The sequence below is a fragment of the Dama dama genome, chromosome X (assembly GCF_033118175.1).
Source record: "Dama dama isolate Ldn47 chromosome X, ASM3311817v1, whole genome shotgun sequence".
Classification (NCBI taxonomy): Eukaryota; Metazoa; Chordata; class Mammalia; order Artiodactyla; family Cervidae; genus Dama; species Dama dama.
The window spans coordinates 58,085,411-58,157,499 of NC_083714.1; the positions used below are offsets into that span (position 1 = coordinate 58,085,411).

Genomic DNA, 72,089 nt, shown 5'->3' on the forward strand with positions numbered 1-72,089 from the left:
ACTACTTTCTCAATTTGTCCTAACCTCCCTTTCCCCTTCGTGCCCACAAGTCTGTTATCTACGTCTGTGTCTCCATTTCTTCTCTGTAAATAGTTTCGACAGTACTATTTTTCTGGATTCCATATGCATGTATTAACGTATGGTATTTGTTTTTCTCTTTCTGACTTCTTCACTCTGTATAACAGAATCTAGGTTCATCAACCTTACACCAACTGACTCAAGTAATATCATTCTCAACAGTGAAAACCTAAAAGCATTTCCTCTAAGATCAGGAACTAGTTGGTATTCTTGATATTCTATAAATATATATTCTTCCTGTATGTTTAGTATATTCATGGTATAGAATGTACATCATATCTCTATTATTATCTTTCAGTTTTTTCCTCTATAAAAATTGTTTCTATTTTTTTGTAAATCAGATGTAATATTTACTGTTTTTGATGAAAGTATACTCAGTTGTTATAGATATTTTGTCTAAAACTTTGGTAATTGGCATTATCAGAATTGGCTCTGATATACATTTTGCTCCATTAGTTTGTCTTCTAGGAAAAAGGATAAACAGATAATTCAAAAAAGAAAAAAGGGAGGGGTCTCCAATTAGAGAACTGAAACCCTAACTGCTTTTTTGGAATTCTGGATTTCTTTTTCCTTTTCTCAGGCCCCTTAATTTCATGCTTTATAAAAGGCACAGAAAGTAGAGCAAACCCTACATGCTGTGGTTCAGAGAATATCAAGCGATCTAGACAATGCTACTGCAGTGGGCTGAATGGTAGACCCTGAAAGATACTTCCACCTTTAATCCCTGAAATCTGTGAATATTGCAATATATATTAAGCCAAAAATATTCATAAAGATTTTGAGAGGAGAGCTTATCCTGGATTATCTGGGTAGGCCCTAAGTCCAAAGAAAAGTGTTCTTAAAAAAGTGAGACAGGGACTTCCCTGGTGGTCCAGCAGCTAAGATTCCGAGCTCCCAATGCAGGGAGCCTGGGTTAGATCTCTAGTCAGGGAACTAGATCCCACATGCCACAACTAAATATCCTGCATACTGAAACTAAGACTCAGCACAGTCAAATAAATAAATAAATAAATATTTTTTAAAAAAAGTGATGCAGAGGAAGATTTGAGAGACACAGGAAGAAGGCAGTGTGATGAAGGCAGATGTTGAAGAAATGAGTCTACAAGTCCATGAATGCAAGGGCAGCTACAAGAAGCTGAAAGAAACAAAGGACCATTTCTCCTCTAGGGCCTCTGGAGTGAGTGTGGCCCTGCCACATTTCAGATTTCTAGGCTTCAGAACTGTGCAAGAATAAAGCCACCAAGTTTGTGGCAATTTGTCATAGCAGCCTTATGAAACTAATAACAACCACTTAAAATGATAGAACTTCACGCCCCAGAAGTTCATGCAATTGAATGGGCCATGGTTCAGAATTGAACTACCTTAGATATAGAATTGGCTTCTTGAGGGAGAACGTGAGCTAATTTAACAGTAGGATGTTGTGCCTACATCCCTACAGTCCTCTCCGATATTTATTTATTTTTGGCTGCATTGGGTCTTGATTGCTGCATGTAGGTTTTCTCTAGTTGTGGCTTGCAGGCTCTAGAGTGCAGGGCATATGGGCTTAGTTGCACTGTGGCATGAGTAATCTTCCTGGACCAGGGATTGAACCCATGTCCCCTGCATTGGCAGGTGGGTTCTTAACCACTAAAGAAGTCCTTTGAGATCTTTGATACTACTAAAAATCAGGAAGTAAACCAAGAAATCTGAATTTGGGTAATTTGGAGAACAACCCCATAGCTGGTTTGGCAGGCTCTTCAGATCAGGGATGGGATATACCCCCTTGGTTTAATATAGGCACTCATGGCTCCTGACTGAAAAGTGGACCATGAATTCTGATCATAATCAAACACATAAACTCTGATCATAATACTTCTTTCAGTATTTAGTATTGTTTTTCAGTTTCAGATCTGTGATCTCTATCACAGATGTTATTATGACAAACAATCTAGCAAATGGCTATATAGCAGGAAGAGCAGAAAAGCCTGATACAGAGATATAAACAACCACTGTGGGAAACTTGGGGACCAGAACAACTATAGACAAACTTGACATGTGATTGTAATACCCCAAACAACAGTGAAAATCCAGAATGGTCACACCTTAGATATTAATAGTGTATTTAAGGGAAAACTGAAAGCCCACACTGCCTATCCCCACACTCAGCCTGGACTCTGAGAACCAAAACTATGCTTACTGTCTATATTAGTATAACTTTGCTGTTCCTCTGTCTTCACGAGCATCTCTTTATTTTCAGGACTGTCCTGCCCAGGCAAACAGTTTGATTGCTCATCCCAAGAACTCCCCCAGGAAACAAAGTTAGTATTCAAAAGTGTCACTTTCCTATATACCTGCAATGATCAAGTGGCGTTTGAAATGAAAAACACAATACTATTTACATTGGCACTCCCAATGATCTATAGCTTCAATGCAATCCCGATCACAATCCCAACAAATTATTTTGTGGATATCGATGGACTGATCCTAAAGTTTATATGGAAAGTCAAAAGACCTGGAATAGCCAACACATGTTGAAGAACAAAGTCAGAGGACTGACACTACCCAACTTGAAAACCTACTATAAAAGCTACAGCAGTCAAAACAGTGTGGTATTGGCAAAAGAAGAGACAAATAGATCAATGGAACAACACAGAGTCCTAGTACAGACCAACAAAAATAATCTTTGACAAAGGAGAAAAGATACTCTTTTCAACAAATGGTGCTGGAACAACTGGTCATCCACATGCAAAAAAATTAATATAGACACAGACCCAGTAGGGCTTCTCTGATGCCTCAGTGGTAAAGAATCAATCTGCAATGCAGGAGACATGGGTTTGATCCCTGAGTTGGGAAGATTCCCTTGAGGAAGAAATGACAACACACTCCAGTATTCTTGCCTGAAAAATTGCATGGGCAGTGGAACCTGGTGGGCTATAGTCCACAGCATTGCAAGAGTTGGACACAACTGAGTGACTGACCACATACTGAATACCCTTCATAAGAATTTCCCAAAAGACCCACCAGCTCTTCAGTGGAAAGCATTGACAAAGTTTGCACCCTAAGATTCTCTGAATTTCTTACCTCAATTCTTGGCTTGCTGCTTCCACCACTCTTGGACTGTTGTGTCATGAATCTTACTCAATCCTAGTCAAGTCTCTGCACTGAAATCTCTACTTTAAAACAAACACCCTATTTTAATCAATTCTATCCTTACCTTTTTCCCTCTGAGACACTGCCAAATCTTTATGGAATAGATGTTCTCCCTTGCTGTGATGAGTAATATACTCAAGCTTTGTTTTTCAAGTTGTGTTGGTGATAATTGGGGAGCTGATTTTATAAATATATATATATATATACACACCTATATATGTATATATACATATACATATATATATATGTATATAATCAAATATATCTGGGGCTTCCCTGGTAGCTCAGCCAATAAAGAATCTGCCTTCAATGCAGGAGACCCTGGTTGGATTCCTGGGTCGGGAAGCGATAGGCTACCCACTTCAGTATTCTTGGGTTTCCCTGGTGGCACAGATGGTAAAAAATCTGCCTGCAATGTGGGAGACCTGGGTTCAGTCCTTGGGTTGGGAAGATCCCCTGGTGGAGGGCATGGTGACCCACTCTGGTATTCTTGCCTGGAGAATCCCCATGGACAGAGGAGCCTGGCAGGTTACAGTCACAAAGAGTTGGACATGACTGAGCAACTAAGCACAGCACAGCACATCTAATATATCTAGGTATAGACATAGATATATACACACTTACAATTTGCATCCATCAAACACATGGGAAAATTATAAAGATTAGATCACAGATCATTGTGTCAAGTTCAATATATTTCTATCCAATAGTAACCAAAATGATAAAGATTGTTTGGCAATTCTTGATCCTGTTCAGTCTCTTCACAACCCTCTTGCAGTCCATCATCTCTTTGGGTACTAAGTTATGCATCTGAGGAAGGTAGATCACTCCAGGGTTGCCTTCCAGGCCCAGGCCCTCAAAGAAGGTAGGGAACTAATATATACATATCAGAATTATTCCATTTCATTATAATGGTAGGGAAGGATGAATTGGGTAAATGCATTCAGACTAGGTATCCCCAAGGAACTAACCAAGCAAATTGAAGTGAAGTAAGAAGGAAGGATGCACAACAGTCATCAACTCCTGGATCATATATTTAAGTAAACATTATACACATAGTGAACATACTCTATGTGCTGCATCATTATTTCTATCACTGTTTCTCAACTGAAAAATATATTTAAGGGAACTCTTAAAAACTTTCTCAGACCCAATCATTTATGTTAATTTTTATACTACTATTTCTTAAATATAAACAAAACTAAATATGAACTCTGCTGTTCATAAAGCTCTTATACAAATTCAATTTACCAATTATGCACAAATTTTAAAAATGTTCATTTAATGTGGTACATGATGTTTGCTGAGACAAAACTGCCCTTAGAAACCTGAGCATACGACTGGCCTGTGTGCACTCTTGATTTTCAGCATGCTTGTATGTGTGTCTTGTGAGGACTCTCCTTTCCCATCACTTTCCATTTTCAAATGACAAAAATTTTCAGTTGTACAGTAAGCCTTGAAGGAGGAGGGTCACTTTATTTCTTTTCTCACTAGCTCATGACAAAATAGTATTACTTTGTGCCAACTTGGTTTTAAAAACAGACTCAAATACATGTCCTAATTATGTGGCAGCTGTTACCATTCAGTCATCCAGATACTCCAGAATATGCCTAAAACTGAATGTAAAACATACTTATAGAAAAACTCAGACTCTGTAATCAGATTCTGATTTGAAAAACACTGTCCTATTATAGTATGTGTAAATAAATATATGTTTAAATGAGACTATTTTGTTAGCTTCTTACTAACAGTTTATGGTGCTATTATCTGAGTACCTGTATTATAATGCAGCACTTGACTCCTGCTTCATTTGGAGAATCAAGTCTCCTGTTTCTATGGGCCATTCTGTCTCACTAGTCCAGGCCCCTGAAAATGGGTGCATTGGAGACCATCGGTTAAACCATCATCACTGTTCTTTGATCTCTAAATTGAGTGAAAGAAGATATACTCAACAGTGGGGTAGCCAAATAACTGAAGCAAGACATTAAATTTTAAGGAGCCGTTGAGGAGTTGGTAGGACAAGACACTGTTTGGGGCTCATGTGACAACTCCCCACTTCTCCCAACCCTCTTTCTCCTTCCCATCCTCCTGCATTCTTTCACTGTTCCTCTCCTTTCCATCTACTTCTACACTTCCCTCAAGGATCATTGCGATGTTTTTCCATAAAGTTAAATATATTTAATTTTTTAAATTGAGAGATTATGGCCTTATCATTTTATATTAAAATGTACTTCCTTTTGTAAAATAGTAGTAGGTAGTTTTAAAAATTGTCTTTAGAAAAATAAGTAATTGGTAACCTTGTGTTTTCCTCCGATTATTTTTAAAAATTTTACACGCCCAAGATCTGGAACTACTGTCTAGAAATGAGAGAGATGAGAAAGAGGTAGGAAGAAAGAAAAGCATGCGACACCTACTAAGTTGATTTATCAAGTTCAAGACGTTTAGCGCCATAATGTATTATATCTTCTACAGCAGCAGGAATGCCTAAGTCTCATTTGGGAGTCAGGGAAGGCTTCACAGAGGAGATAACGTTTGAGTTGGGGCTTTAAGGATTAGCAGTGGAGAAAAGGCAGGGATTTCCAAGCAGAATGCATAATGCGAGCAAGAGCACAGAGCACAAAAGAGCATTACGTGCCCAGCAACTCTAAGAAGCCCGCCGGCTGTTGCCAAGAGTTCTCGGGGTTAGGCGATCAAGAGAGAAGCAGGGACTATTTTTTTCCTACTTGGCCCTCTTCCCCTGCAGCCCATCGCACAGTGCTGGGCACACACACTGCGGGAGCTCAATAAATACTTGTTAAATTGGGACAGGGTGATCGAGGGTGCTGGGAACCAAAGCCTCCGGATTCTTTCTCACGCACCCGCAGTGTGACCTTGGCCAAGTCCTTTTTCTTGGGACTGTGGCTTGCCGCTTAGTAATCAGCGGAGGGTGAGAAAGTGGAGGAGGAGATTGGCGTGAAGCGTCAGGCTCCTACAGCTCCCGGAATCCCTGATTCGACGCGCGGAGGACGGGGCGGGGCGGGGTGGAACCGGAGGCGCGGGCTGCGGCGGGCGGAGATTCAGTTCCTCCTCCGCGCCAGCAGGGGGCACAGGGAGCGTCTTCCCGCCGCCTTTCCCCTCCCTGCGGGCGCCTGGCGGACTGCTGCTGTCGCGAGTGGCAAGCGCGGTGGGCGGGCCGGGTGGCGGCGGCGGCGGCGGCGGTAGCGCTACGCTGGGCTGGGGCGGGCAGCCGCGACGACAGCTGAGGTGGCTGCAGAGGCCACTGAGGCGCTGATTGGGTGGCCTCGAGCAGCCCCTGCGAGCCGTCAGGCGCTTCCCGGGCAGCAGTGGGCCGCAGACAGGTTAGAGTGGGGGCAGGGGCAGGCGCGGGAGCAGCCCCGGGCCGGAGTGGGAGTCCGAGCCAGGCCATCTCCAGCCATGTCCGACGAGGCGTCAGCCACCACTTCGTACGAGAAGTTTCTAACTCCCGAGGAGCCCTTCCCGCTTCTGGGACCCCCTCGCGGGGTGGGCACATGCCCGAGCGAGGAGCCAGGCTGCCTGGATATCAGCGACTTCGGCTGCCAGCTCTCGTCTTGCCATCGCACGGACCCGCTCCACCGCTTCCACACCAACAGGTACAAACCTCTGCTGAGGGCAGAAGCAAATTTACCACACCCCTGCCTCCAGTCGGACAACGCCGGCTCCCCCCCACCCCCGCCATCCTGGCCCTCCGCCTAGGGGCTGTGCGTCCAGTTGCCCCCTCCCCCACCTTTCTCCACCCAGCTCTCATTCTCGGGCTCCTTCCCTCTCCCCCTCCCTATTGCATCCCTTCCCTCCTATTTTCTTTTTGGCCGGCATTTTACTCTCTCCCCCCACCCCATTCATCTTCTGACCCTTCCCTTCCCTTCCCTTCCCCCTCCTGCCCCATCTGTACCCTGCGAATCCCAAACCCCCACCCTTGATTTTTAGATGCTTCCCTGTTTCCATCCACCCGCAAAAGTTTAACCCCTTCCAATTCCGGTATGCTATAGAGAGGATTTCGGATGGCTCAAAATCAAAATCAGTCGACGTTTTGAAAGGTGGCACTTTAAAAGCTAGAATCTTCCTTTCCCTATTTTTTTAATGTCTTATAGCGCTGTTTCCAACCTCCAACCCCCCTCCCATTTTTTAGTGAAGCTCTAGAAAACCAGACGATTCTCTTTTTTTTTTCCTTCCTCTATGAACTCTTTGCTTTAGGCAGCGCTTTAGGCCCTGCCAAAATGTATAAGCTTAAATCTGGAAGATTCTTTCCTGAAGCACATCCTTTGGTTTGCTCCGACAGTGGAGGGATGGAGCGAAGCTTAGGATGAGCTTGCTTATACAAATTTTTTCAGAGGGTGCATCCCCTAACTAGTTTTATTAGAAGGTAGAGTGTTCTGGAGAATTCTCTCATGCAGACATTTGTGTTATATCAAATGTGGGGAATTTGAAGATGTTTTACACACAGCCCCAATCTATAACATAGGCGCATATTATATGTATTCGTGTATGTGCGTGCTCAATCGCTCATGTGTGACTCTTCTCTACTCCATGGACCATAGCCCACCAGGCTCCTCTATCCATGGGATTCTCCAGGCAGGAATACTGGAGTGGGTCGCCATGTCCTCCTCCAGGGGATCTTCTTTACTGCTGAGCCACCAGGGAAGCCTGTATAGGGGCACACAAACAGGCAGGGCAAGGTGTGTGGAGAACAAGGGAGAAGGAGGAGAGGCAAGGGAGGAGGGAAGGAGAGAGGGATTCAGCTATGGAAAATACTGGAGCTGAATTAAGGCGTCTAGTTCTGATTTCTGATCCATTTTGCGATATGAGCACAAACAAATCCTTCCACAGTCTAATACCTTTTGCATGCTCCCCCCACCAATCCCTTAAATCAATCTACAGAGTTGCTGAGCTTCTACTGAGTACAAGGAATGTATAAAATATATTTGTTACCTAAAAGAAAGTTATAGTCTGGAAACAAGGTGTTACAGTTAAATAATGATATAGTTCATCACTGTAACACAGTTGAAAAGGAAGTCATGGTAAGTTGGTTTTAACTGTTCCAAATCCTGCTTACAAAAAATGAAGAAATGGGCCCAGAAAGAAAAGACTGAGTTCAAGGTCATAAAACCGAGTTTGGCAAAGCCAGGATTACTCCTTTGGAGCCAGTGATGAAACTTGGAACAGAGCTAATGGCTGCAGTGTTATAAATGGTTGTTACAGTTTCTTAGACTAACACAGAAGCCCAGGATGTGACTATAGCATGAATGTAACATTTATGAAATCAAGTGTGCTTAGAATTGTTAGCATTGGAAAATAAAAATACTTGTGCACATATTTGATATTTAAGTTTTGCAGCATTGGAGTAAATCATATACATAGGAAAGTTAAATGATCTCGGGATTAGCCTGCTCTAATGATGAGGGCAGGGGAGTGGGGACGGGTTAAGTGCTGCCAAAATGTGTGGGGGTGTTAGGGAGTGAAGAACAGTGAATATACATTTCTTACAGATTGTTCTGTTCTGTTCTCTCTCCTCCCCATTTTCTCCTTGTGTTTTTCTCCCCCTTGTCTATCAGACCTTGGTGAGGTCAAGGTTGTTTTCCAGAATGAGGTGATGAAGATAGAGGGGGAGGTTCTTGTTCAACCCCAGTTTTTCCAAGTCAAGTATTTTTTTCTAGTTACTGCCTGTTTTTCAAAACCCCCTCTCCTACCCTGGGCTTCCCTGGTGGCTCAGCAGTAAAGAACCAGCCTGCCAATGCCAGGAGACATGGGTTCAATCTCTGGGTTGGTAAGATCCCCTGGAGAAGGAAATGGCAACCAGCTCCTGTATTCCTGCCTGGGAAGTCCAATGGACAGAGGAGTCTGGCGCGCTACAGTCCAGGGGGTCACGAAGAGTCCGACAGGACTTAGTGACTAAACAACAACAACAACAACTTCTTTTCACAGGGCTTGGAATGGTAGCAGCAGGTCTAGTGTATCTTGTTCTGTACTCTTCTCAGCAGAGTTTAGGGGAAGTAGAGTTAGCAATTCTTAGAGCAGGTGATGTTTCTGCCCCAGGCTACCTTGCTTTTTAAATCTTTTTTCCTTCTGGAATGTCCTGCCTTCTTATCCCCTCCTCAGGATGATGTTTGAGAGGAGCATATGCTTCCAGTCATTTCTTTTTAGGGAGAAGCAAACAGCTAAATCATATATGCGGGCAAAGTTTAGTTTAAGGAGTTCTTTTATTTCAGAATCATATGGGTCACTTTTTTTCTTCACAGCACATTATTCACCAATTCAAGGAACAATCCAACAATCATCTGAATAGTTGAGTACTGATATTGTGTCTTGGGTTTGCTGTGTGCTTAGTTGCTCAGTCATGTCCAACTGTCTGAGACTCCATGGACCATAACCCGCCAGGCTCCTCTGTCCATGGGCATTTTCCAGCCAAGAATACTGGAGTGAATTGCCATGCCTTCCTCCAGGGGATCTTCCCAACCCAGGGATCAAACCCAGGTCTCCCATATTGCAGGTGGAGTCTTTACTGTCTGAGCCACCAGGGAAGCCTTGTCTTGGGTTTAATCATTATAAAATAAGTCCCATTGAAAACAGAAAGCTTGTCAGTGGGTAGATAATTGATTTACCTTTATTTTGCTTCTTCATTGTTACCTGATAACAAAACTGTTATCAGGAGATTATTTAGATAATGCTATTGATAAGGGCCTTGTGATGATGACAATTTTGTGCCCTCTCATTTACTGGACGCTGGGGTATCTATGCAGTCTTCATTAACCAAGAGGGTCAAGGCACTATTACTTATAATCCCTAAGTTTGAATGTTTGTTGTGTTTAGAATCACCTGTGACTTATATTGGTGTGTCACTGGTCTAGGTTCACTGGAAAATAAATTGCATGAACATAGCCAACTTCCTGAGAATTCACTTTCCTAGGAGTATCTTTTAGGATTTTATGACCAGTTGGATTTGTCTGGAATTTGGGGAGAATAAAATAAATTTCAGTAAGCCAAAAAACATTTTTTTAATTGAAATGTCAATATGAAATATATATGTATATAGTTTTTAAGGCTTTTTCTGTTTGGAGGATAGGATTTTTCTGATGTAATTGTGGATTTTCTTTCAGTCTTTGTCCACTGTAACTTCCATTGTCATCAAATGAAGGATATCCTTTAGCAAATTGAAAAAATTACAGCAATATTGGTAGATCCTATAATTGTGAGATGAAGGAGGTTAATATGAACTACTCAGTGTGTTTTTCTCTTCCTCTTTCAGGAGTACATCAGTACTTTGACATTGAACAATTGTGAAAAGCATGTGGGAGGACAGTGTCTCACTTTTCTACACCCTATTGGCAGGATACAAAGTGAACTACGTATTGTATAAAGCAGTTAGTTACTCAGTTCTGTGATTTCAGAGCCCAATTTTCAATCACTATTAACTAGAAAAAGCCCAAGACTACTGGGTGCCTTTTGTTCCACCCACAGTTTTCCTGTCTTGTTAGAAAATTGAAGGTGCAGAAGAGATGTGAGTTATAGGTGGGAGAACCACATTTCATGAAGTGAGGTATGTTACAGAGGCAGGAGGGATTTTATTTAGGGACTTGTTGCGACAAATTGAGGATGGGGATAAGGCTTTGGAGAACTACCCAGGTTAGAAATGTAGATTGGGGAGTAATCAGAACAGCAATTTCATTAGTGCAATAGGAGTGGAATTGTGGGTTACAAAAGTTGAGAGAATAGAAGAAACTTTTCAATAAATTTAACAGGGAAAGGAAAGGGAGATGTGATGATAACTTGAAAAAAAAGTGAAGGTTTCTTTGTTTTTTGTCTTGTTTAGTGTTTATTTTTGAAGAATAGATATGTTAGCTCCTTAGCAGAAGCCCACAGGAAAAGGAGAAATCAAAAATACTAGAGCAGGTGGGATGACAAGGAGATGGATGGGATTAACTCAGAAGGCTAAATGGAAGAATTAGCCTTAGAAATGACATGGAATGTTGTTTACTTTCCAAACTATAGAGGGGGTAAGAGCGATGGGTAAGGATCCCAAGACAGTTGAAGTTGCTGGGATGAAAGTTGGAAATTTGAATGAGCCAAGTAGGGGATTGTGTCATCTGTTCTAACTTGGGACCTTGATGGCCTTTTGGGCTCCACAAGAGTAGCAGAGGTCAAAGTGGTTGTATGGGAGTTCTAGCAGGGCATCAGTGATGAATACAAGTGATGATAGGGGATTGTTAACTGAGAAAGGATGACTTTGGAATGACTTTTCATCATCGACAGGACTTGATTCCACAGTGCTCATTGGATTCTCATTCTCAGAGGTAATGGTTAGGTTTTCCTGAGAAATGCTTCAGAAGAATGTATATGATGCCCATGCTTTTTTAATTTCACAAAAATGCCATTGAAAGCCCTTCATCTGTATATTATTGCTGAAATGCCTTGTGGATAAGTGTTCTTGGCTTTTTTTTTTTAATTAAAATTTTGGCAGTAAGCCTAGTTACTGAGTTAAACCCCATTTCATGGATTCTTTTCAACATTTTTCTTTTGAGATATGGAGAGAGTCTCCTTTGTGAATAATTGCATGGTTATTGCTAGGATCTTAGTGTTAGGTAGTTTTCTCTTAGTGAAATAATATTTAAGGGCTTTGTAAGTTTGAAGAGTTCAGTGCTGAGCACACGTACATGGTGCTCTTGCGTTACATATTTGAAGCCGACAGAACTGTCTAAAAGCATCACTTAAATTTCTATTATAAAAGCTCATTAGAAAAAATTATGGGCATATATACAAAACCATAAACACTGCTTATAATCCTTTTCACTACAGATAACAGCTGTCAACATTTTGATGTTGTTACCTTTTTTGGCTGTACCATGAGGCTTGCAGGATCTTAGTTCCCTGACCAGAGATTGAACCTGGGCCCCCTGGAGTGGGAGCACCAAGTCCTAACCATTGGACTACCAGAGAATTCCCTGTTGTTACTTTTAATGTTATTATTTTTTTGTACACATATAATTTTAAAAACCAGGATTGAGCTGTAATTTGTGACCAGATTATTTGCACTTGTATTTTCTTTTTCAATAAATGATCTGAAAATATGATTTTAATGATTATAAAGTATACTCATTTAATTATTCCCAATGTTTTGGGAGCGTTTGTCCCCCCCCCTTTTTTTGCTATTATAATATTTGGACAAGTTTATATATACATCTTTTCCAAATATCTATTAGGGAAAAGGGGATTGATTCTTAGCAAAGCAATTACTGAGTCAAAGGAATGAACCTTTTTAAACTTCTTTATATATACACTACCAAATTGCTTTATACACATATCTACCAAATCTATATATACAGATTATGTCAGTGCCAATATAACACTCCCACTGGCAGGGGATGAAAGTACTTCCTACTTGGTTTTTATCTACATTGTTTTAAAACAACAACAATAATATTTGCATATTAGAAGATAAGAGAATCTTTTGAAAACTCGAAGTGCTGTTTTTCTGTTTCATAAATGACTTTCAAGTATGAGATCAGTTTCCTTGTTGTTAATTACAAAAAGAAAAGAACAAGGAGCTAAGGCTTCTAAGAATACCCAGAACTTTGTAATATCTATTAAAAGTTACAGATCTGAAAAACTGAAGAACATCCTGATTTTGCTGTAAGGTAAGAGCACAAAATCAAGCAAATTCCAGACTCCCTTGTCAGTGACCTAATGTTTCGTTTATTAAATATGGCATAGTTTTTTTTTTTAAAAAAAGAGAGTCATTATTACTCATGAAAGAAAACACATTTCTACTAAATTTTTTAAGCTGAGGAGAAATTCTCATTAAAAACAATTACCTAACAGCTTTTCCTAGTACATGACACAGTGCTTGGCACTTTGAAGATACTGACTAAATGTCTGTTGAGTGTGTGAAAGGACAGAACTTGTAATTGCCATTCACGGCTTTTTATTGCCCTATTGCATGACTGAAGCAATTAAGTTAATTCTACCAGGTTTGTTGATCTTTTAAAAAAATGCATATACTGCTTACCTAGCAAGCATGTGATAAAACTAGGTAATATTAAAAGGCATTCTAGGATTCTTAGATGAATTTTGAGTTTTTGCCTATTTATAAAAGTTTTTTGACATCTGCTTTTATACTGTGGAACTATACTAGGTTAGCGTGTGTGTTTCAGTGTTTTATGTTCTGTGTGTTTCAGTGCTTTAAAATTCTCTACCTTTATCACTAAGGAAAAGGTGCCATAAAATTGTCAGATTGCCCAAATTTTGTAAATCAGGAACTTTGGAATTAAGATTAGCTATATAAGATAAGAGGGGAAGTTAAAAAATGAATACATAATTCAAGAAAAAACTGGATTTATTGAAGCATGAGAAACAACCTAATAATAGGTAAGTAATAGGCTCTTCTTCAGGAAGTCATTATTTCAGTACCTTATTAGTATTGGATATACTAACTCATGTCTTAAGGATTAATTTCCTAGGCTACTGCCAAAGCAATGAAGATTATTTCACTAATAATATAAAGCTAGTGGAAATTTATAAAAGAAAACAGATTTGTAGGTTTCAAGACCAAAAAAAAAAAAGAAAAATGCACAACCCTGCAACAGATAATACACTTGTTGTTCAGTTGCTCCATAGTCCGACTCTTTGAGACCCCATGGACTGCAGCATGCCAGGCATACCTGTCCTTCACCATCTCCTGGAGCTTGCTCAAGTTCATGTCCATTCAGTTGGTGATGTCATCCAACTATCTAGTCCTCTGTAATCCCCTTCTCCTGATTTCAATCTTTCTCAGCATTAGGGCCTTTTCTAATGAATCTACGTATCAGGTGACCAGAGTATTGGAGTTTCAGCTTCAGCATCAGTCCTTCCAATGAATATTCAGGATTGATTTCCTTTAGGATTGACTGGCTTGATCTCTTGGCAGTCCAAGGGACTCTCAAAGAGTCTTCTCCAGTACCACAATTCAAAAGCGTCAGTTCTTTGGCGGTTAGCTTTCTTTATGGTCCAACTCTCACATTCATACAGGACTACTGGAAAAAGCATAGTTTTGACTGTATGGACCTTGGTCAGTAAAGTAACGTCCCTGCTTTTTACTACACTGTCTAGGTTTGTCATAGCTTTTCTTCCAAGGAGCAAGCATCTTTTAATTTCATGGCTGTAGTGACCAATTGCAGTGATTTTGGAGCCCCAGAAAATAAAGTCTGTCACTGTTTCCATTGTTTCCCCATCTATTGGCCATGAAGTGATGGGACCAGATGCCATGATCTTAGTTTTTTGAATGTTGAGTTTTAAGCCAGCTTTTTCACTCTCTTCTTTCACTTTCATCAAGAGGCTCTTTAGTTCTTCTTCACTTTCCACCATAAGGGTGGTGTCATTTGCATATCTGAGGTTATTGATGTTTCCCCCAGCAATCTTGGTTCCAGCTTGTGCTTCATCCAGCCCAGCATTTCGCATGATGTACTCTGCATGTAAGTTAAATAAGCAGGGTGACAGGATACAGCCTTGATGTACTCCTTTCCCAGTTTGGAACCAGTCCATTTTTCCATGTCCGGTTCTAACTGTTGCTTCTTGATCTGCATACAAATAATACAGACAAAATATTAATATCCTTACTACATAAAGAACTCTTAACAAAATCAACAAGAAAAATATTAACACATTGTAAAATGCTGTAGCAAAATAGCTAATAAATATTTTTAATTTTGCTCTCAATGGTAGTCAAAGAACTAAAAATTGATATTAAAAAAGTTTTTCTCCTATCAGCTAGGTAAAATTTTAAAAATTAAAATTTCAGTGCTATTAAGGTTGTGAAATGAACACTTTTATAGACTGCTTTAGGGAGTGTAAATTTATGCAACGTTTCAGAAAGGTGCTTGGCTAAGTATACTACACCCTTAGAAGTGTTCATATTGTTTGATTTAGTAATTTCCTTTCAAGTTACTTATCCTGAGAGATTATATATTTGGATAAATAATTATAAACAAGGTTTCATTTCAGTATTATTTGTAATACGAAAAAATAGAATTTTGAACAGCTAAATACCTGTTATTGAAGGATAATATTTAATAAATTATGATGTTTAATCAATGGACTATTTATATAGGCATTAAAATGTTTTCAAGTAATCTAGCTGGGTAAATGTTCAGTATATAATGTTAAGTGAAAATAAATAGGGTTCTAATATCTGTACACACACACAACACTGATTCTATAAAAATATACATATGCATGTAGAAAAAAGTACCAAGATATTATGGATCAGTTATTGCTAATTAGGGGAATTATTGGTCATTTTAGCCTTATTCATGACTCCTTTCTTATTCTAACATATTTGCAATGATCCTGTATATCATTGATTTGTAAAAGTTACTTAAATATAAGAAACACTTTGAGCTTCTACCTGTATACTCTGTTGGTATTTTTCTCTGCCCTGCACTGACTGCCCTCTTCCTTTAATAAAAATAGCTGTAGATTTCTCTGGTCGTCCACAGTGGTTAAGAATCCACCTGCCAATGCAGGAGACACAGGTTTGATCCCTGGTCTGGGAAGATTCCACCTGCCACAGAGCAGCTAAGCCCATGCACCACAACTATTCAGCCTGTACCCTAGAACCTATATTCCACAAGAAGAGAAGCCACCACAATGAAAAACCCATGTACCACAACTAGAGAAGTAGCCCCCACTTGCAGCAACTAGAGAATACATGGGCACAGCAACAAAGATCCAGTGCAGGCTAAAACCAAAAATTAAAAAAAAATAATAATAGCTGCCATGTATTGAGCACATTTTATATCCACTGAGTGCTCTGTATGCATTCTCATATAATGTTCATAGTAACTGCATTTTAAAGATGATGACCCAGGCTTGGCGAAGATTTGTTTTGTTTAAGATCAAACAGCAGGCAAATGACAGAGCAAGAATTTTAATTCATTCTGGCTCCAGTCAGATATAACAGTAGAGAATAATGTAATGAACCCCATATGCCCATCATGCAGCTTCAGTAATTACATATGGCAATGTACTTTATCAATGCCCCTATCTGTGGCCCTAGTGGTAAAGAACCCACCTACCAATGCAGAAGACCTAAGAGATGTAAGTTCTATCCCTGGGTCAGGAAGATCTCCTGGAGGAGGGCATGGCAATCCATTCCAATATTCTTGCCTGGAGAATCTCATGGACAGAGGAACCTGGCAGACTACAGTTCATAGGATTGCACAGTCAGATGACTGAAGCGACTGAACATGCACTCATTCCTCAATCCCTTCCATATAATTTTGAGATAGGTTCCAGACATAAATATTTTACTATATATCTTTAAAAGATAGAGCTCTTTTGAAAATAATTATTGTATCATTGTATCTAGAAATATGGTCATATTTCTCATAAATGTAATAAATATATCTTGTTTGTAGCTCTGGGAGTTGGTGATGGACAGGGAAGCCTGGCATGCTACAGTCTATGGGGTCGCAAAGAGTCGGGCACAACTGAGCAGCTGAACTGAACTGTTTGTATCTTAAAAAATTGTATGGATTCTATAGTTTCTGTTGTGATTAATTTTGTGTCGTTTTTAAGGTGGAACTTAACTTCCTGTGGAACGAGTGTGGCCAGCTCAGAATGCAGTGAAGAACTGTTTTCATCTGTTTCTGTTGGAGATCAAGATGATTGCTATTCCCTATTAGATGATCAAGAGTTCACATCTTTTGATTTATTTCCTGAAGGGAGTGTCTGCAGTGATGTCTCTTCTTCTATTAGCACATACTGGGATTGGTCAGATAGTGAATTTGAATGGCAGGTAGGTTTTTTTTTCTTATATTACCATTATTACTCCATAAGTAGAAGTATGAATTTCTGTTTCAGCATTTTCATTTCTACATCAAAGTAAATTTCTCCCAATTTTTATTCAGTCCTAGAGATTCTCTGACAGCATTAAGAATTAGAAGAAATATGTATCCTTTATTTTTACTAATGTACCTTTTAGGCTTCTCATGCTGCAGGTGACCTTTGTACATTTTCATGTAATTTAGTACTTGTATAATGTTCCTCTTAATATATATATCATCAGTACCTTTCTATGTATTAATCCAAGCAAATTTTCTCTTTAGTAATAAATGGCCTTCATGTCCTTATAGGTATAATAACTTTACACCAGGGTCATATTATATAAGATCACAAACCACTCCATAATACATGATTTTTCATTGTTGTCAGGAATATAATTTCTCATTTTGTATTCTCTTCATATGTAGAGATGTTTTCCACCTAACAGTGTTTTTCTTCTGTGGCACATTATAACACATTATAAAATGGCTTTGTGGCAAATTGCTGTCATTATGAGGCAGCATTTCCAAACAATCCTTCGGAAAATGTAGATCATGTTATTGCAACATCCATTTTCTGATTGTAAAAGAGAATAACAACAACAACAAAAAAGACAATAACATTTGAAGAAGCTTTCTTTGCATACAGAAACTGTTATATTCAGTGTATGCTTGAATATCGCCTGCTAGGTACTTGAAACTGTTGTACAAAAGAGGAGTCAAACATTTCATTTTGAGAAATTTTTATTAAAATATAAAATAATATCGAATGGCATACAATTAAAAATAAGTCTCCAAGTCCAACTCTGCTGTGGTTACCACCATTAAGAGCTTATACAGATACAGTATGTTTGCACAATGTTACAAAGGCACACAAAGGGACTTCCCTAGCAGTCCAGCTGTTAAGACTCTGTGCTTCCACGGAAGGGGGCACAGGTTTGATCCCTGGTCACCTCAGTGATAGCAGTTTCAACTACTTTATCTCATTCTTTTCAATAACTGAAGCATAATTGAATCATTTCCCTAATAATGAATATTTAGGTTGATTTCAGTTTTTTCTAGTTATAAACAATACTATGCTGAAAAATAAGAGGTTTTTAAAGAGGAAGAAATAATCTACAACCACTTTATTTTTGTATTTTATTTTATTTCAAATGCTTCTGTTTCATATGTAGTTATAAATATGATTTGGATAAAAAAATGTTAAAAATTTAAATAAAAGGTACCATTTTAATAATTTTAACATGTATAATTCAGAGATTTTGATATATTCACAATGTTGTGCAACCACTACCATATCTAAGTCCAGGGTATTTACATCACTCCAAAAGAAACCCATACCTATTAGTGGATAGTCCTAATTTCCCCCTGTCACCTGGCAACCACTCTTCTGCTTTCTCTATGGATTTACCTATCTGGACATTTAATATAAATGTACTCGTGTAATATGTGGCCTCTTGTGTCTGTGGTCTTTCACTTAGCATTACTGTTTTCAAAGTTCATCCAGGTTATAGCACATAAGAGTATATCATTCCTGTCTTAAGTCAGCTCAGGCTACTGTAACAAATATCATTGACTGGGTGCGTTAAAAAACAAACACTCATGGTTCTGGAATCTGAAAGTCCAAGATCAGAATGCCATCATGGACAGGTTCTGGTGAGCATACTCTTCTTGGCTTGCAGATGCTGTCTTCTGCAATATCCTCTTTTGGTTCCCTTATAAGGTCACCAGTCCCATCACAAGGGCTCCACCTTCTTGACTTCTTATAAACTTAATTACCTCCCAAAGCCCCACCTTCAAATACCATATTGGGGATTAGGGCTTCAAGATGCGGATTTAGGGGGTGACAAACATCTAGTCCATAGCAGTTTCTTTCTATGACTGACTATTCCATTTTATAGATACATCACATTTTGTTTAGTTCATTCATCAACTGATGGATTGTTTCCACTTTGGAGCTATTATGAATAATACTACTATGAACATTCAGGTATATGTTTTCATATGGATTTTTATTTTTAATTCTCTTGATGATACATTGAGATTTGCTGGGTCATGTGATAACTTTATGTTCACTTTTTTGGGAAACTGCCAAAATGTTTCCCAAAGTGGCTGTACCATTTTACATTTCTACTAGCAATACAAGAAAGTTCCAGTTTCTCCACTTCCTTTCCAACACCTTATATTGTCTTTTTTATTACAACCATCCTACTGTGTGTAAGGTTGGTATGTTATTGTGATTTTGATGTGCATTTCCCTAATTACTAATGATGTTGAGCATCTTTTCTTATCTTATTGACTATTTGTATATCTTCTTTGGGAAAATGTCTTTTCAAATCCTTTGCCCATTTTCAAGTTGTGTTGTCTTTTATTTTTGAATTGTAAGAATACTTTATATATGATGACTACTAGACCCTTATCATATACATGATTTGCAAAAATATTTCCCATTATTTGTGCTGTCTTTTCACTTGCTTGTGTCTGTTCGCTTGATATAGTGTCCTTTAATACACAAAAATTTAACTTTTAAAGAATTCCAATTTATATTCTCTTGAGTTCTATGCTTATCATGTCATATTTTAAAAACCATCCCTTAATCCAAGATCATGCACATTTTTTCATCTGTTTCCTTCTTAGAATTTTATAGCTTTAATTAGTTCCTACATTTTAGGTCTTCGATCCTTTTGAGTTACTTTTTGTTTATGGTATAAGGTAGGAGTTCCAGATTCATTCTTTTGAATGTAGATATCCAGTTGTCCCAGCACCACTTGTTGAAAAGACTGTATTTTTTCCTTATCTAATGGTCTTAGTACCTTTGTGGAAATGAATTGGTCATAGACATATATAGGTTTAGTTCTGGACTCTTGATTCTATTCCACTGATTCATATATCTATCTATGGCAAGTTATGTTTTGATGACTCTAGCTTTGTAACAAGATTAGAAATCAGAAAGTATGAGTTCTGCAACTTTGTTCTTTTTTATCAAAGGTTAGGACCAGGTTGTCACTTCTTCAAAAAAGGAAGTTAGAATTTTGATAGGGATCTCATTGAATCTGTAGATCAATTTGGGGAATGTTGCTATCTTAATAGTATTATTAAATATTCCAGTCCATAAACATGGGCTGGAATGTATTTAGGCCTTCTTTAATTTCTGTCAGTGATTTTTAAAATAGTTTTCTATGTTTAATTAGGTCTTTTAGTTCCTTGGTTCAGTTTATTTATTCCTAAACATTTTATTCTTTCAATACAGTTGTAAATGGAGTTGTTTTCTTGATTTCATTTTTTGGATTATTCACTGCTAGTGTATAGAAATACAGTTGTGTTTCATATATTAGTTTTGTATCCTGCAACTTTGCTGAACTCATTTTAAATAATGTTTTGTGTGTAGATTCTTTAGGGTTTTCTGTATTTAAGATCATGTCATCTATGAATACCCCTGGAGAAGGAAATGGCAGCCCACTCCAGTATTCTTGCCTGGAAAATCCCATGGACGGCGGAGCCTGGTAGGATACCTTCCACAGGGTTGCAAAGAGTTGGACACGACAGAGCGAGATCTCCTCCATCTATGAATGTATAGTTTTGTTTTTTCCTTTCCAATCTGGATACTTTTTTTCCTTGCTTAATTACCCTGATGAGATCTCTAGTACAATGTTGAAAGAGAGAAGATCTAGATACCCCTGGCAAAAGCAGGCATCCTTGTTTTTTTCCTTATCTTAGGTGAGAAGCTTTGTCTTTCACTATTGAGTATGTTAGCTGTAGGTTTTTCACAGATGTTCTTTATTGTCATATTGAGGCATTTCCCTTTTATTCCTAGTTTTGTGTTTTTAATCTGAAAAGGTGTTAGATTTTGTCACATGCTTTTTCTGCACGTCTGTTAAGATGATCATGCAGTTTCTTCTCTTCATTCTGTTAGTGTGATGTAGTATATTGATTTCTAATAATGATTCACCCTTGCATTCCTGGGATTAATCGTAATTGCTCATGGTATATAATCCTTTTAAATTGCTGCTGGATTTGGTTTGCTACTATTTTGTTGAAGATTTTTGCATCGGTATTCGTAAGAGATATTGGTCTGTAGTTTTCCTTTCTTGTGATGCCTTTGTATCACTCTGACCTTACAGAATGAATTGGGCAGTGTTTGCTTTTCTTCTGGATAAGATGCTGTAATAAAATTTTTTCATTTAACATATAAACTTTTTTGTGGTATTTAAATTATTCATTTGATAACTACATAATATTCCTGGTACTAGATATTCCAGAACCTATGAAACCATTCCTCTATTCATATCTGTTTCAGTTTTTTTCTATTATAAATAATAGTGTGCATTTTTGTTTAGATATTATACCTTTTTATTCTTCAGTGCCTCATTTAAAAAAATTTTATTGAAGTATAGTTGATTACAATATTGTATTAATTTCTTCTGTACAGCAAAGTGACTCTGTTATACACATACACACTCCCATATATATATATATATATATATATATATATATATATATTTTCTTTTCCATTATGGTTTATCACAGGATATTTAATATAGTTCCCTGTGCTGTGCAGTAGGACCTTGTTATTTATCCATCCTATATATAATAGTTTGCCTCTGCTAATCACAAATTCTCATTCTTTGCTCCTTTACTTCCCACTGTCTCATTTTTTTGAAGTGCACACTTTGTATTTAATATCTAATAACAAACTCATGGATTTATTGCAAAGAAGAAAAGTGATATCATATGTGAAACGTATGACTTGTGTTAGGGTTAACGCAGGTACCTCCTCAGCTTGATCTTTCTTTTGGTTAATGAACAAGGTAGGAGTTTCATACTGAAGAATAATTGATTTGTCTGGTTAAGTAAGCATGGGGAAATGCTCTCCTTTAGAGATTCATGGGGCAGGTTTATATATTAAAGGTGGTTTGTAATTCTGCACAAAGAATTCTGTTTTGTTGTTGTTTAATATGGTATCTCCCACAGTTTAATCATCAGAAGACCCTTACTTAAACCACAGCCATTAAGGTCCTACTGAACCCATGCTGCCCAGAACATATTTAAGGAAACACTGGACATTAAGACCATTGAACTGTCAGTATATACATCAAAACTCTCATGTGACTTATTTAGAGTTCTTATCATACATAATGTTGCAAAATGGCAGGCACTTTAAAATCTTAATTGCTGACTTCTTTGTTCATTTTATGAGTGGAGTGGAAAACTATCCCCAACCACTCACCATTAATGCACAGGACTGACTACAACATTGAAACAAACTAAGGCCTGCCTTAGTAATGTGTTTTCCCACTTCTGAAATTGGAGTCTAGGTACTCTGTTACCTGGATATTTGCTGTTTAAATATGCTGAAAGGTTTAAAAAGCTCTCTTGTCTTTGGGAGATCTCATAGTGATGAATAGTAAATTACCCTAGAAGATAATTACAAATTATGTTTTAGGATTAATATAGGCTAAAAATCATTGACTGTAGTTAAAAAATTCATATTACCTCTGTCATGATTAAAATCTACATATGTTTAAATCTTTCTTCTAAACAGATGTTTCAGTTACTACTAGAATAAATATAAATGATTCATAGATTCTCTCCGAAGAGAAATGCTAACTACCTGATAAGGCAGGATTTCAACCTTAGAATGAAAAACACCTTAGCATTTGAAGTTGCATCAAAGCATTTTGCCTTGCACATAGTTTTCTTTGCTTGCAGTCCTTTTATTGTTAAAGATATATTTGACTAGTCTTAGAGCTTAAGAAATTATTTTATTGTTGAGCAGGAAAGCATAGAAAATTTAGAAAGTGAGTAATACAGCTGTCATGCTTGAAACCTAGAGGTGCAATTTGAAATTGTACATCAGCTGTTACAGAAATGAGCTTACTCATAAAATTTTGCTGCATGCTACAGAAAATATGGCAGAGGTTTGATTTAATTCTCCTTGTCACAATTACTGATTCTAATATAAATATACAAAATATTGTTGCCCATGAAAAATATGAGAATTATTAACCATTTTGATTCTGAAATATATTCAGTTATAAAATGGAAAATTGCTACTCTAATAAATACACAGGAGTCCATACAGTTAATTGTTCTGTACATCTGCAACTGTAATCCCATATCTCCAATTGGCTACTTGACATCTCCACTTGAATGACCTTATTATTTAATGCTAACCCATTATCTGATGCTGAATCCTTAATCAGTAATGCAACTTCCAATTACTGTGTTTCCATGGGGGGGAAAAGACTCTGCTTTGTGACATGTCTTATAGTGTATTGAAAAATGATTATTGTAATTTCAAAGAACACTTGTACTTGGTTTTCTCATTATCACTGCAAACTCACCATATCCCAAATTGCCTTCTTCTCTCATTCCAAACTACCTGCAGGGCAAGACAGCCTGATATAGTTGAAAGTACTGGACTTGTGTCCTGATTTGAATGCTGCCACTAACCGTATGACCCTCCCTGGATATCATTTTTTCCTTACTTAGAAAGTGAGGTATTGGACTAGAAGATCTATATAACATTACTTCGGGTCTCTTGTCATAAAAAAATGAGGTCTTTAAGGGTTGTGTGTTAACCTGGATGGGTTGTATGACTGAAATGTTGCCAATTTTCTTCTGGTCTCACATATGGTCATTTAACTATTGTGTGCCGTGTGCTTAGACATGTTTGATTCTCTGCGACTGCATGGACTGTGGCCCACCAGGCTCCTCTGTCTGTGGAATTTTCCAGGCAAGAATACTGGAGCGGGTTGCCATATTCTACTCCAGGGGATCTTCCTGACACAGGGATTGAACCTGAATCCCTTGCATTGGCAGGTGGATTCTTTACTGCTGCATCACCTGGGTAGCCCCAGTCAAGTATTATCCTTATCTATTCAGTTATCAAATAGTCTTGTAAATTGTATTTCATTTGAAAATTTCCCTATCTGTTCCCATTTTTCTTTCCGTTTTTGCTTATCTTCAGTTCAGTTCAGTCGCTCAGTTGTGTCTGACTCTTTGCGACCCCATGAATCGCAGCACGCCAGCCCTCCTGTCCATCACCAACTCCCAGAGTTTACTCAGACTCATCCATCGAGTCGGTGATGCCATCCAGCCATCTCATCCTCTGTTGTCCCCTTCTTCTCCTGCTCCCAATCCCTCCCAGCATCAGGGTCTTTTCCAATGAGTCAGCTCTTCGCATGAGGTGGCCAAAGTATTGGAGTTTCAGCTTCAGCATCAGTCCTTGCAATGAACACCCAGGACTGATCTCCTTTAGGATGGACTGGTTGGATCTCCTTGCAGTCCAAGGGACTCTCAAGAGTCTTCTCCAACACCACAGTTCAAAAGCATCAATTTTTTGGCGCTCAGCCTTCTTCACAGCCCAACTCTCACATCCATACATGTGAGATGCTTATCTTAGTCCAGGTCTGAATCACAACAAGAGCTTCCTAATTCCAGTCTTTCCTCTATTTTGTTTCCATACTGCATTTTATTAAAAATATTATTTATTTATTTATTTTTGGCTGCACTAGGTCTTCATTGCTGGGTGTGGACTTTCTCTAGTTGCAATGAGCAGGAGCAAGTCTTTGTTGAGGTGCGCAGGTTTCTCATTGCATTGGCTTCACTTCTTGCAGAGCACAGGCTCTACAGCACGAGGGCTTCAGTAGTTGCGGTTCTCAGGCTCTAGAGCACAGGCTCAGTAGTTGTGGCACATAGCCTTAGTTGCTCCAAGGCATGTGGGATCTTCCCAGACCAGGGACTGAACCCATGTCCCCTGCATTAGCAGGAGGATTATTAACCACTGAACCACCAGGGAAGCCCCCATACTGCTTTTTAACTCATCTTCCTTCAAGACCAATTTCATCATTACTACTTCTATTTTTTTTTCATTTATTTTTATTAGTTGGAGGCTAATTACTTTACAGTATTGTAGTGGTTTTTGTCATACATTGACATGAATCAGCCATGGATTTACGTGTATTCCCCATCCCGATCCCCCCTCCTACCTCCCTCTCCACCCGATTCTTCTAGGTCTTCCCAGTGCACCAGGCCCGAGCACTTGTCTCATGCATCCAGCCTGGGCTGGTGATCTGTTTCACCCTAGATAATATACATGTTTCGATGCTGTTCTCTCAAAACATTCCACCCTCGCCTTCTCCCACAGAGTCCAAAATTCTGTTCTGTACATCTGTGTCTCTTTTTCTGTTTTGCATATAGGGTTATCATTACCATCTTTCTAAATTCCATATATATGCGTTAGTATACTGTATTGGTCTTTATCTTTCTGGCTTACTTCACTCTGTATGATGGGCTCCAGTTTCATCCATCTCATTAGAACTGATTCAAATGAATTCTTTTTAATGGCTGAGAAATATTCCATGGTGTATATGTACCACAGCTTCCTTATCCATTCGTCTGCTGATGGGCATCTAGGTTGCTTCCATGTCCTGGATATTATAAATAGTGCTGTGATGAACATTGGGGTGCACGTGTCTCTTTCAGATCTGGTTTCCTCAGTGTGTATGCCCAGAAGTGGGATTGCTGGGTCATATGGTGGGAATGCAAACTAGTACAGCCACTGTGGAGAACAGTGTGGAGATCTCTTAAAAAACTGGAATTAAAACTGCCATACTTCTTCTATTTAGAAATGTGATTGGCCTACTTCTTTATATCATATAACAGCTCTGGTTCATTTGTAAAGCTTTTAAATCCCTAGCACTGATTTTCTGTTTTAATTATATAGGTCTTCTTAATCTCATCCTGTGTTGGTTTTTTTCCCCTTCTACCTATGGTTTTATTATTCTCTTTATGTGAATGCCTCTTTTCCCCATGCTGTCATTCTTAGAGACTAACATGTGAAACTTAACCCAGCCACTTTAAGCAATATGAAGTATTCTCAGAGTTTATCTTTCTTTCTTTTTATTTTTTTATTTTTTGGATTTTATTTATTTATTTTTTCATTTATTTTTATTAGTTGGAGGCTAATTACTTTACAATATTGTAGTGGTTTTTGCCATACATTGACATGAATCAGCCATGGATTTACATGTGTTCCCTATCCCGATCCCCCCTCCCGCTTGTTCCTTTCTTTTTAAAACCATGGCAAGGTACAGAAAAAAGGACACACTTCAATTTATTGAGTATCACCTATGTGCCAGGCATGTTACCTCATTTAAATCTCTCAACAGTCCTTTGAGATGGATGATAGTAACCATAACTTACTGAAGACTCTTAGGCTCAAAGAAGGGAACTAACCTCTATAAGATCACACAGCTAGTAAGCAGTGGGGCTGGGATTTGAACTCTGGGATCTTTTACTTCTCCCCAGAAAAAAATGGCCAAAGGACCATTAATTGCCTGTTTTTTTTACCACCCACCCTCCAACAACCATGTAAATAGAATTAAAAGGACAAATTAAAATGCTTAACATGTAGTCTGGCACTTAGCAGATACTTGCTAAAGATTTAGATGAAATTTTTTCTTATCTTTTGAGAGTATAGATATTTTGAAAGTTCCTTTCTCTACCTAGTTTATCAAAGTAGTTTGAAGTAGGGGAGGCCTTTTATCTGATAAGGAGTATCTCGTTTTGTTTTAGGAACCCCAGGAGGAACTTTAACAAAGTAATGTTGTGATTTGAAGTTTTTCAAAGGGGAAATGGCAAAATATTTTATTGACATTAAAAACTGAAAACAATGGCCTTTGTGCATGCATTCAGCAATCATTCTTAATACTGACTATTACACTGACATTTGGGCTAAGGGTGAACAATTCAAGCAATGTTAGTTAATGAGATTTTGAAGGAAGTTATAGATTGTTGGATGTCACTTATGTACTTGGATTCATCAATGACTATCAAAGTGAAAATGTAGTTTTTAAAGGGGAATAGCTAACTTAGATAACTTCATTGTAAACATGATCACCTTGCATAATGATCCACCTACTTTCTGTGGCTTCACACATCTCTTCTATACAATTGACTCCCCAGTGCCTGTCCCCTAGTAGTACTCTAAGCTTTAATCTTGCAGCTTCAACTTGTTGCTAGGTATTTCCGTTGATGACTTGTCATCTCAAATGTGCATTTGTTATTTGTTATGTTGTATAATTATATGTTTGTGCTACTGTGTTATCTTTCCAAGTAGAATATAAAGTTCTTGTGTGAGGACTATGACTTAGACGCCTTTGGATTCCGTGTACCTGTTACAGTGCCATGGGTACATATTAACAACATATTTGAAATTATTTTAATTGTCTTGAGGTTATTAATACAGACATGAGGACAAGGGCCATGATTTATTTGTCTTTGTATTGGCAGTATGTCTAGCACAGTGTCTGGCAAAGAGCCAGATAGTGGCAGATCACTCAGGTTTCTTGAGATGGAGACTAGCGCTCCTTATTCATTATGCAGTGTGGGCCCTAGTCTGCATTCACATGAATTTAAAACCTTAATGATGAGTGATTCTTAAGTTAGCATTTTAATGAGCTTTGATTGTGATTTTAAACTTTTGGAAAATACCACTCATTGAATAACTGACTACATATACAGAGAGTATGTTGATGTTGCTGCTTTGTATAATATAGGAGTGGATCAGAGTTAATGTCTTCTGATTCAGTATTTGTCATTAGTCTTTTATTAAAGTAATTTTTGGTCAATATGAAACATGGCATTTAAACTCTTGCTTTTAATTTTTCTTTCCCTACCTTCTCCTTATTTTTATAAAGTTACCTGGCAGTGACATTGCCAGTGGGAGTGACGTACTTTCTGATGTCATACCCAGTATTCCAAGTTCACCTTGCCTGCTTCCTAAAAAGAAAAACAAGCACCAGAATTTAGATGAACTTCCTTGGAGTGCAATGACAAATGATGAGCAGGTAGAGATCTTGACATTCTTAATTAAAAGCATATATGTGGAGAATATGTGAAGCTTGATGTATTGTCTAAAGCTACTGGATAAATGTGGATTGCTTAGTAAATATGAATTTGAGTTCTAATTGTTTTGCATGGAAAAATATAAGTGTTTCTGATACTTAAACATATTATAAGTTGCACACTAAAAGATCAGAGGTTTTGGCATTGATCTTATTTATTATAATTTTTCATCACATAGGTGGAATATATTGAGTATCTGAGTCGTAAAGTCAGTACTGAGATGGGTCTTCGGGAACAACTTGATATTATTAAAATAATTGATCCTTCTGCTCAAATCTCCCCTACTGACAGTGAGTTTATTATTGAACTTAACTGTCTCACAGATGAAAAACTGAAGCAGGTATGTAAAGAAAATACAGATTCTACAGCTATTAAAAATACCATTCTTTTATAACATGTGTACTTGAATCAGTTCAGTTCAGTAGCTCAGCTGTCTCTGACTCTTTGCAACCCCATGGACTGCAGCACACCAGGCCTCCCTGTCCACTGCCAACTCCCGGAGTTTACTCAAACTCATGTCCATTGTAGTCAATGATGCCATCCAACCTTCTCATCCTCTGTTGTCTCCTTCTCCTCCTGCCTTCAATCTTGCCCAGCATCAGGATCTTTTCCAGTGTGTCAGTTCTTCACATCAAGTGGCCAAAGTATTGGAGTTTCAGCTTCAGCATCGGTCCTTCCAATGAATATTCAGGACTGATTTCCTTTAGGATGGACTGGTTTGATCTCCTTGCAGTTCAAGGGACTCTCAGGAGTCTTCTCCAACACCACAGTTCAAAAGCATCAATTCTTCAGTGCTCAGCTTTCTTTATAGCCCAACTCTCACATCCATACATGACTACTGGAAAGACCATAGCTTTGACGAGACAGACCTTTGTTGGCAAAGTAATGTCTCTGCTTTTTATACTTGAATAGTCATATATGACTTGAATAGTCATATATAAATATATAGATAATTAAGATCAAAATCACTGCTGTGAAATGTAATATTAGAACATGTGGTTTTAAGAGGTTTTATGTACATCTCATGTGGCCATACCTTCCTGGGATCATTTGGATCTAGAACCTACTTTCTAATTATATAGGTTTTGAAATTTGACTTCACAATTTAAGGAGTTATTATGCTAAGGTATAGACTTATTCCAACTCATCTTACAAAAGACAAGTGGAGAGAATCAAAATATTACTGAGAGCTATACTTGAGTGAACATTTTAATTTTTGTATTTGTCATCATTTATGAGAAATTTCCCTCATTTCAGTGTTTCTGTCAACAGACATACTATATAATAATCTACATTCCAGCCCATTTTTCACTAGTATGGTAAATTGATGCCTTGCATTTGAAGACAGGTATTATGGGCCCCTACCTAAGATCTAGGAAACACTCTAATATAATCAGCAGCATACTTAAGTGGCAACCTTTTAAAAAATGCCTACTCTTACCTATTTTATTGTTAGTTTCTGTTTCTAGTGTTATTTTCTTACACTCCTAAATTCTGGAAGCTAGTAGCTTATCATTTACTGAATATACTTTATATACTTAAAAAAATCTAGCTTCATAATATTTATTCTAAAGTTTTGAACACCAGAATTTTTCTGGTACTTGTTTCTACATTTAGAGATTTATTTTGTCTTTCTGATCTATCTGTATGCATCTGTAGCACTTTTGACAATCTTTAAGTACAATATTCTTTTTTTCTCCATTATTTTGAGGGCAGAACATCAAGGTACAGTACTAACCAGTTTTTGCCTGTCTGTTCCAAGGTCAGAAACTATATCAAGGAGCATAGCCCTCGCCTACGGCCCACAAGAGAGGCCTGGAAGAGAAGCAACTTTAGTTGTGCAAGCACCAGTGGAGTGAGCGGTGCCAGTGCCAGTGCCAGCAGCAGCAGTGCCAGCATGGTCAGTTCTGCAAGCAGCAGTGGGTCCAGTGTTGGAAACTCTGCTTCAAACTCCAGTGCCAACATGAGTCGAGCACACAGTGACAGCAACTTGTCTGCAAGTGCAGCAGAGCGGATTCGGGATTCAAAAGTAAAACGTCTAATCAATACAAAACTTTACCTTTCAATATTAACATTAGTGTTCCTTCATATACAGTTCTTAAAGAGTTAAAATTATCCTGCTCTATAGATGCCTGTGGGTTTTGATTTTAATTGAGCAAGCAGAATTCTCTGCTTTTGAACAAAGCCCTCTACACTGAGTGCTTTGAAATGCTGTTTTGACCTACAGCCATATTACCTTCAATTTTATCTGATTTTTGTGTCTGTTTTAAGTAAGATCAATTGATGGAAATAATGAATGAGTCTCAAGATTGCAATACTGACTGCAACTTACTATTAAGCAGATCTCACTAGGTTGCTGATGTTGCTGTCTATTAGCTCCTAAAAATGTCCTGTATGTCTTGTGTGTGTGTGTTAAATGTTTTCTTGAAGTTTTAATCATGAATATTTCTTTGTAGCTCTTTTTAAAATGTAATAATGTTTTCTCTAATTTCTGCCTACTCTTTTCACAGTTGAAAAAACTCTATAATATTTTTGAATGCATAAGAAATAGAAAGTTTAAATGTATATAGAATAGTTCTGTGATGCTTAGCAGGAGAGTTCGTTTCCTTGCAGTGGTGACAGTGTGGAGCCAACTTACAGATGATAAGGGTATCTCTATAACTCTTGGGAACCCAGTGGTGACTTTTCCTGGAAAGTGATTCTTTACTTGGTTCTTAACCAAAGTAGCAGAAACATGGCCAGCTTTGTTGGTTGCCAAGGGTTTCCTCTGTGTATGTGGTCATTCTTTTTTGGCATCTGTTCACCAGTGGCAAGAAATAGAGTACCCACTGGGTTTCTGATGGGCTTAAAAGATGGTATTTGCTTAATATGAAAAAGACATGGTTCTTTCCCAGCCATTGTAAAATTGCTAATGCTTTTGGATGAAAGGTACCTTTGAAGCATAAGCATTAGAGATTTTGACAGTATTCTCTACATTTGTATTCATTATTGTTCACTGCATGTTTCTTCTGCACTGACACCAGTGTACCTTAATTTAATATAAAAAAGCCTTAGAAATGATTGGTTATCCATAACTAGTCAAATGATCAAGTTTCAAACCTTCCTAATCAGAAGATTCCCTGGTCAAATACCATAAATATAGAATCTTGAAGAATTGTTTTCATGCCTAAGCTAATGGCTCACTTACTAGAACCAGGATTGTACTGCAGAGGAATTTGAACATCTCTATTCAGAAAATATGGAATTTGATCCATACAGTACTTTGGGGTGGATATGCCAGAACTGAACCTCACTGATTTAGAAATTTTTATTTTGACAGAAGCGATCCAAACAGCGGAAGTTACAGCAGAAGGCCTTACGCAAGAGGCAGCTGAAAGAGCAGAGGCAGGCTCGGAAGGAGAGGCTCAGTGGGCTCTTCCTTAATGAAGAAGTGCTGTCCTTGAAAGTGACTGAGGAAGATCATGAAGCAGATGTAGATGTTTTGATGTAATAAGGGTGAATTTATCGGCATTGTTTCTAAGCATTATTCTGTCCTTATTTGTTTACGTGCATCTTGACCAAACTTTTGGTTGGGGTTGTGCTGACGTACCATTAATAATTTAGGTCTGTGGTTCTCAGCAGGTGGTCCTCGGACCAGTAGCTTCAGCATCACCTGAGAAGTTATTAGAAATGCATACTCTTGGGTCCCACCCCAGACCTAGTGAATCAGAAACGCTGGGGAAGGGGCATAGTATTGTGTTTTAACAGGTACCAGGTTATTCTGCCACACACTCTAGTTTTAAGAACCACTGATTTAGTAAATGTTTTGACTATTTAAACTTCAGAGTGGTTAAGTGGGCTTTTTCAGACTAGTACTTTAACAGTTTAGGAGATTTCAAGGTACTGCTGACAGATAATTTATTATGTCAGTATAGAATGTGTAGAGATCATAATTCAGTTTCTTAATGTTGCGATTTCTTAGTTTTTCTAAAGGGCCATAGCATAATTCTCAATTCCTAGTGGACGTCATTTTTTTTGAGGTTGTAGGGATAGGATGTGGATTGCTGTTTACAATAGTGCCTTCATTAGGTTTATTTGTTTTCATTCATTATTAACTCAAATGTGTAAAAAATAGGCCCTAATATCTTTTGTTAGGTTTGTTTTTGTTTTTCACTTTATGTATATTCAGAATCCTTTCTGCAAGTGATGACTACTGAGAAAATAATGTTACTAGTAGCTGAATTTTAGACTTAATGCTACACTGATTAATATTCAAATGGAAAAATCCAGCAAGCAAAACAACCAGTTCTACTTTTCACTGCTTTTTGAAATTTTAGGCTGTGAAACTGTCTTAAAGGCAAGAAACACCTCTGTCAAGTTCTTTTTGTAGGTCTTTTTATTTTCAGCACAGCTCTAATTTTTAAATATTTGATGTAACAGCTTTGTGGCATGTGAACAAGTTAATGTTCAAAATTAACTCAAGAAAACCCTTACAGTTCTGCTAAACTCTGTAAATCGCTAGAAATACACTGAGCAGTGAGATATAAAAAAAAAACTTTGCTTCTTGGCTACTAATAGTACTCTAATTTTAAATGTGAAATCATAGAGTCTCTAAATGTTTTTGTGAAGAGTTTGTTATCATGAACGTTATAAGTAGTGTGATTCCTTTTATTTTCCCACACATCTTTAAACATTCACACGGGTTAAAGAAAATGGAAACTGATACTACTGACAATCAAGCTGCTTTCTGACTTTCATAATTTTCTTTTTATTGTAGAAACTTTGGAGGTAATCATGATTTTGTAGGATGAGTTGTCAATATTTTTTTAAACTCTAGAGTCAGAGGTTGATAAATTCCTACTTTTTTTTTTACACTGTATCATATCAAGTAATCCATTAAAAAGATTAACAATGTAGATCCTTAATTCTCAGCTGCGGATTCTTAATTCTCAGCATAACCTTGGCTTACAATCATGTTTTGAAATTTTTACTTTATTTTGGTTCTTCAAAAGTTAAAGAATTGAAACTAAGGGAAAAAATTGATATATTGCAGTTTTACTGAGGTCTGTGGTATGGTTGTAACATTTTGAAGACTACTAAATTCATACTTTAAAATTTTACCGAAATAACGGTATATATGTGATATGGTTGTCAGTTGGAGTACTCCCTCTGACTTTCCTCTTACCCCCTCTTTAGTGCTTCTGACTAGCCTAGAGTGCCCAAAGAGAGCTTGGGGATAAACCCCAGGATACTCTTGAGGAAGATTGAAAGGGTCCACCTTGTTGTGTTTTCCCTTCTAAATATAGAAAGAGTAAATAGAAGAGCAAATACAGCTGAATTCTCTACCTGCTCTTAGCAAAAGCAAAATTCCAGGGAATGACTGCCTATTCTCTTTAGTTACTCTTCAGGGAAAACAGGCCCCTTTTGCAGACCTTAGAGCAGCATGTATCTGTTAAATACTTGGAAACAATTTACTTGACAGTGACCAGTAAAAGAAGATCCTAATAAGACCAATTCCTCTACTCTCCCAATAATTGCAGTCTTATTACCATAGATTTAACTTAAGTCACTGTTAAGCAAGTTTACCAAAGTGTCACAAAGCCAATTTTTAAAGTTTATAAAGGTTTGAGTGTTTATAGTAAAGTACACTATGAAGTGTTGTACAAATCTGGATGCACTGTCTTTATGGTACCATAAATTAGAAGATAGGTCAGTAAGGTGGCTTGGAAGGGATTGAAAGAAAGAACAGGAAAAAAAATTAAGCAATTTGTGTTTGCTTATGATTGAAGAGGGAGATTACAAAGTCTTTACCTACCCCCCCCCCAATAAAACAACAGAAAAAGACAAAAAATTCTCGTCTTTGTTAACATGTTATACTTTTTTTTTAGGTTTTACTGCCTCATGTAGATAATTCAGGTTTGAATTATTTCTTTCTTAGAATAAATAATAAATTTAGTCTAATCTCTTTCTAAGTTCAATTTAAAACAAATCCAACTCAATTTTTTTCTTTAAAAGTATAAAAAAGTATAAACCTCGACTAACCGATTAATAAAAATGTGAGACTTACTTGCTCCATTGTCAATTCTCAACTGTAGAGAATTGACATTAGAGCAAATAAGTCTTTCCCTTTAAAAATAAGCCTTGTTACATGAGGGCATGATTAAAAAATAAGACTTCTTAATTAAGGGCATAATGAAGTCACATCACATTTATTCACATTTATTAGGGATCTTGTGTGTATGTCAATTATATCTCAACAAAACTGGGGAAAAAAGACCTTGTAGAAGTCTGTCAGTCCCTACCACAGGTTTTAAAAGTACAAACCTTGAATTTAAACAAAATGGCGTATTTTTTTCTACAGTTTTGCAACTGAGTTAAAGTGAGGCAATGTAGTATAATGTGTAGTGAAGTACAAAGGACTTTATACTGTTCTTCTGTCCCAAGAAGAACTTAGAGTAAAATAACTTTATTTTTTGAGACTTGTCTCATTTTTAGTTAAGTGGTGGCTGTTTTGTCCATTTTGTCAGTCCTTTGGGTTAACTAGATATTGCTGAATTAATTCCAGAAACTGATTTGAAATTTGATGACTCCATGGATTGGATAGACATCTCACTTTATTTAACTCTTAAAAGTGCTCCCCTCATGAAGGAAAAAATTGAAGAAACTACTATATAAAGGTATCCAGATTGTGATGAGCTTTAAAAATTGTGAAATTTATCAAATGTCTTCATTTTTAAGCCAAAAATGTTAGTTCATGACAAATAGAAAAGTCTTGTTCCCAGGATTCTCTAGCAGAGTCTTTTGTTTGTGGCTTACTCTTTATAGCTTCCTGTGCCTTAAAGGTGAACTCTATACTCCTCGTCAATATTAGGCTTTTCCAAACTCAAAAGTAACCTAAATGTTGTAATTCATTTTATAAAATGCCCATGCTCTTGGATATCAGTAAGCAAAGGCATTATATCGAACTAATCAATGATAATAGAGTACATAACAAAAACCTTCAGATCTTAAGTTTCACTTATATAACTTGATTTTTGGCCCAGCTAGGTCATAGAACATTGAAGTCATCTAGAGTATAGTTTAATGTATTTGTTTATTTTTCCCCTGATAAAAGTCATAAAGCAGAATACTTTTTATTTTACTTATTTTATTTTTTGGCCTCACTGTGCAGCTTGCAGGATCTTAGTTCCCTGACTAGGGATTGAAACTAGGCCCTCGGCAGTGAAAGCATGGAGTTATAACCACTGGGCTTCTAGGGAATTCCCAAGAATATTTTTTAAAGTTGAGTTAACTCTGGAAAGATAATTTTCAAGGCAAAAGTACTTCAAATCAGAGATTATATAGCAAATTGATTTGTTTGTTAACTTTAGCAATTCTTTGTATTCATTTATGTAATAGGGTAACATTCATCTTCCCTTTAACTTCATAACACTTCTGTCTACAAGAAAAATGTTTGCTCCAAACTGGGAAGGGGTTACTTAAAATCAGTTTATAGTTTGAGATGGTTGATAGGAAAATTTCCAGTTACAGTCAGATGATAGTATTGATGTTGAGCACACTGACATTCAATATGTCTAAACCTAGAACTAAGTTTAATCCTTAAAAGGACTATTAGGTAGAAAATAAATATTTGTATACACGTGTACTGTGATAACTTTGGATTCATTTTAAGTCTGACAAAGTAAGATAAGTTTTATCTTTACAATTAAATTATGCTAAGTGGTGGGAGGTATCTGAGAGATATTTAGACCTAGGCATCCTTATCAGTGTAGTATCTGGAACATATCTCCTTAGAAATGCTTAATTCTTATTTCTTTGGAAAATTCCAGAAGGCATAGAAGGAACTTGACAAATTCTAAGTAACTGGCTATTATTAATAAGAGTAAGAAATCTACTATACTTCAATAAAATATTTTAAGACAAAAAAATAGGAAGTTGCATGGTATAGCCAAGTTGACTCACTAAAATTTTATTTACATATTTTTTCTAATATGAAGATTACTTGTTTTCAGTAATTGTATTTTAAATACACACTTCACAATTGTATTTTAAATTAAGGTTATTAATGTTTTAACCTAGATAACATAATGGTAAATTAATTTTTTAAATTTGATATCCATACTGAACTTGGAAAAACTGATTTGGTCTTCTCTGATTTCAGTAGGTATTGTTGGATTTCTTTGTTACATCTTTGTGGTCAGTGGAACCTGTGGAAATCTGTGTTCTTTTTTTGTGGTGAGGGGTGGGGGTAGAAAAGAGGAGAGTAGTCTAATTATACATAGGCATTTTGACTATATAAAGGTAGTTGTAGAATTAATATGTATAAACGACAAGTTAACACTTACCTATTGTGAATTGTTCTAAGGAACAGTGGCCTGAAGCCATGGCTTGTTTTGTGGAGCTGCTTGCTCTTTAATAATAGCTGACCAATTGGATTTAAGTTGAGACTTTGGGGTTAGGTTACCAAGCTGAGGCTTTTAGGAATGGAGCAGACTGTGTCTGTTCCTATAGTGGATCAATTTAATTTCCTCTTTGAACACTCTAATTTAGATATATGTATTATCCATTCTAAATCTTTGTGTTGGGAGTTTTATAGAACTGTTTTCAAAAGCTATTAAGGATAAACACAGTATATGTAAAACATTTCACAGATGGTTAAAAATTTCAATTTTTTGTTTTAGTTTCAAAGGTTAGTTATGTAGCACCAATATCATAACCAAAGCAAGTAGGAAGTTGACTGGTTTGGAGAATCTTCAAGTAGTCTTAAATACTGTAATGTATCAGATTGTTAACCAGGATTTTTTTCCTGTATTTCTGCTAAATGTATTACTGTATTAATGCACTTTTGTATATATATATCTATATATCTGTCTTCTGTACATTCTGTACTTACTTCAGTGTATATAAAAGCTGTTTTTCCTGAAGCTGTGAGGGAAAAACAATAGCTGAAACACAAGTCACTTCTATTTTGAGTTTCCTCTTGTACTTGAAAGTAGTCATTCAGTAGTTAAATCTATATAGTATGTACGGTTGTAATTAAAATGGCAATGTGGCAGAGCTGTCTTTTGAAACTGATTATAAGAATGAAAAGTGTTTTGGTTATGAAAAACTTGTAATATTTTGATGTACCATGGATTTGTACAAACCCACTGCTGCTTACTACTTTATACTTCTGAATCTACTCCTTTTCATGTCCCATCCTAGAACATTTATCAACAGAGAAAAATTTCTCTCTTCTCTTTTGCTCAGTTTGGTTAAGGCTCCATAGCTTTTGTTTTGTGTAAGTCCTAATTCCCCAGATGTCACTGGCAAATCTCTCTTCTCCTGGAAAGATCAGATTTCTAGAGGCATTTTAATTCATAGTAAGTGAAAATTAGGTCTAACGTTTTTTACAAAAACCAGATCTATTTTCCTTCTAGAGTTTTCTTAAGTTATATAAAAGTAATGTCTGTGAGCAGTTTTATGTATTGGTACAGAAGCAGTTCAGCCTTTCAGCAGCAACTTTATCTCTTGCCACTAGAGGGAGATCTGTGGTTGCTCTCTCCTTTGGAAAATGTCTTGGCTGCTTTTCATTTGTTTTTGATTTCAGAGGTTGGAATTGACCTCATGCTCAAAATTCCTTTTGTGATATTAAATGCTTTGATTTGTTAGTCAAAGGTAAGTTAATTGAGCTTGTTTAATAAAGCCAATATAATTCATGCTTTTCTGGTAATGTTCAATTTTTAATAAATGTGAGTCAGATATTAAGTGAAATGTGTATCTGTGTGTTTATGTTTCTTAGGTACTGTAAAACTGTATATACTATTTATTATGGTAACCCATAACCACACGTAGCTATTTAAATGAATGAAAATTAAAATTTAGCTTCTTGGTTCCATTAGCACCACTTCAAGAGTGCTGTAGCCATATAAGATAAGAGACTACTGCATTGGAAAATACAGGATATAGAACATTTCCATCATCACAGTTCTGTTGGATAGTACAGATCTAGATATTTGATGTTTTATGTAGTGACCACTATCATCATTTTACCAGTGAATGGTAATCAGTGACTCAAAACTGCTGCCCACAGTTAACTATTTATAAGTGATTGGTATGAGAGGAAGAGTGTGCTGTATTTCCTTTTCTACTTCCTTAAAGCCACTATCTAAGCTGTGAAATTGATGGTTTAATGGAGAAATTTCTCAAATATTGACTATTTCACTTGACTATGAATACAATTTAATGTTTGAATGATGTGGAAATTGGGTGCCAGTTTCTGTTTTAAATTCCAGTTTATTCATTTGGTTGGCAGGATCCCACTATATGCTTCTTTTTCCTTAAAACAGCAGATAATTGAATTGGTATATTTTCTGCTTTGTCTTATTAAAAAATTTCAAGTAGAAGAGTAAAGTGCATCCCCATATACCATATCTACTTCAACGGTTCTCTCATGGCCAATCTTGTTCCTTTTACCTCTCCATCCACTAAACTGTGGAAAATTCTGAAAGAGATGGGAATACCAGACCACCTGACCTGCCTCTTGAGAAATCTATATGCAGGTCAGGAAACAACAGTTAGAACTGGACAAGGAACAACAGACTAGTTCCAAATAGGAAAAGGAGTACATCAAGGCTGTATATTGTCACCCTGCTTATTTAATTTATATGCAGAGTACATCATGAGAAACGCTGGGCTGGAAGAAGCACAAGCTGGTATCAAGATTGCCAGGAGAAATATCAGTAATCTCAGATACGCAGATGACACCACCCTTATGGCAGAAAGTGAAGAAGAACTAAAGAGCCTCTTGATGAAAGAGGAGAGTGAAAAAGTTGACTTAAAGCTCAACATTCAGCAAACTGAGATCATGGCATCTGGTCCCATCACTTCATGGGAAATAGATGTGGAAACAGTGTCAGACTTTATTTTCTTGGGCTCCAAAATCACTGAAGGTGGTGATTGCAGCCATGAAATTAAAAGACACTTACTCCTTAGAAGGAAAGTTATGACCAAACTAGACAGCATATTAAAAAGCAGAGACATTACTTTGCCAACAAAGGTCCATCTCATCAAGGCTATGGTTTTTCCAGTGGTCATGTGTGGATGTGAGGGTTGGACTGTGAAGAAAGCTGAGCACTGAAGAATTGATGCTTTTGAACTGTGGTGTTGGAGAAGACTTGAGAGTCCCTTGGACTGCAAGGAGATCCAACCAGTCCATCCTAAAGGAGATCAGTCCTGGGTGTTCATTGGAAGGACTGATGCTGAAGCTGAAACTCCAGTACTTTGGCCACCTCATGCGAAGAGCTGACTCATTGGAAAAGACCCTAATGCTGGGAGGGATTGGTGGCAGGAGGAGAAGGGGACGGTAAAGGATGAGATGGCTGGATGGCATCACCGGCTCGATGGACATGAGTTTGGGTAAGCTCTAGGAGTTGGTTATGGACAGGGAGTCCTGGCATGCTGCGGTTTGTGGGGTCACAAAGAGTTGGACACGACTGAGTGACTGAACTGAACCGAACCACTCACCTTAGCTCAATACTTGATGATAGTAAAGTTCACAGGTATTATTTTTCATTTTTAAATATTACAGTATCAAGTTTTTTTTTAAAGATAATGGCACTTCTATATTATATATAACTATGATATCATCATACTTATTAAAATAATTCCTTAATATTAAATATCTGGTTTACTTGTTTGAAATCAAAACCATTACCATCAGCCTTATTAATTTCAAAATTATTCTACTTTTGTTAGCACTAAGAATAATTATTTTTATTATTGCTTGATAAGTCCTAGTGGTGTGTCTTGAGCATATTTCCAGTGAAAACAAGATATGTATCACTTTTAGATAAAAACAAAGTCCAATTTTCTCTACTACTTTGTTAATAAAGCCATGGAATAATTTGGATTGAAGGTAGAAGGTAGGGAAAATAACTACAAGATAAGTTGAACTAGGTATTTTATCTCTCACCTACCTCTGGGTCAAAGAATTTTCTTTTTCAGCCAAATTGGACCACATGGTAAATATATGAATGCCCAGTATTTGTAAATAGGTATGCACGGGTACTATGGGGGGTATAAGGTAAAAGTAAAGATTCTTATTCTTTTTCCCTTAGAAATTAATTTTAGAAAATCTTTTAACACATGTGTGACTGAAACTGTTGGTTTTGGTTTTATATTTTGACTTACTGAAGTTTATACTTTCCAAATTGTAGAATTTGAGAGCTCAAATAGACTTTAGAGATCATTTAGCTTGGTGGTTTTCAAACTTGAGTGTACATCAGAATCCGCTGGCGGGCTTGTTAAAACACAGACGGCCAGGCCCCACTCCCAAAGTTTCTGATTCAGTAGGCACTTTTAATGACCTCCTAGGTGATTGTGAGGCTGGTCCATGAACACATGGAGAACCATTGATGTAGTGCAATCCTCTTTCCTGCATGTTGCAAATGAGGAAATTGACATCAAGAGGAAGATGACTTTTCTGCTACAAACTAGTGACATAGCCAAATCTTGAGGTGTTTATTTGCACCCCAAGCACAGTGTTTTCCTGTTGTGCATTTGTTTACTTCAGAGATGTTGCCTCCAAAGGATTTCTTCTGAGTCTTTTCAGAACGTTTGAATTTTCTTAATAATGGTAAATATTTATCTCCCCAGATTGGGAGTTTTAAAATAAAGTCTAGGGATTCAAATTGTTGGCAAATTTTTCTTGCATGCTGATATATTTTTCTGTGGAAGACTGTGTATCTTTTTATCAAGTTCTCAAATGAATTTTCTTCCCCCTAATGGCCCAGGCTATGTTCCTTTAGGGCAGTTTTGGCTTTTAGAAATAACCAAGGATCATTTGGAGGGCTGTCTTGTGGTTAAACATGGGTGAGAAAGCTGGCTACATTTGGTCAATGAGGTGTGATTTTAAAAGACTTTCTTGTGTGACCTAAAAACTGGCTTCGATCTATATTAAAGGAGTCCCAAAGTATCTGGGGCAATGACAGCATCATTGGACTGGGTAAATGGTAATACCATGAAGTGTGGATGTTATTAATTTGAGATATATTAGCTCTGGCTTATTGATTATAATAGTCTTCATTACTTCTTAGCATGTATCCTAGAGAAAAGTCTTCCACTAATGTTTTAAAAATATTGTCTTAGATTTCATGGAATTATTTATTAAGTTGGCGATAACAGAACTAGATGGTAATCTGAAAAGTTGAGGACTTCTCTGGTGGTTCAGTGGTTAAGAATCTGCCTGCTGATGCAGGGGACACAGGTTCGATCCCTGGTCCAGGAAGATTCCACATGCTGCAGGGCAATGCCACAGCAACTGAGCTCACACTCTGGAGCCTGTGAGCTGCAACTACTGAGCCCATGTGCTGCAAATACTAAAGCCTGAGCACCTAGAGCCAGTGCTTTGCAGCAAGAGAAGCCACCAAAATGAGAAGCCTGAGCACCACAACTAGAGTAGCCCCACTCTCTGCAACTAGAGAAAGCCTATGCAGCACCGAAGACCCAGCACTGCCACAAATAATTTTTAAAGTTTTTAAAATATTAAAACTGTTGGAAACATTTTTAGATTTTATAGATTTTATTTAATTTAATGGTCATTAAACCAGTCTCTATTTTGAAGATGAGAAGCTTGAGGCTAAGAGAGATGAAGTGCTTTATCCAGGTTCTATAGCTGAATGATGATAGATGAAGGATTAAGTCTCTTGAGCTGTAAACTAGTGCTCTTTGCACTGTATAACACTGCTATGTATCACGTGGTTACTTTTCACAGTGGTTTGAGAGAAATCACCATAAGAGTTGGGTACAGAGCAGTAGTTAAAGTGTGGACCCCACACCAGAGTCATCTGGGGAATTTTTAGAAAATAATGGTATTTCCCCCCTCACCCAGAAATAGTGAATCATAATCTCAGACAGTGAGGCATGGACATCTACTGAGTTGTAATGGACATTTTATTTAGGAATAAGTCTGTTTACTGAGAAGTTGTAAAGACTGCACTGAAAATTCCTGTATACCTGCTACCCCGTGCCCTAATGTTAACATCTTACATAACTATGGTATATTTGTCAAAACTAAGAAATCAACATTGGTACATTACTATTAACTAAACTATAGATTTATTATTTCTTCATTCATTATTTGATCTCATTAGTTTTTCCACTAATGTCCTTTTTCTGTTCCAAAATCCAATCCAGGATCCCTCTTTCATTTAATCATCATGTTTCCTTAGCTTCTCCTATCTGTGCCAGTTTCTTTCTTCACTTGTTTTTCATGATCTTGACAAATATAAGATGAATTGGTCAGGTATTTTGTGGAATGTCATCCTCAGTTTAGATTTGTCTGAGGTTTTGAGATTTGGAGGGGATTATGACAGAGGTGAGGTTGGCTTCCCAGGTGGCACAGTGGTAAAGAATCTGCTTGCCAGTGCAGATGTGGATTTGATCCCAGGGTCAGGAAGATCCCTTGTAGAAGGGAATGGCAACCCACTCTAGTATTCTTTTCTGGGAAATCCCATGGACAGAGGAACGTGGTGGGCTACAGTCCATGGGGCTCCCAAAGAGTTGGATACGACTGAGCAACTGAGCACCCACCATAGAGGTGAGGTGCCATTCTTAGTATCCTGAAGGGTACATACTATCAACATGATATTTTTTTAGCTGCACCAAAGGTATATCCTAGCTTTATTAGAGGGCCCATACTGCAGTAAACATGAAAACACAAAATCCCATCAGTTTAATAAGAATAATAATAACCCCCCAAAATGGAAAACTGGGGGCAGAGAAGAGGCCCCTGGGCCAGGGGCACATGGAACCCTGTTCATGGCACCAGGCCTGGCTGCAGGCCGCCCCCACCCCCGTTGCTGTTGCTATGAGGTTGGGGGAGGGGACCAGCAATTGTCCTGTGGGAGCCACTGTTCACCTGGGTCGAAGACCCTTACTTCTTCTGGGGTGTGCTCAGCTTCTGCATGCCCCAGATCTTGTCCAGCAGGCCAGAGATGAGGGCCTCAGTGGGTTTGTAAGTCAACCAGCAGCTCCTTGACCCTGATAGCCCAGGTATCATTGCTTTCCATGTCCAGTTCATCCACATCGATTTCTAACTCTGGAATCTCCTCTTCCCGGAGTAGGGGTTAGGGAAGAGGGAGAAACAAGGGCCTGGCAGTCTTGGAGCTGCTCCTGCATCCACTTCTCCAGGTTGAGGCGCTTCTGTAGCTCCTTGTGGTCACACTTGACCATGACCTTCCCTTAGTGCCTCACCGGGCCTTTACCTGCAGTGACTTCTGCCTGCATTACTGGATCCCTTTTGGGCTTCCCTGGTGGCTCAGATAATAAAGAATCTGCCTGCAGTGTGGGAGACCTAGGTTCAATACCTGGGTTCAATCCCTAGGTTGGGAATATCCCCTGGAGGAGGTAATGGCAATCCACTCCAGTATTCTTGCCTGGAGAATTCCCCCATGGACAGAGGAGCCTGGCAGGCTACAGTCCATGGGGTCACAAAGAATTGGACACAACTGAGGGACTAAGCACCTGGATATTGGCCTCTCGTTTATTTGTTCAGTCATTTATATCAGTGTGGATTCATGGATATTTATTTTATACTTTGGATTATAACCTAATACCATGTTATTTATTTTGTTGCTCAAATTTTTCCAGCTTTGGATTTGGGAACTCTTAAAGCTTGGCTCCAGCATCCCTTTGACCTACTCCTATCCTTTTGTGTTTTGAGCACTTTATTTTGGGCACTACATGATGCTCCAGCCCTAGAATCAGCATTTCTCCAAGGAGCATTTTAAAAGCTTCTTGTGACTCTAATGCAGAATTAAGTATGGGAATCACTGATATTGAGGGTCAGCCATATTCTTCTGTAAATCTCCTAATGCCATGAGCAGACCAATCCTATCTTGTATGTTCAAAAAATGTAGTCATCTTTGATTCATTCCTCTTCCTTTTCCATGTTCAGTCTTTTCACAAAAGCCGTTCTTATCAGCAACAAAAGCAGCATTTTAAAAACTTTAATGTAGCTGGGATCTAGTTAAAATGGCGGACTCTAATTTGGTGGGTCTGTGATAGGAGCCCAAGCTTCTGTCTTTCTAGCAAGTATTTAGGTGATATGAATGCTGCTGATCCATGAATTACATTTTGAGTAGCTAGCATCAGAACAAAGTTCAGACAACTTAGGACATCTCAAGAACCTCCACGGTTGGCCTAACCCCAATCTACTTTCCAGCTTCACCATCTATGCAGTTTTTCATTTACCTATACTCAAAACAACCAGTCTACTCAACATTTGTAGTACTCACATTCTGATGTGGTCCCCAAAGATCATGGTGCTTCACTCCTTTGTGTAATTCCCTTCCCTTAGGTGTGGGCTGGACCTCGTGACTTGCTTATAACTGACAGAATACATCGAAAGGGATGACATGTCACTTCTGTGATTAGGTTACAAAAGACTGTGACGTCTATCTTGCTTGTGCTCTCTCTTGTCCTCTTGGTTGCTTACTCTGATAAAGCAAGCTGCCATGCTGTGACATGTCAGCAGAGAGGCCCCTCATGGCAAGGAACCAAGGGACTGAGGCCTTGATAGAACAGCCCACGAGGAACTGAATCCTGCCAACAATCATTAGCGAGCTAGGAAATGGATCCTTCCCAATAGAACACTGAGATGATGGCAGCCTTGTGAGAGACCCTAAGCTCAGGGCACCCATCTAAGTCATGACCAGATTCCTCACCCACAGAAACTGTCAGATAATAAATGTGTGTCATTTTAAGCTGCTAAATTTTGGGGTTATGTTGTTATGCAGCAATAGACGACTAATACATTACTTATGAAATATACAATGAAATGACTTCCTGTTGCATCCTTGTTATCCTTCAAAGGAAAACTCAGCTGCTGCTTCCTCATCTATGTATTCAGCAATAGGATGCCTACTATATGCTAGGCACTGTGTTAAGCATAGGGGATAAGTGGAAAATAAGCAGACACAGTCTCTGCCCTCACACAGCTTACATTATTTTGCTTTGGTTTTCAGTTTCACAAAAGATGGAGCCAAGATGCATTTCATTAAAGGGAAAGCTATTTTTAATGCCAATAAAGTAGGAAGGAAGTAATCTAAAGGAGCTTTGGCCTGTACAACATTCTTCATTTTGCAGGGTTTACTTGTCTTCCCCACTATCCTTCATTCTTACATCCCCATGGTTCCTTACACATGTGCAAAGAACTTTGCTAATTTAATACTAATAATAGATTTGTTAATCTGAGCTTAATGGAGATTGCAAATCAAATAGAGTTTTTTACAAAATCCAAATGCTTTTATTAATTTTCTCCTATATTTGAAAGAGAATATCCATTGAAAGCATGAATATTGTTTATCTCTTTGTAAAGCCCTGTTCCTTTCAACATGATTTAAGTCATGATAATGCTACTTACTAAGGTTACAAGTTCTATTCATTGCAAAATGAAGTAAAGCCATTATCATTCTTTAATATCTTAGTGACCTATATTAAAATTCTCTTATTTTTTATTTTATTTCATTTATTTTATTCCATTAAAATAATTTTCTTAGGATTCCATTATTCAAAATTTATCTGTAGGTATTTGATTTCATTTTATATATTTGCACAATACACTGTATGATAGAAATATGCCAAAATATATTTTAAGATAGTCATCATTTTTAGATTATTTAGGTTAGGTTATTTGCACACAAATTTGCTGAATACTCTGAAGCTAGTTCCTGTTTATAGCTAGAATAAACTCATTAGCTTATAAATTTAGAGTTTCTAAATACTTGCAAGGGAAGAATAGTCACTCAGTGACCCTAGCAACATTGACTTGTAATTAATCACCTTACTTCATGACTCATCTATGATCACAGTACAACAAAAATGTCATGTTTGTTTAGTGGTATTAACTCAATTTATCTCTTATGCAATCATAAAATTACATTGTCATCAGAGGACTATAAGTATATGCTAATAAGATAAGTCTTAAAATATCTATGTGCATTGAGAGTATGATCATTTAAACCTCCCAAAGAATTCAGATTAAGTAAATAGTTTATTATATAATTTAAAACATCATCATTTGTAGCAGAGGAGTTTGACACCTAGTTTTTCCTTGACTGGTGAAAGAAATATGTTTGTTTTTTCCTTTTATTAATTTATTTTTTAATTGGAGGAAAATTGCTTTACAATGTTGTAATGGTTTCTGCCATACAACAATGCAAATCATCCATAATTGTACATATATCCCCTCTCTCTTGAGCCTCCTCCCCTCCCCCATCTAGGTCCCCTAGATGACCCTCTAGGTCATCATAGAGCACTAGGCTGGGGTCCCCATGTTATACAGCAACTTCTCACCAGCTATCTGTTTTACACATGGTAATGTATATATGTCTATGCTACTTTCTCCATTTGTCCCACTCTCTCCTTTTTAAGTTAAAATTTTCAAATTTTCCATCTACCCTTCCCCATGTTAATACATACATTCTTTTAAAGTAGCTGATGTTTTCCTCTCTCTTAAAGTTACATTGTCTGCTAGTTCTGATATCTGATCTTTTTGCACCATTTGGTGTACATGTAAAACATTATAAAGGAATAGTAAACAGGGAGGGTGCCTGATTACCTAGCACTTCACATTGGATAGAGATGATGCCATCCTTGTTTGCATACCTCTAGAAGAAATGAAGTGTAAATTTTGATGGCCTGGTTTATATATGTATCATTTGGTTCAGCATTGTACATAGCTAGTTGGTTTGAGTTCAAATGGACTCAAATGGAAACCAAAAGGGTACAATTTGCAAAATCCATACTCTGGGAAACACAACAGAATGAACAACCCAATTTCCTGAATAAAAAAATTGCAAGGAAAGCAAGAAAATGGAGAATCCTGTCAATTAAAAGAGACATGAGAAACATGAACATGTAACAGTGACTGGATATTCAATGAACTAAATATTAAAGAATAATCATTAATTTTTCCTAGTGTGATAGTGATATTGTGGTTATCTTTAATTTTTAAAGAGTTTATATTTTATGGCTCTATATTGACATATTTATGGATGAATTCATATAATGTTTGGAATTTTTTCAAAATAATCCAGGTGGGGGAAAAAATTGGGGCAAAGACAAAAGAAAGTTGGCATGATTGGATAATTGTTGAAGCTGGGCAAGAGGTACATGGGAGTTAATTATATTCTTCCCTCAATATTTAAATATGTTTGGATATTTTAATAATTAAAAGTTTAAAAGTGTGAGGGCAATATAAAGACATTTTAAAAATCAAAAGCAGACATTACCACCAACAGGCTTTCTAAATAAGTTTCTAAATGTTTCTGTTTCTTCAGGAAGGAAGGATGATTCACTTAAGATCTGTGTATTTCGCTGTTTGTCCCTTATACTTAAAAAAATGAGTGGGGAGAAAAGGAGTGGTGAGGTTCCAAAAGGAAAACATTGGTAAATCTAAAATATTGACAATATAACCTCACAAAATAGATATTATTTTTAAAAAGAGAAAAATTTTAAATATATTAAAAATAGCACATATGCAAGTGTGAATGAGAGAGTGGAGAAATTAGAACTTTGTAAAATTATTTGGCTTACTACAGCTAAACATATATATATATATATACCTTAATCCTCAGCAATTCCATTTTTCGATATATGCCCTATAGAAAGGTGTGTGTTTGCTAAAAAGACATTTGGAATATTTATAGCAATGCCCTAATATCCCCAAACTGGAAACTACCCAAATGACCAACAGAAGAATGAATAAATAAATCAGGGCACATTTACACAATAAAATAGCATGCAATCTTGCATAAATGATCTATGTGGTGGTGGTTTAGTTGCTAAGTCATGTCTGACTTGTGCAACCCCGTGGACTGTAGCCCACCAGGCTCCTCTGTCCATGGGGATACTCCATGCAAGAATACTGGAGTGGGTTACCATGTCCTCCTCCAGGGGATCTTCCCCACCCAGGGATCGAACCTGGGTCTCCTGCATTGCAGGTGGATTCTTTACTGACCAAGCCACCGAGGAAGTCCATAAATGATCTATAACTACATCCATAATATGGATGAATCTCACAAACATGATGTTAAGCAAAATAAACCAAATATAAGGAGTATATACTATATATATATATATATATATATATATATATATATATATGGTGTAAAAAATACAGGTGAAACTTGCTAGACTCAGGATAGTGGCTACCTTTATGGGTCTAGGGTGCCTCTAATGACTAGATGGGTATCTGAGGAGGCCTTTTGGAGTACTGATATTGTTATATTTATTGATACAGCTGATGGTTAGTTAGCTTTTTCAGTTTGTAGAAATTCAATGAGCTGTACACTAATGTGCAATGTTTTGTAGGTATATTATACTACAATAAAATGCTTTAAAATTAGTTTTTAAGTCACTAGGAGATTACCAGAGTCAAAATATTCTAAGGACACAGTACAGACTAGAAATTAAATTTGAATTTTAAGGATAACAGCTTAAAAAAGAGGCTATAACTTACAAGTCTGTAAAGGGAAAAAATGGAGTAAGTAAAGAACTTGAATTCAGAAAAAAGCAAGAGGAAAAAATGTAGAGAAAGTAGTACAAATGGAAAGCACAAAATGGCTGAAAGAAATTCAACTATATTTTTTAAAGTTTTAGCAAATTAAAACAACTAATTCTAAAAGACAAATGATTGCATGACTAGGTTTTTATTTTTAAAAAGCCAAGTGCTCTTTACAAGAGACATGTCCCATAAAGGTTGAAGGTCAAACAATGGGGAGAGATATATCAGGCAAATACTAATCAAAAGAAAGGTGGTATAGCTGTATTAACATCAAACAAAATAGATCAAATATCATTATGCCACATTATGCCAAACAAAGAAGGTGGTCATTAAGTAATGATAAAAGTTTCAAGTCACCATAAGAATACAGAAATTCTAAATCTGAATACACCTAACAACATACGTTCAAAGTTTATAGAACTACAAGGAGATATTGACAAGTTCATATTATAGTGGGAGTTTTAAATATTTTTTCTCTGTATTTCTTAGGTCAGGCAGCTAAAAATTCAGTAAATATAGATTTGAACAACGCAATTATCAAGATTAACCTTAATGGAATATATACAACTCAACATTCAAAAAACTAAGATCATGGCATCTGGTCCCATCACTTCATGGCAAATAGATGGGGAAAAAATGGAAACAGTCACAGACTTTATTTTCTTGGGCTCCAGAATCACTGTGGATGGTGACTGCAGCCATGAAATTTAAAGATGTTTGCTTCTTGGAAGGAAAGCTATGACCAAACTAGACAACATATTAAAAAGCATATCACTTTGCCGACAAACATCTGTATACTCAAAGCTATTGTTTTACCAATAGTCATGTACAGATATGAGAGCTGGACCATAAAGAAGGCTGAGCACCTAAGAACTGATGCTTTTGAACCGTGGTGTTGGAAAAGAGTCTTGAGAGTTCCTTGAACTGCAAGGAGATCAAACCAGCTAATCCTAAAGGAAATCAACCCTGAATATTCATTTGAAGGACTGATGCTGAAGCTCCGAAATTTCAGCTGCCTAATGTGAAGAGCTGACTCACTGGAAAAGACCCTGATGCTGGGAAAGACTGAAGGCAGGAGGAGAAGGGGATGACAGAGGGTGAGATAGTTGGATGGCATCACTGACTCAATGGTCATAAATTTGGGCAAACTCTGGGAGATAGTGAAGGACAGGGAAGCCTGGTGTGCTTCAGTCCATGGGGTCACAAAGAATTGGACATGACTGAGCAACTGAACAACAACATAATAGAACACCACGCCAAATTACTACAGAATTTTCAGCAAGCTGACACAGCATTTTTATGAAATTTTATGAAATACATCCCAGGCCTTACAACTCATCTGAAAAAAATTTTTTTTAAATCTTCTTCTGACCATTTCCTCTGAACATAATGCAGATAAATTAGAAATTTCACAAGAGATGGTTAGAAAAAGTCCATATTTTTGGAAGTTGAAAATGTACTTCTAAGCAACTCATGTGTCCATGAAGAAATTCTGAAAGTAAAAGATACATCTGAATGGAATGGAATGGAATGGAATGCCTCAAAACTCACGGTATGCAGCTAAATATTATTCATGGGAAATTTACAGCTTCAAATGCTCATTAAAAAAGAAGAAAGGCTTAAAATTAATTCATTAAGTGTATAAGGTAATAATTCAGAGACAGAACAACCAAATAAAACTAAAGAGAATAGAAGATAAATAATAATAAGAACAGCAAAAATGAATGAACTAGAAAACAAAGATGCACTAGATAGAATCATCATTGACATCATCCTTGAATCCTTTCTTTAACTTACAATCTACACTCAATCTATCAGCAAACCTGTTGGCTCTATCTGCAAAATTTGTCCAGAATCTGACCATGTCTTGCGACTAGCATTGTTATCACTGAGGTCTAAGCTGTCGTCACATTACTTGCCTTTTGACTGTGATGCAGGTCTGATACCTGTGAAAACAGAGAGGGAAGAAAGGAGAACTAGAGATGAAAACCCTCAGACTGCAGTGCAGCTCAAAAAAATCTCAGCCAGCAAAGCCTTGCAAAGATTACTGATGTGCAAAGATAGTCCTGTGTTGGCCAGAAATGGCAAACCTTTGTATGACTACCATGCTCAGTCATAAGCTGAGAGCTGCCTGAGAAGGACATGACCTCAGCTTAAAAACAACAGGCCCTAAAGTAACCTGCAGGTAAAGCTGTTGGATAATTGCATACTTGGAGGCTGATTGTCTCCCAGTGGACACTTTCATGGCTACCACAGAATTCATTCTTCTTTGGTGTTGTTGAGATGAGACTCAGGACATAGTACAGGGTTCAACAAAGTGTGGGCCAAATCCAGCCTGCTGCATGGTTTATAAATAAAGTTTTATTGGAACATAGCCACAACTATTCATTTCTTTCTTGTCCCTAACTACCTCCACATTACAATGACTGAGATAAGTAGTGAAACAATAGAAGATATATTGCTTTGTTGTTGTTCGGCCACTAAGTTCTGTCTGACTCTTTGCAACCCCATGGACTGCACCACGCCAGGCTCTCCTGTCCTTCACTATCTCCCAGAGTTTACTCAAACTCATGTCCACTGAGTCGGTGATGCCATCTAACCATCTCATCCTCTGTTTTCCCCTTCTCCTCCTGCCTCTCAATCTTTCCCAGCATCAGGGTCTGTTCCAATGAGTCAGTTCTTCCCATCAGGTGGCCAAAGTATTGGAGATTAAGCTTCAGCATCAGTCTTTCCAATGAATATTCAGGGTTGATTTCCTTTAGGATTGACTGGTTTGCTCTCCCTACAGCCCAAGGAACTCTCAAGAGTCTTCTCTAGCACCATAATTCAAATGCATCACTTTTTTGGCACTCAGCCTTCATTATGGTCCAACTCTCACATCCATACCTGACTGCTGGAAAAACCATAGCTTTGACTATACAGACCTTTGTCAGCAAAGTGGTGTCTCTGATTTTTAATTTGCTGTCTAGGTTTGTCATAGCTTTCCTTCCAAGGAGCAAGCATCTTTTAATTTCAAGGCTGCAGTCACCATCCACAGTGATTTTGGAGCCCAAGAAAATAAAATCTATCACTGCTTCCACTTTTTCCTCTTTCATGCCATGAAGTGGTGGGACTGGATGCCATGATCTTAGTTTTCTGAATGTAGAGTTTTAAGTCAGCTTTTTTACTCTCCTCTTTCACCCTCATCAAGAGGCTCTTTAGTTCCTCTTCACTTTCTGCCATAAGGGTGGTATCATCTGTGTATCTGAGGTTATTGATGTTTAAACCCCCAGCAATCTTGATTCCAGCTTGTGATTCATCCAGCCCAGCATTTTGCATGATGTACTTAACACAGAAATTAAACAAGCAGTGTGACAATATATACATACAATATCCATGACAATGTACAGCCTTGTGGGCTTCCCAGGTGGTGCTAGTCCTAAAGAACCCATCTGCCAGTGCAGGAGACATAAGAGACCTGGGTTCAATCCCTGGGTCAGGAAGATCCTCTAGAGGAGGGCATGACAACCCACTCCAGTATTCTTGCCTGGAGAGTCCCATGGACAGAGGAGCCTGGTGGGCTCTAGTCCATAGGGTCGCAAAGAGTCAGACACGACTGAGCGACTAACACACAGGTATAGAGCATTGTCATATTCCTGTCCCAATTTGGAATCAGTCAGTTGTTCCATGTCTGGTTCTAACTATTGCTCTTGATCTGCAAACAGGTTTCTCAGGAGACAGGTAAGCTAGCCTGGTAGAATTGTTATTGTGTAATTATTCTCAGTGACATTGCTTAAGTTCCTGGTTTATAGAAAAGATAAGATAAGCCTGAGAGCGTTCAGGTAGTTATCTGTTCTAAGCTGTGTTCTCCCACAGGAATTTACTTGAGAAACAAGTGCACTTGTAGAAAATGACTGGATTTTGCTCTAGTTTGTTCTTTTAGGATAAACTCTGTTAAACCCTGTTTTCATTATTTCTTCCTACTGAATTTTTCTCGCTGAACTTTAAATCACTTACACCCTCACCCTGGTATCTTATGGCTTTGCTACCTGCTTTTCCTGTTGCTTGCTTTTCCTGTTGCCTCCTGTTTTTCCTGTTGCCTCTGTACCTTCCCATTCCTCCAATGACAGCACTCAGTGCTTCCTAAGCTGGACCCTGGGCCATGAGCTGGCTGATCCCTTCTGATCCTCCCAGAAAACTCAGCTCATAGATCCTTATAGTCTAATCTCCTCACCTGGAAATTTGGTTTCCCTTCTGATCCATGACCACACCCTTTAAGACCTGGCTAAATATTCCTATCTTCCAAGTGTCTCACTTATGTACTCAAAAAATATTTTTTAAGTGGCTACTCACTGGGGATTCTGAACTGAGAGATAGTCAAGACCTGCTTTCTTTCCTGAAGTTTACATTCTAGTGCTTGGGCTTCCCAGGTAGTGCTAGTGGTAAAGAGCCCACTTGCAAATGCAGGAGACTTAAGAGATGCAGGGTTGATCCCTGGATCGGAAAGATCCCCTGGAGGAGGGCATGGCAACCCACTTCAGTATTCTTGCCTGGAAAATCCCATGGACAGAGGAGCCTGGTGGGCTATAGTTCATAGGGTTGCAAAGAGTCGGAGATGACTGAAGTGATTTAGCACACACGTACACTCATTCTAGTTCAGGGGGTGGGGAGAGGGAGAGAGAGAAAAGGAGGGATGAAGGGAGGAAGAAAGAAGGGAAGAGAGGGAGAAGGAGAAGGAGGGAGAGAAGGAAAAAGGAAGCAGGATAATTTCAGGTACACACAAGCACTATGAAGAAGATGAAATCAGGTAATGTGATGGAAAGTGACTAGCGAGTGGGTCACTTAAGACTAGGGGAGACTGAGGAGGAGACATTTAACTTTTGTCCTGAAAGACAAGATTAGGAGGCAGTCATGCATTTTTGGCAAAGCAACCCACTAGGGCAAAGAGACAGCACAGAGCACAGGACTGTGTACCAAATAGGTGCTTTGCAGATTCCTGTTGAATACTTAAGGATGGCTGCCTTTGCTTTTCAAGTTCAAATGTGATGACTCTTTCTTCAGGCAAAATGGTTCATGATTAAAAAGAAAAAAACAACTTATTCCCACAGAAGCAGTGTAATTGACCACACTAGACCTAACTTAATACCCACAGATATGAGAGAAGGGAGAACCACTAAAGGCCACCAAAAAGATCCAGCCAGCCACTTCCATTGGATTTGCTAACTAAGCCTTGTGGCCTTGCCAAGGTCCAGCTGGACTCCTGGAGTCACCATCACATGCACAGCACACTTTGTAGGACCACCCACTTTCTAGGAACCAGATGCTCTTTAGGCCAAGGTTTCAGGCTAAACAAGAAAGCTACCTGGCAGCACTCAGTGATTCGCTAAGAGAGTTGTTTCCAAAGAGCAACATAGAAAACTAGTCTCTTTATAGGTTAACTGCCAACACAATACATCAGCAGAATTGCTACAATTCTTCTTAATCTCTTCTCTCTGGGTCTCCACCTCCCAGTAGCTCCCTCTCCTTTCTACCAGTCTGCCACAGGGTTGAAATTCTATTGTAGGTCATTCTTGCATTTAAGATTTATTTCCTAGAATCTTGTTAAAAAGCTTAAAGCCCTAGTAAGGGGACTATGCTATATCATTAGTTCCTTTTAGCATACATCTATAACTTGGTTAGTCAAATTGTCCTAAGTGTATATACAACCTGGAGATGGGACCAGGTTTCCCAGTAAGCTTTGGATGTGGAGTCAGAACAACCAGAGACAGTTCTGCCACTGCCTAGACTCTGCCTTTCTTGGGTGAGGGGGAACAGAGGAGTAATAAGTGAAAAAGACTCATGCGAAGTTTTCCTTTGACATTACCACCCTCTTTCTATATACAACCCTCCATGTTTTGATTATCCTTCCTTCCATCCCCTTGTTGTTTAGTTGCTCAGTCATGACTCTTTTGCAATCGTATGGACTGTAACTCACCAGGCTCCTCTGTCCATGGGATTTCCCAGGGAAGATTACTGGAATGGGTTGCTATTTCCTTCTCCAGGGGATCTTCCCCACCCAGGAGGGATCAAGCCTGCATCCCTTGCTTGGCCGGCAGATTCTTTTAAGACCTCTGAGCCACCTGGCTCCGCTCACCCCAGTGGCATCACGAGGGTAGCAAATCCCAAATATGCCAGGAGCCTTTCTAGAACAAATAATTTCACAATTTATATGGAAACAAACAACAAAAAAACCTCAAATAGCCAAAACAATCTTGAGAAAGAAGAATGGAACTGGAAAAATCAACCTGCCTGACTTCAGACTACACTACGAAGCTACAGTAATCAAGACAGTATGGTACTGGCACAAAGACAGAGATATAAATCAATGGAACAAAGTAGAAAGTCCAGAGATGAATCCATGCACCTATGGACACCTTATCTTTGACAAAAGAGGCAAAAATACACAATGGAGAAAAGACACTCTCTTTAACAAGTGGTGCTGGGAAAACTGGTCAACCACTTGTAAAAGAATGAAACTAGAACACTTTCTAACACCATACACAAAAATAAATTCAAAATGGATTAAAGATCTAAATGTAAGACCAGAAACTATAAAACTCCTAGAGGAAAACATAGGCAGAACACCCTCTGACAAAAATCACAGCAACCTCTTCTATGACCCACCTCCCAGAGTAATGGAAATAAAAGCAAAAATAAACAAATGGGACCTCATTAAACTTAAAAGCTCTTGCACAACAAAGGAAACTATAAGCAGGATGAAAAGACAGCCTTCAGAATGGGAGAAAATAATAGCAAACGAAGTAACTGACAAAGAATTAATCTGAAAAATATACAAGCAGCTCATGCAGCTCAATACCAGAAAAATAAATGACCCAATCAAAAAATGGGCCAATCACAAAATGAGCCAAAGAACTAAACAGACATTTCTCCAAAGAAGACATACAGATGGCTAACAAACACATGAAAAATGCTCAACATCACTCATTATCACAGAAACACAAATCAAAACCACGATGAGGTACCATTTCACAGAGATGCTATCAAAAAGTCTAGAAACAATAAATGCTGGATAGGGTGTGGAGAAAAGGGAACCCTCTTGCACTGTTGGTGGGAATGCAAACTAGTACAGCCACTATGGAGAACAGTGCGGAGATTCCCTAAAAAACTGGAAATAGAACTGCTATATGATGCACCAATCCCACTGCTGGGCATACACACCAAGAAAACCAGAATTGATAGAAACATGTGTACTCCATTGTTCATTGCAGCACTGTTTACAATAGCTAGGATATGGAAGCAACCTAGATGTCCATTGGCAGATGAATGGATAAGAAAGCTGTGGTACATATACACAATGGGATATTACTCAGCTATTAAAAAGAACACATTTGAGTCAGTTCTAATGAGGTGGATGAAACTGGAGCCTATTATACAGAGTGAAGTAAGTCAGAACAGAAAACACTAATACAGCATATTAATGCACATATATATAGAATTTAGAAAGATGGTAACAATGACCCTATATGCGAGAAAGCAAAAGAGACACAGATACAAAGAACAGACGGAGAAGGGGAGGGTGGGATAATTTGAGAGAATAGCATTGAAACATGTATATTACCATAGGTGAAATAGATGACCAGTCCAAGTTCGATGCATGAAACAGGGCACTCAAAACCAGTGCACTCGGACAACCCAGAGGGATGGAATGCGGAGGGAGGTCAGGGGTTGGGTTTGGGATGGGGGGACACAGTACACCCGTGGCTGAGTCATGTCAATATATGGCAAAAGCTACCACAATATTGTAAAGTAATTAGCCTCCAATTAAAATAAATAAATTAATTTAAAAACCAAACAAAAAAGATTCGCCATCCCACCTCCTATCATGGCTTGGGCACTGCCTAGCCCTCTGCTCATTCTGGTTTCTGCAGTTATTGCTGGGTCAGCTCCAGCTCCAGTTTTCTGTCAATGGAAGAGCTCAGCTGGTCACTGGCATGGTGAGGCACCCTGTCCTGCAACTTCCCTCTACAAAAACGCAAAGTCCGCTTTTCACTTGAAACAGCATATGCACAAGAGTTTGCTTTTCAGGGTAAAAGGAGTAAAATTGACTGTCCATGTTGAATTCTGGAAGATCTGGACACCTTTACAGGATGAAGAGATAGTTGACTGGGAGTCGTTTCCAGACCCTTGGGCTTCCAGGGAACCCGAGTGAACTCTTCTCTCCTCTGGAAGGGATGGAACAGGTTCAACCAATGCGTTTTATGATAGGGCTCTGGAGCCTCATCAGGACAGAATTGGGCTCCCAGAGTGCCCCCCTCCCATAGCTAAGGGCTGCAAAGTTGAAGTGAGTGTTTTTGGCTGGCATCATAGAAGGAGAAAAGAAGGCAAATGTCAGAGTATCAGATCTTCAAGGCAGTTAGCCCCTGGAGAGCAGGCCACACTAATGCTTCATCATTCTGGCCCCAACATGTAGAGAAAAAAGTCTCCCACTTTTATTGTTGTTGTTTAGTCTCTAGGTCGTGTTGGACTCTTTTGCAACCCCATAAACTATAGCCCTCTGGGCTCCTCTGTCCATGGGATTTCCCAGGCAAGAATACCAGTGTGGCTTGCCATTTCCTTCTCCAGGGGAATCTTCCCTACCCAGGGATGAAGCTGTGTTCTTTGCATTGGCACTGAGCCAATGAGCCACCAGGGAAGCCCAATGTGAATGTGCAATTGTGAGTTGCTTAGAAAAAAAAAGTCAGGATCCCCAGGCTCTATTCCTTGGGATTGTGATCCAGCAGATCTTAGTGGGACCTGCGAATCTATATTTTAACACTTTTTTCCAAGTGACTCTGATTTTTGTTTTCCTCATACCACACTGGGACTCACTGAGTTAAGGTCATAGAGATGAATGGAAGGCAAATGAGACTGAGGATTTATACCTGAGTCTATGCATTTTGCTGAGATTGCTACAAATCTTGGAATATGAATAAATTATCTATAACAAAATACATCACCTAGGCACTTGCTGGTCAGGTCAATGCTTTCTAACAACTTAGCAACCATGTTTGAGGAAAAGCACCAGAAGTCACCTGGGCTTCCCAGGTGGTGCTAGTGGTAAAGAACCTGCCTGCCAATGCAGGAGATGTGGGTTCAATCCCTGGGTTGGGAAGATCCCCTGGAGAAGGTCATGGCAATCCACTCCAGTATTCTTGCCTGGAGAATCCCATGGACAGAGGAGCCTGGTAGGCTATAGTCCATAGGGTCGCAAAGAATTGGACACAACTGAAGTGACTTAGCATGCATGCACATACCAAAAGTCATGTCATAGATTGGGACTGGGAGGAAAGTGAGACAAAATGGGGCTGCCACCAATCAACTGCACATGTACAGTAAGGAAAAGATGTGGAGAGTGGGGATGGTTATCAATCTCAAAGTGGCTTTTCCTGTCCAGAGATAAAGGAGCATAAGTGTTACAGAGCAGAAAAGACTAGAGGAGTGCTAGGGTGAGAGGAGTGGAGTTGTGAATGGAGCTAAGAAGGGGAAGAGCTAGAGTTTGAACCTATGACCTTTCACTCCAAAGCATTAATTTTCCCCCTAAGATTTATTTTTATTGGAGGATAACTGCTCTACATGTTTTGTTGGTTTCTGCCATACAACAATGTGAATCAGCCATAAGTATCCTTATATTCCTAATATTTTTAATTGAAATATGGTTAATTTTTTAAAAAAGTATTTATTTTTAATTGGAGGGTAATCACTTTACAATGCTGTGTTAATTTCTGCTGTACAACAATGTGAAGGAGCCATAAGTGTGCTTATATCACCAATATTTTTTTAACTGAAATAGTTCATTTACAATGTTGTATTAATTACTGCTGTACAGTGAAGTAACTCAGTTTATATATATATATATATATATGTATATATGTGTGTGTATATATATATGTGTGTGTATATATATATATATATATTCATATTCTTTTCCACACCTGCAGTGCAGGAGATCCGGGTTCGATCCCTGTGTCGGGAAGATTCCCTATAGAAGGAAATGGCAACCCACTCCAGTATCCTTGCCTGGAAAATTCCATGGATAAAAGAGCCTGTACAGTCCATGGGGTCGCAAAGAGTTGGACACAAGTGAGCGACTTCACTTTATTCTTTTCCACTATGGTTTATCACAGGATATTGAGTACAGTTCCCTGTGCTATACCTTGCTGCTTGTGTATTCTATATATTCCAGTCTGCATCTGCTAATCCCAAACTCCCAATTCAACCTTTTCCCCTTTGTCAATCACCAGTATACTCTTTATGTCCCCAGTTCTGTTTCTGTTTCATAGATAGGTTAGCTTGTGTCATATTTTAGATTCCACAGGCTTCTCTTGTGGCTCAGCTGGTAAAGAATCCACCTGCAATGCAAGAGACCAAGGTTCGACCCCCGGGTTGAGAAGATCCCCTGGAGAAGGGAAAGACTACCCACTCCAGTATTCAGGCCTGGAGAATTCCATGGCTTGTATAGTCCATGGGGTCGCAAAGAGTCAGACACAACTGAGCAACTTTCACTTTCACTTTAGATTCCACACATTAATGATAATATATGGTATTTGTCTTTTCCAACTTATTTCACTTAGTATGATAATTTCTAGTTGCATCCGTGTTGCTGCAAATGACATTATTTCATTCCTTTTTATGCCTGAGTAGTATTTCATTTTGGGCTTCCAAGATGGTGCTAATGGTAAAGAACCTGCCTGTCTGCCAATTCAGGAGACATAAGAGACTCAGGTTCAATCCCTGGGTTGGGAATATCCCCTTAAGGAGTCAGAATGAGTCAGACACAAGTGAAGCAACTGCATGCATGCATGCAGTATTCCACTGTATATCTGTACCACATCTTCTTTATCCATTCATCTGTCAAAGCATTACTTTTTAATCCCTCTGCTACTTGAGGAACTCTGAGCAGAATTCAGTTCAATTCAATAAACATTCATTAGTTGGAAACCACGTATGTTCTCTGGATGCTGCGGTAACTACAAAGATCATAACACTAAAGCCTTCTACTCACATTTTCTCATTGATCTTTACTGCATCCTATGAGGTAGGTACAATTATTGTTCCCATTTTATTTTTTGATATTCACGTTGAGGTACATATGCATTAAATCAATTAGTCCAGATTACACAGCTACAAATTAAAGAGCTGGGATTTGAACCTAGGCAGCAAGACTCCTGAACTTCACTGTCCAACTTGATAGCCACTAGCCACAAGGGACTATTGAGCACTTGAAATGTGAATACTTCAGAGATATGCTGTAAATTTTAAATACACACCTGGTAATTTAACCAAGGAGGTGAAAGACCTGTAACATTAAAAACTATAAGACACTGCTGAAAGAAACTAAAGATGACACAAATGAATGGAAAGATATTCCATGCTCATGAATTGGCAGAATTAATATTATTAAGTGTCCACATTACCTAAAAAACAATCTACAGATTTAATGCAATCAGTTTCAAAAGTCACAGGACATTTTTCACAGAAATAGAACCAAAAACTCTAAAATTTATGTGGAACTACAAAAGGCTCTGACTAGTCAAAGAATCCTGAGAAGAGAGAACAAAGCTGCAGGTATTTCATGCCTTGATTTCAAACTATATTACAAAGCCATACTAATGGGCTTCCGGTGTGGCACTAGTGGTAAAGAATCCTCCTGCTAATGCAGTAGACTTAAGTGACATGGGTTCGATCCTGGGTGGGGAATATTCCCCTGGAGGAGGAAATGTTACCCCACTCCAGTATTCTTGCTGGGAGAATCTCATGGACAGAGAAGCCTGGTGGGCTACAGTCCATGGGGTCACAAAGAGTCAGAGCATCTGGGAAGCCAAAGTGATGCTGAAAAGAAAGAACAAAGCTGCAGGTATCTCATGCCTTGATTTCAAACAAAGCCATGCTAATCAAAACAGCATAATATTGCCAGAAAAACAGTTACATAGATCAATGGAACAGAATTGAGATACCAGAAATAAACCCTTACATATAACAACTAATTTATGACAAAAGAGCAAAGAACATACAATGGAGAAAAGAGCATCTCTTCAATAAAAGATGTTGAGAAAATTGGACAACCACATGCAAAAAAAATGAAATTAAATGGTTATGTTACACAATACACACAAATAAACTCAAAATGTATTAAAAGCTTGAATGAAAAACTTGAAACCGGAAAACTCTTAGAAGCATAGGCAGCATGCTCTTTGACATCATAAAACTCTTAGAAGCATAGGCAGCATGCTCTTTGATACCGGTCTTAGCAATCTTTCTGGATATGTCTACTCAGGCAAGAGAAGCAAGGCAAAAATAAATAGGACTGCATCAAAATTAAAAGCTTCTGCACAGCAAAGGAACCATCAATAAAACAAAAAGACAATCTACTGAAAGGGAGAAGATATTTGCAAATCACATATCTGACAAGAAGTTAGTATCCACAATATATAAAGAACTCATACAACTAAACAACAAAAACAAACAAATAACCCAAATAAACAATGGACATAAGAGTTGAATAGACATTTTTCCAAAGAAGGCATACAGATAACCAACAGGCACATAAAAAGTGTCAAACACTCAGTACTAGGGAAATACAAATCAAAACCACAGTAAGATATCACTTCACACCTGTCAGAGTAGCTACTATCAAAAAACCAAGAAATAACAAATATTGATTAGATGTAGAGAAAAGGGAAACCTCATACACTATTGATGGGACTGCAAATTGGTACAGCCACTATAGAAAATAGCATGGGATTCCTCAAAAAATTAAGACTAGAACTACCATATGATCCAGCTATTCCATTTCTGGGTATTTATCCAAAGAATATAAAAACATTAATTCAAAAAGATATATGGTCTTCACAGAGCACCAGGCTGGGCTCCTTGTTTCATACAGCAACTTCTCACCAGCTATCTATTTTACACATTATATATATATATATATATACACACACACATACATATATACATATATATATATATATACTACTTTCTCCAATTAAAAAATAAATTAAAAAAACTAAATAAATTTTCATACTAAAAAAAGATACATGGGACTTTCCTGGTGGTGCAATGGATAAGAGTCTTCCTGCCAATGCACAGGACACAGGTTTGATCTCTGGCCCAGGAAGATTCCATATGCTGTAGATCAACTAAGCCCGTGAGTCACAACTACTGGAGTCTGCATGCTCCAGGGCCCACAAGCCATAACTAATGAGCTCCTGTGCCCAAACTATTGAAGCCTACATACCTTAGATCCAGCATACTGCAACTTCTGAGTCCAAGTGCTGCAACTACTGAAGCCCATGCTCCACAAGCCTGTGCTTCACAACAAGAAGAAGCAGCCGCAATGAGAAGCCTGAGCACCACAATGAAGAGTAACCCCCACTCACCACAACTAGATAAAGCCCACACACAGAAAGGAAGACCCAGCACAGCCAAAAATAAAAATAAACAAATAAATAAACATAAAAGATATATGCACCTCTATGCTAATTGCCTTTGACCGTGTGGATCACAACAAACTGGAAAATTCTTCAAGAGATAGGAATACCAGACCACCTGACCTGTCTCTGAGAAATCTGTATGCAGGTCAAGAAGCAACAGTTAGAACTGGACATGAAACAGACTGCTTCCAAATTGGGAAAGGAGTACATCAAGGCTGTATATTGTCACCCTGCTTATTTAACTTCTATGCAGAGTACATCATGTGGAATGCCAAACTGGATGAATCACAAGCTGGAATCAAGACTGCTGGGAGAAATATCAATAGCCTCAGATTTGCAGATGACACCACCCTAATGGCAGAAAGTGAAGAACTAAAGAGCCTCTTGATGAGAGTGAAAGAGAAGAGTGAAAAAGCTGGCCTAAAACTCAACATTCAGAAAACTAAGGTCATGGCATCATTTCATGGCAAATAGATGGGAAAACAATGGAAACAGGGGGAGACTTTATTTTGGGGGGCTCCAAAACCACTGCAGATGGTGACTGCAGCCATGAAATTAAAAGATGCTTGTTCCTTGGAAGAAAAGCTATGACCAATCTAGACAGCATATTAAAAAACAGAGACATTACTTTGCCAAAAAAGGTCCATCTAGTCAAACCTGTGGTCTTTCCAATAGTTGTGTATGGATGTGAGAGCTGGACTATAAAGAAAGCTGAAGAGGGTTGGGATGGAGAGGGAGGCGGGAGTGGGGATCAAGATGGGGAACACATGTAAATCCATGGCTGATTCATGTCAATTTATGGCAAAAACCACTACAATATTGTAAAGTAATTAACCTCTAACTAATAAAAGTAAATGGAAAAAAAAAAATAAACATCTTTGGAGGAAAAAAAAAAAAGAAAGCTGAGCACCGAAGAATCAATGCTTTCGAACTGTGGTGTTGGAGAAGACTCTTGAGAGTCCCTTGGACTGCAAGGAGATCAAACCAGTCAACCCAAATGAAATCAGCCCTGAATATTCATTGGAAGGACTGATGCTGAAGCTGAAGCTCCAATACTTTGACCACCTGATATGAAGAACTGACTCATTAGAAAAGACCCTGATGCTGGGAAAGATTGAAGGCAAAAGGATAAGGGGATGACAGAGGATGAGATGGTTAGCATCACTGACTCAATAGACATGAATCTGAGCAAACTCTGGGAGATAGTAGAGGACAGAGGAACCTGGCATCCTGCAGCCCATGGGGTCGAAAAGAGTCAGACACAACATAGTGACTGAACAACAAGAAAAGCACACACACACACACACACACACACACACACACACGGAATACTTCTTAACCATAAAAAAGATGAAATCTTACCTTTTGTGATAACATGGATCAACCTTGAGGTATTATCCTAAGGGAAATAAGTCAGAGAAAGACAAACACTGCATGATTTTAATCATATGAGTCATATAAAAACAAAAACAAAATTAAGGAAAAAACGGAAACAAATACACAGATATAGAGAACAGAGTAGCAGGGTTACCAGAGGGGAGGGAGAGTGGGGAAGGTTAAATTGGTAAAAGAGATCAGCTGTATGGTGACAGATGGAAACTAAGTTTTCTTGGAGGGGTAAGCATGCTGTTGCATCCGAGTACTGCATTTTGGACTCTTTTTTGATTATAAGGGCTACTCCATTTCTTCTATGGGATTCTTGCCACACTGTAGTAGATATAATGGTTATCTGAATTAAATTCGCCCATTCCTTTCCATTTTAGTTCACTGATTCCTAAGATGTCGATGTTAATTCTTACCATCCCCTGCTTGCTCACGTTCAATTTACCTTGATTCATGGACCTGACATTCCAGGTTCCTATGCAATACTGTTCAGACAAAAGAGTCTTAAATGTAGTACTTGGGGTACAACCTCAAAGATGACAGAATGGTCTTGGTTCATTTCTAAGACAAACCATTCAATATCACAGTAATTCAAGTCTATGTCCCTATCACTGATGCCGAAGAAGCTGATCAGTTTAATGATGACCTAGAAGACCTCCTAGAACTAACACCAAAAAAGATGTCCTATTCATCACTGGGGATTGGGATGCAAAAGTAAGAAGTCAAGAGATACCTGGAGTAACAGGCAAGTTTGGCCTTGGAGAGCAAAATGAAGCAGGACAAAGGCTAGCTGATTTCTGCAAAGAGAATGCACCGGTCATAGCAAATACCCTTTTCAGCAACGCAAGAGGCAACTTTACACATGGACATCACCAAATGGTCAATACCAAAGTCAAATTGATCACATTCTTTGTAGCTGAAGATGGAGGGAGAAGCAGTATACAGTCAGCAAAAACAAGACCTGGAGCTGACTGTGGCTCAGATCAACAGCTTCTCATAGCAAAATTCAGGCTTAAACTAAAGAAAATGGGGAAAACCACTAGATAAACCAGGTACAACTTAAATCAAAACCCCTATGAATATGCAGTGGAGGTAATGAATAGATTCAAGGGATTAGATATAGTAAACTGTGCCTGAAGAACTATGGACAGAGGTCTGTAATATTGTACAGGAGGCAGCAAAGAAAGCCATCCCCCCAAGAAAAGAAAAACAAGAAGGCAAAGTGGTTATCTGAGGAGGTTTTACTAAAGAAAGCTAAAGAAAGAAGAGAAGTGAAAAGCAAGGGAGAAAGCAAAATATCCAACTAAGTGCAGAGTTCCAAAGAATAGCATGGAGAGACAAGAAGGCCTTCTTCATTGAACAGTGCATAAAACTAGATGAAAACAACAGAAGGGGAAAGACTAGAGATCTCTTCAGGAAAATTGAAAATATCAAGAGAATATTTTCCCCTAAGATGGGCACAATAAAGGACATAAATGGTAGAGACCCGGTAGACGTGAAGAGATCAAGAAAAGATGGAAAGAATACATGGAAGAACTGTACAAAAAAGATCCTAATGAACCAGATACTGTGAGGCGAGCAGAAGTAACGCCATGGCAGGCAGCTTAGATTAGGAGTAGGCCTTCCTACTTCTGGGTGGTAAGATTATCAGGCCACCTGGATACAACCAATCAGCTTAACACTGACCGATGTTTGCCAATTAGGAACGGGGCAGAAACCCCCGGGAAAGTCCCGCGTGTGCGGAAGTTTTGAGTGTGTTTGACCAATGAAATTGCTTTGCAAACTTGTAACCAATCCACTTAAACCAACTACCAACGGAGTGTGCTCACCCTATAAATTTGTGTAACAGCTTCGGCTCGGGGCTCTCTGACCCCGCACCACTGCGTTGGATGCGGCAGGAGCCCCCACTCGAGTCAGCAATAAACTTCCCTTTTTGTGAGTTGCATTGTGTTGGAGGCCCTCTCTCTTCCTGCTCGGGGATTCGGACATCGGGCATAACAATACTATGATGGTGTGGTCAGCTACCCAGAGCCAGATATTCTGGAGAGCGAAGTCAAGTGGGCCTTAGGAAGCACTGCTGTTAATAAAGCTAGTAGATGTGATGGAATTCCTGTAGAACTATTCAAAACCCTAAAGGATGATGCCATCAAGGTGTTGCATTCAATATGTCAGCAAAAAGACACATCAGAGGTCACAGGACTAGAAAAGGTCAGTCCTCAACCCGACTCCCAAGAGGGGCAGTACTAAAGAACGTGCTAACCATTGGACAGTTGCACTCATCTCCCATGCTAGTAAGGTCATGCTTAAAATCTTGCATGCTAGGCTTCAGCATTAAGCAAACCAAGAACTTCCAGATGTCCAAGCTGGGTTTAGAAAAGGAAGAGGAACCAGAGATCAAATTGCCAACATTCACTGAATCATAGAGAAAGCTAGGGAATTCCAGAAAAACATTTACCTTTGTTTCATCAACTACTCTAAAGCCTTTGACTGCATGGATCATAATAAGCTATGGAAAGCTCTTAAAGAGATGGGACTACAAGATCATCTTACCTGTCTCCTGAGAAACCTGTGTACGGGTCAAGAAGCAACAGTCAGAACCCTGTATGGAATAGCTGATTGGTCCAATATTAAGAAAGGAGTATGACAGGGCTATCTGCTGTCATCCTGTTTAACCTATACACTGAGCACATCATGAGAAATGCCAGGCTGGATAAGTTACAAGCCAGAATCAAGATAGGTGGGAAAAACATCAACAACCTTAGATATGCAGATGATACCACTCTAATGGCAGAAAGCAAAGAGGAAATAAAGAGCCTCTTGATGAGGGTGAAGGAGGAGAGTGAAAGAGCTGGCTTAAAACTAAATATAAAAATAACCCTAAGATCATGGCAATTACTTCGTGGCAAATAGAAGGGTAAAAGGTGGAAATAGTGACAGATTTCCTCTTCTTGGGCTCTAAGATCACTGCAGACAGTGACGGCAGCCATGAAATCAGAAGATGATTGCTTTTTGGCAGGAAAGCAATGACAAACCTAGACAGTGTGTTGAAAAGCAGGGACATTACTCTGCCAACAAAGGTGCATATAGTCAAGGCTATGGTCTTCCCTGTGGTCACGTATGGTTGTGAGAGTGGACCATAAAGAAGGTGAAGCGCTGAAGAATTGATGCCTTTGAACTGTGGTGCTGGAGAAGACTCCTCAGCAGCCCATGGAGATCAAACCAGTCAATCTTAAGGGAAATCAGCCCTGAATACTCATTGGAAGGACTGATGCTGAAGCTAAAGCTCCGATATTTTGATCATCTGACACAAACAGCTGACTTATTGGAAAAGTCCCTGATGGTGGGAAAGATTGAGGGCAGAAGGAGAAGGGGGTATCAGAGGATGAGATGTCTGGATGTTATCACCAATGCAATGGACATGAACTTGGGCAAACTTCTGGAGATGGTGAGGGACAGGGAGGCCTGGGGTGCTGCAGTCCACAGGGTCACAAAGAGTCAGACATGACTGAGAAACTAAACAACAAGCATGCTGTAGTATACACAGAAGTAGAAATATAAGGCTGTCCACATGAAACGTATGTAATGTTATACATCAGTGTTATCACAATAAAAATAAATTTTAAAAATACATACTTGGTTTCAAAGATGTAGTGTGAAAGAATATAAAATATCTCAATTATATTATATTATTACATATTGCAATGTTAATATTTTGATATGAATTTAAATATATGATTACAATTAAATTTATCTATATTTTTTAACTTTTAAATAATGGCTACTAGAGAATTTTAAATCACATATGTGGCTCATAGTGTATTTTCGTTGCACAAATCTGCTCCAGTGGCTGCATGCTACAGTGATGAGTTTTGCTTGAATTAGAGATTAAGCAGATGATTCACACTGTCAAGAAGCTTATACTTTGAGTAGGAAGGATAAAATAATCAAAAGATTTTCCTAAAAACATATTATAATTAAGTGCTATGAAAGAGAAAGAAAACTTTCTAGTGTGCTATGTGGCAGGGAGAACATTTAAACCAGTCCTTAGAAAAATTAATAGTGAAGGTGAAGGACTTCCCTGGTTGTCCAGTGGTTAATAATCTGCCTGCCAATGCTCCAGGAAGATTCCACATGCCATGAGGCCACTAAGGCAGCATACCACAAGTACTGAAGCCCATTGGCCATAGGGCCCATGCTCCACAGCAAGAGAAGCCACCACAATGAAAAGCCCATGCACTGCAACTAGAGAGTATCCTCTGCTCACCACAACCAGAAAAAACCCACATGCAGCAATGAAGACCCAGCGCAGCCAAAAAAAAAAAAAAAAAATTAGTGAAGGTGAGGATAAGAGAAAACATGAGTACATTTGGGAAAAGGCTAGGGGTCTCATATGGGACATATGGTACAGCAAGGAGAGTTGATGAGTCTGGATAAACAAGGATCAATTTCGAGAAGGACTTGAGTATCAAGCCAAGAACTCAGGGCTTTGCATTGTCCATTATCAGGAGCCACTGACAGGTTTCAAGCAAAGTTGTCATAAGATGACTTGGTTTTAGGAATGTTAGTTTTCTAGCTCTATTGAGGGTGGCAGTGAAGATGAGATTGGAGACAAAGAAACTGGTGGGAGGAAAGAGTTAGGAAGGTGTGCCAATAATTCAGGGGGAAGGAATAAGCCCCAAACCTGACTGTTGGCAGTGAGAATTAGGAGGGTTCCCTGGTAGCTCAGTTGGTTAAGAGACCGCCTGTAATGCAGGAGACCTGGGTTTGATCCCTAAGTTGGGAAGATCCTCCAGAGAAGGAAATGGCAACCTGCTCCACTTGCTTGGGAAATTTCATGGACAGAGGAGCCTGGCAGGCTACAGTCCACTGAGACACAAGAGTTGGACACAACTTAGTGACTAAACTACTACCAAGAATCAGGAAGGCATGGGTTGACTTGGAAAATATTGCTGAAGTAGAATCATTAGATTTGGCTGTAGGTTGATGCAAGTCCCAGAGACTGAGTCAAGGAGGATTTAGTAAATGCAAACAGTGGGGTTCCCCAGTTTGGGGAACTGACAAAGCAGGTCAAAAGGGTCAGGGGTTCCTGGCTTCTAGACATAAAATGACTTAAATGACTAACCTTAGAATCTAGGCTGGCTCAGAGGCAAGTGAAGGTTAGCAGGAAGGAGGACAAGAGGGAAGAAGAAAGCAAAACTCAAATTGCTGGAATCTCAATTTTCCTGTCTGAAAAGGGGAGATTGAACCAGTGTTCTTCCAAGAGCAATATTCACTCTAAGACTTGTGTTGACAGTAGAAGATGTCGATGTTGTTGTTGTTTAGTCACTAAGTTGTGTCTGACTCTTGCTACCCCTTAGACTGCATGTAGCCCACCAAGCTGCTCAGTCCAAGGGATTTCTGAGACAAGAATACTGGAGTAGGTTGCCATTTCATTCTCCAGAAGTTGTCAATATGGCGTAATAAAAATTACCTTAGGAACTTCCCTGGTGGTCCAGTGGTTAAGAATCTGCCTACTAATGCAGGGGACATGGGTTCAATCCCTGGTCTGGTAAGATCCCACATGACTCAGGGCAACTAAGCCCCTGTGCCTTAGAGCCTGTGCTCTGCAACAAGAGAAGCTACTGCAATGAAAAGCACAGGCACCACAATGAAGAGAAGCCCCCACTGGCCTCAACTAGAGAAAGCCTATGCAGCAACAAAGATCCAGCACAGCAAAAATAAAATAAATAAATAAAATAAGATGGGGACTTAAAAAGTTACTTTAGGCACCAGATATATATTGTTCTTAGTATTTCTATTAGCTGCTTCTTCTTCCTCCACCCCTTCCTTGAACTTGTTATCAACTCTCTCCAAGGAAAGTTTTCTATCACAAAAATGTCTAGATGCTAAATAAGATGACAGGGATGGGAAAGAAAGGAGAATTTGCAAAATATTTAAAGATCATTTTGGCGCTCAAGAGGCTACAATGACTGAGAGATGAAGGAAAGAAATATATAACTTAACTACAAGGAGTTACTGAACCAAAGTGATTAGCATCAGCTTAAAGCTTTGAGGCCTTCCCTTCTTATTGATTCTAAGCAGAATCAATCTGTAAATGGTAATAGTGCTCAATTTAAATTACTCACAGCAAGTGCTGCTTTTCAGGGCCTGTCAGACAACATGTTGTTCTTTCAACTGCGTTCTGCACATGCAAAACAAATTAATGTGGACAGGAAACAGATGTAATTTGGGTCAGCTTATCAGTGTTATCTTTTCACTGCATGGAATTATTTTTTACTTTAATGGTCTTAATTACACTTACAATGTGATCCATTGTTTTGTACATAGATAGCCCTGATGATAAAGAGAGATGATCCCAGAGGCTAATCTAAGGAGAGAAGGAATGAGAGGCCAAGAGGGCAGAGAAGCAGAAACAAATATGATTTCAGCAGGGTGGGGTCCCCAAAATGCTTCTCCCTCTGGGAATTTCACATATCTCAATACATAGACGGTCTTTATCAAACTGTCAAGTGGGCAGCCAGAGAACAGGGAGGAAGCCTAGAAGAGAGTGGGGTCTTGGGAGGCAGGGGTAGAGAAAGTTTGAAGCGTATGTCTTTGTGGCTTAGGATGCTATAAACAGATAACCCTGAAGCTGGAATGTTTCAGTAGTGTCATATCCAATGACCTTATAGCAAAATTAGGTTGCTATATTTGTGATGTCTTTACTACAGTAGTATCCAATGGAGTCTAGGAGCGACCTGCATCAATACCAGGAATCAAGAGAAGCTTTTAAAAACATAGATTCTCTGACTCTCAGGCTCCACTCCAGACCTACTGAATTAGATATTCTGGAGTTAGGGCCTAGAAATATGCACTTTAGTATTCCTAGACGATTCAGATGCATACCAAAGTTTGAGAACTATTGCTTCAGTACAGCCGAAATCCTCGAAGTGCGTATCCTATTATGTGTAGTGCTTGGCATAGTGATGCTTTGTGAATTACTGGAGAGCGCATGATTCTAATGGATGAATTGGGGCCCAAAGCCAAGTTTTCTTTTTCTCCTTTGTTAGTCCTTCAATATCTGTGAACGATAACAAACTGATAGAGTTAGAAAATCAGGCATAGGCAGAGAATAATGCCTCCTTCACAGAGAAAATTGAGACTATACCTTCAACTCCCTCAACTTCCTTGCCTTGTTTATGTCCTTAAGCAGAAAGCATTCAGTCTATTACCATTATGATGTTAATTGGGGATTTTTCATAGTTGTCTTTTACAGATTAAGGAAATTACCATCTATTCCTGGATTGCTAAGTATTTTTTTTTTTTAATCAGGAGTGGAGGTTATATTTTGCCAAATGCTTTTTCTACATCTATTGAAATGGTTTTTCTTTTTCAGTTTGCTAATATGGTAATTAAACCGATTTTTGAATGCTTAAACTGTGTGTTTCAGCAGTTCATGGAACGTTCCAAAAATTTGCACTAAATATTTTTAACTGGAGATGGTAAGTAGCCTAGCTTTCTTCCTAACTTAGTTGCTGAGATCATTGCAAAAGTTAAGGGTTTTTTTTGTTGTTGTTGTTCCTTTTTTTTTTTTTTTTAAGAATAATGTTCCTTGTATTCGTAGAAATTGAAAAGCTAACATGATTTGAGGTAGTATAAAAACGTGAATGTTTTGGGAACTGTTTGCTATATATCTTGTATATGTCTCTATTGTATTTCTATTTTGTTAACACTATCTAAAAAGTGATATTATCACACTCATTTTCTGTTAGACCCAGCTTTATTTGCCTGTGCTTACAGAAGGCAAGTGATTTTAAGACCAAAAGGAATGACTTCCCAGTAAATTACTGTTACCTCCAATACTGGATTTTCTAGTCAAAAGCCTTCAGTAACTCTCCATTATCAATAGAATGAAGACAAAACAGCTTGGGGTTCAAGGCCCCCCCAAAGCTGTACTGCACGATAGCAGCATTTCTCAAAGTCTGTTCCCACCCTCAGCTTTGCTCTCCTTTCCTCCCCAGTATGCTCTGAACTGCCTTGCCTCTGCTCTTTTGTGCAGTTTGCACCCACTGCCAGAAATTCTCTGACCATGTTCTCTGTCTGTTGAAATTCCATTTATCCTTCAGGGTTCAAGTAACTGTCGCCTCTTCTCTTCCTCCATTCAGAAGTAATCGCTTCTAGGACTTCCCCGGTGGTCCAGTGGTTAAGACGCTGGGCTTCCAATGCAGGCGGCACAGGGTCGATCCCTGGTTGGGGAACTAAGATCCTCATGCTACATGGCACAGCCACACACACACACACACACACACACACACACACAGTGATCACTTCCTCCTCAATACCTCCAAATAACATTCTTTAGCAACACTGGTGGCCCTTGCCTAATATCCTGCTGGCTACTGTCTGCTCCTGGAGGGCAGGGACCAGGTCTGCACTATGTCTATAGCCTCCATTGTGCCCAGCACAGTGTCCTGGACTCACTGGGCTCTTCAATTTGGACCTGACAAGGCTTTACATCATCTGGCCCTTGCTTGCTACCTTAGCTCAGTTTCTAGCCACTCTCCTCCTTTCTGCAGCTACACTGGCTTTCTGTCAATTCTTCAAAAGTGCCAACTGCTCTCATACCTTGGGGCTCTTGTGTACACTGTCCTCACTCACTGCCTGAAATATTTTCCATCCATTCTACATCTGGTTAAGTCCTACTCATCCTTCTCATGTCAACTTAAACATTGCTTCTCAGAAAGCCTGCCCTGATCTCTTAGATCAACTGTATACTTATCATCCCACCAGACATCTCATAAGCTTGTAGTTACAGGAGAAGGA

General features: G+C 38.5%; 1 protein-coding gene across 2 annotated transcripts; it reads left to right on the forward strand.

Annotated features, from left to right (window-relative positions):
• Positions 1-6,391: 6,391 nt before the first annotated feature.
• On the forward strand, positions 6,392-33,470 carry FAM199X (family with sequence similarity 199, X-linked). Of its 2 annotated transcripts, none has more exons than XM_061137911.1 (6): positions 6,392-6,818; positions 16,771-16,990; positions 27,719-27,868; positions 28,105-28,266; positions 29,689-29,955; positions 31,246-33,470. In XM_061137911.1, the coding sequence occupies exons 1-6, from the start codon at positions 6,622-6,624 to the stop codon at positions 31,414-31,416; spliced, it is 1,167 nt and encodes a 388-aa protein (XP_060993894.1). In that variant the 5' UTR covers positions 6,392-6,621; the 3' UTR covers positions 31,417-33,470. The 2 variants fall into 2 exon arrangements, with proteins under 2 accessions (XP_060993894.1, XP_060993895.1); XM_061137912.1 differs by lacking the exon at positions 6,392-6,818 and adding an exon at positions 10,455-11,513.
• The last annotated feature ends 38,619 nt before the right edge of the window (positions 33,471-72,089 follow it).

Coding starts and splice junctions, on each gene's coding strand:
- FAM199X (XM_061137911.1), top strand. CDS start 6,622: ATGTCCGACGAGGCGTCAGCCACCACTTCGTACGAGAAGTTTCTAACT. Junction 6,819..16,770: donor CACCGCTTCCACACCAACAG/GTACAAACCTCT, acceptor GTCGTTTTTAAG/GTGGAACTTAACTTCCTGTG. Junction 28,267..29,688: donor CAGATGAAAAACTGAAGCAG/GTATGTAAAGAA, acceptor GTCTGTTCCAAG/GTCAGAAACTATATCAAGGA.